Here is a 72,089-nt window from a genome sequence, read left to right on the forward strand (position 1 = left end):
AAGGTACCCATGTACATGTCAAAATACTTCCCAAAGGTCAGTGAATACCACGACCACAACACCAGAGGGAGCTCAACAAATCATGTTAAACCCAGATTCGGCTCAAACAAGGGACTAAACACGTTTTGCAATTATGCCACATCAATGTGGAACGCCCTACCCAAAGCTGTAAAGGAATGTGAATCCCTACCCACATTCAAAACCGCTCTTAAAGAGCACCTACGGGAGGCTGCAATTCGAAACTGGCCACCGTAAATGGCCAAACCCCCCCACCCCCTCCTAATGTACAGTCTCCTCCCCACCGTATGTATATATTCTCTCCCCACCGTATGTATATTTCTCTCCCACCGTGCACCCACCCCCTCCTAATGTAGGCTACAGTCTCCTCCCCATCATATATTCTCTATTAGGATCTATGGGTAACAGTACTGTATATTTGCATATCGTATATGTCACAAATGTAACAGTACTATATACCTGTGTGTCATGTATGTCCCTATGCCATAAATGTCATGATGTCATACTTGTTGTGTATGTCATAAATGTCACTATGAATTGAAAATGGGGGACCCTGATGTAAACAAGACAAACGTCTTTCTCTGGTCTGCATCCCCTTAACAATTGTGTGTATTGAGCCGTACTGTATTGTACCCATTCTGCAATCTGTTAAATAAAGTTTTCATTCATTCATTCACCCCACTAGCCAGCGTGCCTACCAAACCAAGCCGCATTTCTCGGAGACGCTCTCTGATTGGCACTGACTGACGCTCCTTGATTGGCCACTGACACGTTTGCCCAATCCGTGACGAGCTGTGTCTTTGCCCATTTGCACGCCTGCAAACTACCTGGCGTTCTATCGCCATGCTCTAAGACAAACTCTAACCTTAACCAACTTCGAAAGAGTGCCTAAGCTTAACCGTCGAAATAACTTGCCGTCACGTTCTAAGACAAACTCTAACCGTAACCAACTTTAACCAGTGTAGAAACAGGCATCGACCAATCAGAGAGCGTCTCCGAGAAATGCGGCTTGGTTTGGTAATCACGCCACTAACTATTTCCCAGAGGGCTCTGCTATTTCCATAAGGGGATAACGGAAGTGACGAATGGTAGAAGCCACGTGAGGCGGAAGTTATGAAGTGCTGCAACAGCGCGCCAAATTTGTGAAGACGAAAATGTCAACGCAATGTTCTGAAAGCTGGCTGGTGCCACGGATTTAAAAACTTGAGACGTTTCTGTAACGTTAGCGAACTACTGTATGTACATTACGGAAACACCACTGGACGCCAGGAAGATCAGGTACGCCAATAATATATCTGTTCAATAATCAAATGCACCAACATTAACTAGCCTATATAACAATAACGTTAGACTGTCCGTCACTATGCCGTCTTTTTCGATTCTGAGCTGATTGCTTCTGGCTGGGTGTAGTATTGTGATAACAGATCATTTCCTCATTGTAATTAGTCACGAAAGTGGCTACATTGTAATTAACGTTAGCAACACATATTAACAACGGCATTATTTTGCTGTAGTCAATGGAGAAATCGGACAGAAAAACGTGACTGACATAGTGACATTGATTGATTGATTGAAAACTTTATTAACAGGTTGCAGAATGGGTACCGTACAATACAGTACAGCTCAATACACACAATTGTTAAGGGGATGCAGACCAGAGAAAGACTTTCGTCTTGTTTACATCAGGGTCCCCCATTTTCAATTCATCAAGAATTCACATTGCACCTGTACTTTCACTTACACAGTCGATGATTTATATTTTATGGGGAAAATGACTATAACGTTACATCTCAGTCTGTGTTTGAGTATTCTGATACTGTGTTTAATAATAAGTTTGTTGATTTATCCAGATACTTTTAGTCCCAATGTAACTATGTATACAAATGGCGAACATTACAATTTTTTACACTGTTCCCCGAGAAAAGGCCGATATTGATGAACATCCAAAGCTGAAAGTTTGCACTTGACTGCGTCATTGTTCCATTTCAAATCCAATTTGCTGGAGTACAGAGCCGAGACAATAATAATTGTAAAATAAATATGTTATATCGCTCAGCTCTCAATCAATCAATCAATCAATCAATCAATCCATATTTGGTCTGAGAGACGGGCTCATCCGGATACACTGACCCCGGGGTCCTCGGACCTCTCAGCATGTGGGACGTTCTCCTGGGCTTTGCACTGCCCCCCATGTCAGGAATGACAACCCTGCATAGACTCAACCTCTCTAGATAATACATACTGCATTTGACTTTTTTTTCCGCTAATTGCATTTTCATAATTAAGTTATGCATAGGCTACTAAGTGCATTACAGTTTATTTATAATAAAACACAAGATACTTGTGTCCTAATGATAAGGATACACGTGCAATGAAGAAACACTACTAACCATTGCCAAAAGAAAGTCTAACATGTGCCTATACATACTTATACTATTGAATTACTCACTACAAATGTATTACATTGTCCACAATTGCCCCAAAATAGCATTGCCGGGTATTGACAATGCCAATGCTACATACCCTACCACATGGCCCTGGCTCAACGGCCACCACAACATGTAGATAGACGGCGAAAACCAGCAGGGTTATCAAGTGGGCAGTGGCACCGCCCATAACTGGTCTGTTGTTGTAAAGTTAGGCCCACGGCACCTCTGGAACGCTCGACTCAGTTCCAGCATCCCAGAACCACCTCCGCTCCTTCCATGCTAGCTCTCATAGTCTACGATACACACAGAACTGCCTTGTGCTGATAACAATATTACAAACACAACACAGAAACAACAGAGGAGGAATAGGAATAGGAATACTCTTTGTTTACCTTGGCCCCCAGCTGGCATTATTTCTCCTCAAGCAAATCCATTGAATTCCTTTCAATGCTTTATATTCTGACATCTCATTTACCGCCTTTTGTAAACTCGGCCCACAAATCCCCAACTCTCCCATGATAAAGTCGATCACGCTATAGGCTAAACCCACTGCATCCTACTTCTACTGGAAAAACATTCCATCCTCACTGTTCAGTTTCTGCTGCCTAGGTCAGGCCTCAAGTTGGACTGCTAACTGTCTCTCATGGAAGAATGTGTTTTCCATAGATATATATATACCGGTATATATCTATGGTGTTTTCTTCCCAAATCTACCTGCATCTCCCAATCGGTAGCTCCATTTAGGTGGCCTGTCTCATGCCTGCCTAAAAACCTACCTCTTCTACATTTCTCTCCCTCACGGACAAATTGCAGACTCTTACCCGATTACATCCTGTATTCACCTGTACTCTTCTGCTTTAAATTCCTGCTTCTAAGCTTTTCAAAACCATACATGTCGCCATGTAAACCGGCCTTGAGAAAGACTAGTCTTACAGCCTGACATAATGTGCCTAAAAAATGTGCTGTGTCTGAACACAGTGGACACAACGGGCTGTTTTAGGTTCTGTGGTTAGGAATTGTATACGATTTTCCTCCATACTCCACAGATCCCTCCAGAGGCTCCAGGTAAGATTCCTCTTCTCTACACTACAGTTTATCCATTGTCCCTGCTTATAAATAATATTTTTCTTCTGCTACTTCCTGCAGCGTGCAGCATGGCGGTGCCCTTCGTGCAGGACTGGGATGTGGTGCAGACGCTGGGAGAGGGCGCCTATGGAGAGTTAGTAGGATACATTTTTTACACTGTCCTTTTCATTTTCTGTAGTTATGGGTTATCTATAATAATATACTGTATATATATATGCCTAGTCCTACCAGATATCAGCAGCCAGGTCATTTTGGTTCAAAGATGGGCCTTATTTGTATACTATAATCTCACAAAGCCGGACCCAAATCACTGATTTTAAGTTTAAGTTTAACTTTAGACTTTTAACGTCCTTGATTTTTTTGTATTCCTGCGGTATCATTTTGATTGACTATAAATTTTGAATGATAAAGAGATAAGCAAATGCTTACTTTGTTTATTTATGTAAGCTTGCACACAACTACGACAGAGTTTGACACTGAAGAAGACACTGTTGCATCGAAATGGCAGTCGTTCTCGTTAGGGATGTCCCGATCACGTTTTTTTGCTCCCAATCCGATCCCGATCATGTGATGTTGAGTATCTACCGATACCGATATTTCCCGATCCGATCAAAATTCTTTCTTTTTTTTTAACTTTTTTCTTTTTTCTTTTTTTTAAACTTTGGCCATTCCCCTGGCTCTTTTTTGCGTTTATCGCATTTATTCTGGTCAAGGATGACCGACAGAAACAGGCTGAAAGGGTTCAGATGGGGGGGAAGATACTCTGGGAAAGGCACGGCTGCAGTCCGGGATTCGAACTCGCTAAACCCCAGATCCGTGACGAGCACGGTTGTCCCCGGCGCCGAAATAGCGCTCGAGGTACGTGGTGAGCTACTGGAGCTCCCCTTTACTTAAAAAAAGAAAAAAAAAAAAAATTTATTCAACAAACATGACCATGTTCACGTCTTAAACTCATACTGAGGCCTTAGTTTTGGTTTTAAATTGCATATCATCATTCATTTATTTATTGTCACACAGCGCAGAAGAATTTTGCCAAAACAAACCAATAGTATCCAGCTGCAGAATGGCAGACCAGCCACACTCTCAGACCCAAACGCATTTCCTTTGATTTAATTATACATCAAATGATTTATGAAGTAAACTTTTCACCTGGATAACGTCAACATTCAGGGTGAATGTAATGTGAGAAATTGGAATTGAAAAAAAATAAATAAATAAAAAATTAATTTGGGTCTGAGAGTGTGGCTGGTCTGCCGTTCTGCAGCTGGATACTATTGGTTTGTTTTGGCAAAATTATTCTGCTCTGTGTGACAATAAATAAATGAATGATGATATGCAATTTAAAACCAAAACTAAGGCCTCAGTATGAGTTTAAGACGTGAACATGGTCATGTTTGTTAAAAAAAAAAGATGGCAGATTTTTTTTTTTTTTTTTGTCGATCCCGATCTTCGGAAAACCACGTGATCGTAGGGCTGGGCGATATGGCCAAAAACGTTATCGCGATAAAATTATAAAATTATTTTCATATAACTCGATACCGATAATTATCGTCGATATAATGTCTGTCAAGTTTAATTAACTTCTTATGCCCGGCGCCGATGGACGGGCTATTAATAGACTTGTTTTGCTGCTGCGAATGTCTCGAGTTGATGTCGTCATCAGTCTGCGCACGTTAGCAGTTAGCCAGAGCAAGCGGTGTATCCCATGACAATGTACTAAATATGACCCTAAAATACTCCGTTCCGCCCCAATACATTGCAACGACGTCCACCGTATACCCCACACTACTATAACTGGCCTCAGAATTCACGCCACACACCCACTCGGCACGTAAACTATAAAATAGCGCCGTGCAAGCTAATTATCCTAGCCAGCCTTGTTTCCAATGTACTAAATATCACCCTAAAATACTCTGTTCCGCCCCAATACATTGCAACAACGTCCACCGTATACCCCACACTACTATAACTGGCCTCAGAATTCACGCCACACACCCACTCGGCACGTAAACTATAAAATAGCGCCGTGCAAGCTAATTATCCTAGCCAGCCTTGTTTACTACTTGAGTCCTACCTCTCTACCCAGAGGTGCAGCGCGGGTCTCCTTCCGCTGTCGGACATCTCCTTCACCGATTGGTTGTTAGTGCGTGTGCTCATATCCAAGCTTGGAAAATCGATATATCGAAACTTTTTGCGACCACGTTTCATGTTTATTCAGAGGAAATAATTTATCGCGATAGTTATCGTTATTGTTTTATTGCCCAGCCCTACATGATCGGCCCCAATCACGTGATCGGATCGGGACATCCCTAGTTCTCGTACCTAATAAAGAAAATGTAAAGATAATCCGTTTGACTACTCCTATAGGATTCTCCTATTCTGAGAAGCACCGTGTCCTCATCTTCAAAAACGTGATGAAGAGTGCTGTGTTCTCACTCCCTTCCTAACATGTTGAAGAGTGCTGTGTGCTCACTCCCTTCCTAATGTGTTGAAGAGTGCTGTGTACTCACTCCCTTCCTAACATGTTGAAGAGTGCTGTGTACTCACTCCCTTCCTAACATGTTGAAGAGTGCTGTGTTCTCACTCCCTTCCTAACGTGTTGAAGAGTGCTGTGTACTCACTCCCTTCCTAACATGTTGAAGAGTGCTGTGTACTCACTCCCTTCCTAACATGTTGAAGAGTGCTGTGTTCTCACTCCCTTCCTAACATGTTGAAGAGTGCTGTGTACTCACTCCCTTCCTAACATGTTGAAGAGTGCTGTGTTCTCACTCCCTTCCTAACGTGTTGAAGAGTGCTGTGTGCTCACTCCCTTCCTAACATGTTGAAGAGTGCTGTGTACTCACTCCCTTCCTAACATGTTGAATAGTGCTGTGTACTCACTCCCTTCCTAACGTGTTGAAGAGTGTTGTCGTGTACTCACTCCCTTCCTAACATGTTGAAGAGTGCTGTGTTCTCACTCCCTTCCTAACATGTTGAAGAGTGTTGTGTTCTCACTCCCTTCCTAACGTGTTGAAGAGTGCTGTAGTGTGTACTCACTCCCTTCCTAACATGTTGAAGAGTGCTGTGTTCTCACTCCCTTCCTAACATGTTGAAGAGTGTTGTGTTCTCACTCCCTTCCTAACGTGTTGAAGAGTGCTGTAGTGTGTACTCACTCCCTTCCTAACATGTTGAAGAGTGCTGTGTTCTCACTCCCTTCCTAACATGTTGAAGAGTGCTGTGTTCTCACTCCCTTCCTAACGTGTTGAAGAGTGCTGTGTGCTCACTCCCTTCCTAACATGTTGAAGAGTGCTGTGTTCTCACTCCCTTCCTAACATGTTGAAGAGTGCTGTGTTCTCACTCCCTTCCTAACATGTTGAAGAGTGCTGTGTTCTCACTCCCTTCCTAACGTGTTGAAGAGTGCTGTGTGCTCACTCTAGGGCTGACCTTCGATTTTTTTTGGAATTCGAAGCTTCAGGGCTGATATTAGATTTTAATTCGAAGCTTTGAAATAAAAAAAAATGTAAAAAAAAATATTAATATTTATTTTTTAAATGTATTTATTTATTTATTTTGGGGGGGGGGGGGACTTGTACAGCACTTTGTTCAACTTTGTCAGTGCTGTAAAGTTTAAACCTTTTTAAATCTTAGACAACCTAAACACTTTGCTTCCATGAAATATTGTAAGCCGTCATTTGAGGCTTTATAAAAGCAGTACAATGAACACAAATCTGTCGGTGCCGAGTCCAACCTCATCTTAAATAACAAACAGCATTGCTTGTTGTAATTAACACTTTAATCGCCAAGGACGCCTAAACTCGTCATTCCCCGCCATGCTAATTCTGCCAATGACGCCGTAACACGTCATTGAGATCAATATTTCCAAAATCTGTGATCGCAATCATATTTCTCCCCCGGAGACTTGAGATCTACTGTTGATCCCCTCTCAACTCTCCAACGGTTCAAGAGTGCCATCTGGTGGCCGATCGGCGGATCACCCAAACCGGAAACCGGAAACGGAAACTGGTGCTCATCCAAATTCGGTCCGATCACTCGCTATAGGTCCCGGGACTCGAGCTAGACACAATGGATAGCAATCCGTTACCAATAACTCGATAAACAACATGATTTGGACGTATATACTATTATACAACCTGGAGATGGATCGCATATTTCAACATCCCATAATAGGAATATTTTTGCTCCACGCTCATCGCCCAACGGCCCGAGGAGACTGGGGTGAGTTTCAGCGTTTTTCTTTTACAGTGTTCGATACAAACTGCTCTAATGATCATATCACCCACACTAGAAGAATCATCTAACGTTGGCCACGGAATTATAAACGACCCCCCCCCCCCCCCCCCATCCGGTCAACATCAGATGATAAGTAGTAACTTCTAGAAGCACGTCCATTTGACATTTTTTATCTCGCGCCGATCGCTATCAAACTGTAGTTGATCATCAATATAATGCATTTAGGGCTATAAATCACGTTCTGCAGAATGCTGCAGAAAACGATAAAAACATATTTATACTTTAGACCAGGGGTCTCAAACTCAATTTACCTGGGGGCCGCTGCAGGTAGAGTCTGGGTGAGGCTGGGCCGCATCAAATATTCCACACAAAAAGGGTTTCAAGCATTCAAAAAAAAATGCAACTGATCCAATCTTCTCAATCCTTAGCAATAACATTTCAGAACATGAACAGTTCTTCAGAACATGAACAGTTCTTCAGAACATGAATGGTTCTTCAGAACATAGGCTTCTCAGTGGTGTCAGTGGACTCATCCACAGCTATGGAAATGCACTGTGCATTTTTTTTTATTCTATGACAAAGCTGTGCCAGCCAGTATTTCAGTTATTCAAATCACCAGCCAGTATTTCATTTATTCTGGTTGCTGTGCGATCTGAGAGGTCTTTGCTTTTGTTTGCCTTCAAACATGGTCTCCATCACTCAGTCATACATTATTTTCAAATTGCCACCCTTCACAAGAGCTACCGTTTCTTGGCATATAGTCACATTGGTTTGGTGCTGGGACTCAGGATGAATGCATATTTTTCAGTCCATTCACCTTTGAATTGCAGTCTACTTTTCTTTTACTGACCATCTTTGAAAATGGCTAGAAACTAGGCTAGTAGCTACATTTATCTCACAGAGATAAAACTGGGAGCGAGTTTACTGTAGATGCGCCGTCAACTGACTCGGACTGAAAGAGAGAGACGACTTGCATTCCGTGAAGACCCGCCCTACTCCCCTACTCTGCATCTGATTCGCAGACTGTGGGTGAGGGGGGGAACGCTGACTGGATGCTGAATGTGATTGGACCAGACCCGTACACAGACACAGACACAGACAGTGGCAGTGCAGCCAGCCGCTTATGCAGAGCACTGCTCGCAGTCAGAGGAGATAGCGAGGATGCATTCGCCTTCCACTTTACTTGATATCACTCCGGAATCACGTTTCAACCAAGTCACTAACATAACGTTGCTGTCATGAGCCTGCGCTATGGTAGCCTACAAGTGATCAAATAAATAAAACGTCCAACTCTCGCGCAACGTCTCGGCAAACAGTAGCGCGCGGGCCGCATTAACACTACACTTTGATGTTAAGTAGGGGGCCGCAAAATATCATCCCTCGGGCCGCGAGTTTGAGACCCCTGCTTTAGACCGTATTTTAGTATGAATATGTGAATGAAAAAGTATAACGTTCCTACGTCCTGAACGATAGATAATTGACGTTGAATGGGCCATAGTAATGTCAATTTAGCAATACAATTAAAAAAGATATAGCCCTGCAAAGAAGGGGAACTTCTCCATAGACAAATAGAGCTGGCAGAGGATGGTATAATGATGTACATAAGCCTGGCGAAGAAAGTGTTAACAAAGAGAGGCAGAGTTGATTTAAAAAAAATAAAGATATTTTTTTTCTTTTTACATAATCGAATTTTATTTTCATATTCAAATCCCATGCCCATCGAACGAAGCTTCGAAGTATTTAAGACGGCCCTAACTCACTCCCTTCCTAACATGTTGAAGCGTGCTGTAGTGTGTACTCACTCCCTTCCTAACATGTTGAAGCGTGCTGTAGTGTGTACTCACTCCCTTCCTAACATGTTGAAGCGTGCTGTAGTGTGTACTCACTCCCTTCCTAACATGTTGAAGCGTGCTGTAGTGTGTACTCACTCCCTTCCTAACATGTTGAAGCGTGCTGTAGTGTGTACTCACTCCCTTCCTAACATGTTGAAGCGTGCTGTAGTGTGTACTCACTCCCTTCCTAACATGTTGAAGCGTGCTGTAGTGTGTACTCACTCCCTTCCTAACATGTTGAAGCGTGCTGTAGTGTGTACTCACTCCCTTCCTAACATGTTGAAGCGTGCTGTAGTGTGTACTCACTCCCTTCCTAACATGTTGAAGCGTGCTGTAGTGTGTACTCACTCCCTTCCTAACATGTTGAAGCGTGCTGTAGTGTGTACTCACTCCCTTCCTAACATGTTGAAGCGTGCTGTAGTGTGTACTCACTCCCTTCCTAACATGTTGAAGCGTGCTGTAGTGTGTACTCACTCCCTTCCTAACATGTTGAAGCGTGCTGTAGTGTGTACTCACTCCCTTCCTAACATGTTGAAGCGTGCTGTAGTGTGTACTCACTCCCTTCCTAACATGTTGAAGCGTGCTGTAGTGTGTACTCACTCCCTTCCTAACATGTTGAAGCGTGCTGTAGTGTGTACTCACTCCCTTCCTAACATGTTGAAGCGTGCTGTAGTGTGTACTCACTCCCTTCCTAACATGTTGAAGAGTGCTGTAGTGTGTACTCACTCCCTTCCTAACATGTTGAAGCGTGCTGTAGTGTGTACTCACTCCCTTCCTAACATGTTGAAGCGTGCTGTAGTGTGTACTCACTCCCTTCCTAACATGTTGAAGCGTGCTGTAGTGTGTACTCACTCCCTTCCTAACATGTTGAAGCGTGCTGTGTACTCACTCCCTTCCTAACATGTTGAAGAGTGCTGTAGTGTGTACTCACTCCCTTCCTAACATGTTGAAGCGTGCTGTAGTGTGTACTCACTCCCTTCCTAACATGTTGAAGCGTGCTGTAGTGTGTACTCACTCCCTTCCTAACATGTTGAAGCGTGCTGTGTACTCACTCCCTTCCTAACATGTTGAAGAGTGCTGTAGTGTGTACTCACTCCCTTCCTAACATGTTGAAGCGTGCTGTAGTGTGTACTCACTCCCTTCCTAACATGTTGAAGCGTGCTGTAGTGTGTACTCACTCCCTTCCTAACATGTTGAAGCGTGCTGTAGTGTGTACTCACTCCCTTCCTAACATGTTGAAGCGTGCTGTGTACTCACTCCCTTCCTAACATGTTGAAGCGTGCTGTAGTGTGTACTCACTCCCTTCCTAACATGTTGAAGCGTGCTGTAGTGTGTACTCACTCCCTTCCTAACATGTTGAAGCGTGCTGTGTACTCACTCCCTTCCTAACATGTTGAAGAGTGCTGTAGTGTGTACTCACTCCCTTCCTAACATGTTGAAGCGTGCTGTGTACTCACTCCCTTCCTAACATGTTGAAGAGTGCTGTAGTGTGTACTCACTCCCTTCCTAACATGTTGAAGCGTGCTGTGTACTCACTCCCTTCCTAGATATCCAGCACATGTCCAGATCACATCCCTGGTCCCCCGACCAAAATAAATAGTTTGTTTTACTATGTGATGTGTGCATAGAATACTGTACAATGTCAGTACATGAGTATTTCCGTTTTTCTGGATGTCAAAACTGCTGTGCGAGTGATTCAAAACATTGAAATGTGACATTCTGTTCTGTCATGGCTCTTCTGTCATGTCTCTTCTGTCATGTCTCTTCTGTCACGTCTCTTCTGTCATGTCTCTTCCCAGGGTCCGTTTGGTTGTGAATCGTCACACTGAGGAGGCGGTAGCAGTGAAGGTGATTGACACCTCCCAGAATAAAGAATGTGATGACAATGTCAGGAAGGAGGTCTGCATACATAAGGTAGGTTGGCTGGTTGCTTGGTAAGTCTACTGCATACAACATAAAGTTGGTTGGTTGGTAGGTCTATTGCATACATAAGGTAGGTTGGTTGGTAGGTCTATTGCATACATAAGGTAGGTTGGTTGGTTGGTAGATTGTATGGATGCATAATTAATCACATTTCTATCTAAATTGCGATATGGCCTACTGCAATTTACAAATCATAGGAGGCTGCAATATTTGATTAATGCCAAGACCTTTCTGAATGAAGTAATGTGGTGCTGCATAGAAGCCCTGGCCTGCAAATTGTATTCCACAGCTTTTAGGAAACCTTTTGTTTGGTACAAACCCCTGCAAAAATGTTCCTTTTTATCTAATATTGTGAATCATATCACAATATCTGTCAAAATAATCACTATGATTTGTACAACCCTAGTACGTTTGTTAGGCCTGTTTCTACTCATACAGACACAATTATTGGGACCCCAGAACAACTATTTCCTTGTACTAGGTGCGCTATTACCAGAAAATGTATACAATCAATCAATTAATCAAATTTATTTATATAGCACATTTAAACATGACACTTGTCAACCAAAGTGCCTCACAAAGAATTCACCAACATGCACACAGTTGTTGATACATGCAGGACTCTTTGAGACAGACGTATGCGTATTACCGCTGCCATGTTTGGCGCGGAGCACCCGGGGTGGGGGGGGGGGGGGAGTCTCACTGCAAAGTCTTACAGCAGCTCTCTGGTTTGTCCTTGGTGAGTCGTTCGGAATTTGTTTTGACTGGCTGGCAACATTCCTTCCATCCACGTCGGTTTAATTTTTTTTTTCTTTTCTTTTTATTATTTTTTAAACAGACATATAAACAAACATGACAACACACGATAAGATATACAAGCATTAATTACAGTGCATATCCAATGAAATTACCATTTAGTCAAATGTCTTATACAGGATATACCCCTAATACCTGTTATCTAAAAACCTACACACATATGCTCCAGCTCGAACCCCCCCCTCCCGGACCCCCCATTGGATAATCCAACCATTATAACTTGTTCCTAACCAGACACTACCATTATATGCTAGCTTTTATTCTCTCCACCACTTCTAACCACAATGTCATTTTGGATTCATTGAGACCCAAAATTCTTGCTGTAGATATTTCTTGATAAATCACATCGAGATATGTATGAGTCCAGACCTTCCGGCACATTTTTTCCGGTTGAAACCATCGTGATGCTATCAGCTTTTTAGCCACTGTGATACCGGATAAAACCAATCTCTTTAGCTGTGGAGGTACTGCATGCTCAAAGACATCATTCAGCAGTAATACAGAGGGGTGTACAGGTATATCCAGAGTTAAGAGATTTGCTAATTGCTGGGTCACTTCTTTCCAAAATATCTTAACTGGTGGGCAGTCCCAGTACATGTGCATAAATGTCCCTTCGTCCCCATTTGTACATGGGGAACATTTGGAGTCTTGTTTAAGACTCATTTTGTTCAGTCTTATAGGAGTTAAGTATGTCCTGTGAATATAGTTAAGATTGATTTGTTGATGGTCCGGGTTTCTTGATGTAAGTTGTACATTTGCCCAGGCCTCTTGCCAGTCAAAGTCTGTCTCCAGGTCTGGTATATCCCTCCTCCAGACTAAGTCTAGATGGAGGGTTTCATACGAGGCCGTTAGTAATTGATGATAAAGATCTGATACAAAACCTCTCGATGTCTCTCTTTCATAGAAACATTTGTGGTATCTGTGGTGTACAATTGGTATATTTAATGGAACACCGTGAGCCTTCAAACATGCCAATAACTGTGCGTAAAAATAATATGTGGACGACTTGGTGAGATTAAATTTTTTGCGTATTTCATTGAAACTACAAAAACCCTGTTTGTTGAAAACGTTTTCCTAATGAGTGTATGCCTTGCTTTTCCCATCTAGGGAATCTTATAGGTTGTTTTCCAATCAAGAGTGCATTGTTATTGAATAAGGGAGTATGATTATGCCATTTATGTGGGGTAGAATATTTTTTTTGTGTTTCGCGCCATATTCGGATCGCATGAGATGATTATGGGGCCAAATTTTCGTTCGCATTGCTTAATTGATAATTTGGTGTAGTATACTATAGCCTATGTGGAGCTACTATATTTTCTTCTAAATTTCTCCAGGATACTAATGCTTGGGGATCAAACCATGTTGTTAGTGGTCTTAAAGTGTACGCCTTAAAGTAGTGGTAGAAATCTGGAAATGCCATACCTCCGTCTGCTTTGTTTCTCTGTGCGGTGGATCTTTTTATACGTGGTGGTTTGTTATTCCAAATAAATTTGTATGTGGAGGAGTGTAATTCTTTCCAGTAACCCTTTGGAGGGGGTAACGGTAGCATTGAGCTGAAGAAGTTGATTCTAGGTAGGACGTCCATCTTAACTATTGATATCCGTGCCTGTACTGAGTTTTTAAGTTTTGACCACCTGACAAGGTCGTATTTGATTTTGTTTTGGATTTTTATGTAATTGTGCTTCACCGTTTGGCTTATGGTTGGGAATATTTCCACTCCCAAACATCTAAAGTGTTTTACCATAGGTATCTCTTTTGGGAGGGTTATATTTCTTTTTGCAGGGGCGTTAAGTGGGAGGAAGGCCGACTTCGGCCAATGTATCCTAAATCCCGATAGATCTCCAAAGTCCTCAATCAGCTTAAGAAGATGAGGCAATGCGGTGTTGGGGTTTTGCATGAACAGTATTACGTCATCCGCATATAGACTAATTTTGTGTTGTGTGCCCTTGATTATGATTGGTTCTATGGATTGGGATTGTCTTATATATTGTGCTAAAGGCTCTAATGATGGATCGAATAGTCCGGGACTAAGAGGGCAACCCTGTCTAGCTGAGCGTGATACCGGAAAGATTTCGGAGATGAATGTACCTGTTGTAATCATGGCCGATGGGTCTTTGTATAATACTTTAATCATATCAATGAATCCTTTTCCTAACCCCATCCTTTCTAATACTGCCCATAGATACGACCATTCCAACCTGTCAAAAGCTTTCATTGCATCCAGGGACAGTATCGCCTTAGGTGTGTTGTCTTCCTTGTTAGCATCTAGTACGTGTAGTAATCGTCTTATGTTATCAGTGATCAAGCGACCTCTTATGAAGCCAGTTTGGTCCGGATGAATTAAAGACGTCATATGCTTTTGTAGTCTGATGGCTAATACCTTAGAGTACAATTTGATATCGGTTCCGAGGAGGCTTAAAGGTCTATAACTACCGCACTCGGTGGGGTCTTTGTCTTTTTTAAGGAGGACTGTTATGAGTGCAATATTGTCATTCTTATGGAAGTTCCCCTCCTTGACTGAGTATAAAATCATATTTAGTAATAAGGGTCCAATTATGTCCCAACAAGAGAGGTACATTTCTGGTGGGATACCGTCTCTTCCAGGAGCCCTACCACTTTGCATTTCAGATATGGCCTCCCTAAGTTCATCTAGTGTGATCAGTGTTTCTAACTGTTTAGCGTCATCCTCTGAAAGTTTAGGGAGGTTAATTTGATTAAGATATGTGTCCATTTTGTTTGGATCGAAGGTTGTATCTGATTTGTATAAGTTGGAGTAGAATTCTTTGAATGTCGTGTTTATTTCTTTGGGTTCTGTAACAAGTCCTTGTTGTGCTCTAATGGTAGTTATATCTGCAAATTTTGCGTTTACTCTTAATCGCATAGCTAATAGATGACTTGGTTTGGAACCTTGGGAGTACTGCTGTTGTCTTGTGCTGCGTATTTGCATTTCAGATTGTTGTCTATATATGGCGTTAATCTATTTTTTTAGTATATTGACTTGATTTTCCAGTCGAACCGAGTTGTATTGTAAAGAATTAAATAACGTTGAGTAAAGCGTTTCCAGTTCATCCAGTTTTGAGCATCGATTCTTGCGTATTTGGGAGGAAAAACTATCAGTGAAATCCTTGATCATTCCCTTTGTCGTCATCCATAATATTCTGGGATCCTGCACCGTATTCGCATTCATCCGAAGGAATACCGTAAGAGCTTCTTTGATTTGTGTAATGAATTCCTTGTTATTGAGCAGCATCGTGTTAAATCGCCATCTTGGGGCTCGGGTTGATAGTATACCAAATGTTCCTTTTAGGAGTAAATAACAGTGATCTGATAATGCATTGGGTATCATTTCCACATCGTAGTTATCAAATAGTCTCGGATGTAAAAATGTAATCTATTCTGGAAAAAGTGTTATATCTCGCAGATCGACAGGAGTACTTCCGGGTCGTGGGGTTAAGTGATCGCCATAAGTCATTTACACCTGTAATCTTCGACCAATCCTTTAATGCATTAGATGATTTTTTTTGTTCACTGGAAAAGGAGGGGTTTGATTTGTCCATCCTTGGATTCCAAATGGCATTAAAATCCGCACCAATTATAAATGAGTATTCTGGAAGGTCTAACATTACTCCGGTAAGTGTAGTGAAGAAATTAACTTTGTATAAATTTGGGGCGTATACCGCTACCAGCGCTATTTTCCTGTTCTTGTGTAAAATCTTAGCTATAGTTATTCGACCATCTGCATCAGACCATACTCCCTTCAATACCAGGGCTGTACAGTGCGATGATATCGTCGCAAATTGCCCCTTTAATTGGCCGTTGCGATTGGTAAATATTATCTGGGGGCGGGCTTGCGAGTAGTGCTTTCAAGCCTTGGATTCGCATTTCACTCCTAAATTATCCAAGGCGTGTGATGACACGATGACGTCACTCACGCGAGCTGAGCAGTGAGCACTCAGCAGGTATGATCAGCGAGCTGCGGCGTCTGCTCCTCCTCCAGCCCTCTCGCACCCGTGGCTGTTGTAAACACTGGGACCTCGGTGAGCCTGCCAGCCGGCTAGCTATTGATAGCTATCAACAAATGCTCCAGTAAGTCTAGTAGTGCATGATAGCTTGCGTTAGCTTACTGTTTAAAACGAAACGTCCCATTAAACTAAATAGTTCAGATAGCTCCGTCCTGATATCAATGTCTTATAACACTGAGTCGATGCGTATTCGAGCTGAGGGCACGCTGAATATAGTCAATAGGGACCAGCTGCAGCGCCGGAGAATCCTGGCCGTAGCTGGAGGCTACAGTATAGGGCCCAGCTGCAGCTCCGGAGAATCCTGGCCGTAGCTGGAGGCTACTCAGTACACACAGACAGTGGAGCTGGTTGCATATAGCGAGCATTTAGACTTGTTGCGTGGTGGCGATGTCTTGCAGATAATACAACTACAAGTATGATTATATAATATATATATTTTATTAAAAAAAAATTATATAAAATAATTTTTTTTCTTTTTTTTTAAATCAAAAACAATCAATATAAATAATGGTAAAATTGTTATTAAAAAATTTGCCCCTAAAAAATATTTTTTGCCCCTAAATTTCTCATTTAGGGGCAAGTGTGCCCCTAGTGAAAAAGCTTAGCGTACAGCCCTGAATACAATGTTCAATTTCCGTCTAACGACTATGGCTACTCCCCGAGTTCTCGTTCCAAAAGAAGAGTGACTAATGTTATGTTATGTGTTGTCCGCTAATGAATCTATGTCTTTCTCTAAAATGTGCGTTTCGCTTAGCAGAGCCACGTCCACCTGTTCTTTTTTCATCAGTGTGAGCACGCTTTTGCGTTTGTGTTGATTATTTATTCCACCAGTGTTCCAGATCATTATATTCAAACTAGCCATAATCTATACATGTTGTTGTGTAGTTGTTGGTAATGCTTCTGGAGTGCGAAGCTACAATAGATGTACATCCAATTATTGAGGTCCCGTTGAGAGCCGAGCTTAAAAACATATATATATACAAATAAAAATCCCCTATTCCCCCCTCCCACCGAGAATCGTACAGGACTGTGTTCCATGAACACAACCTCCGCGTATAACTCCCTCCCTTAAACCACCGGATATCCCAGAATGATCCAATTATCCTTAACATTCCTATGTATACCATAGGATCTAACATTCTAAATTCTACCATAAGTAGAATGTCAACTGTGGCTTGGCCACTTTCCCGTTAAATAAAAATTTAAATAAGATAAACTAAAAATAAAGCTTCAATTATCATGCCATAATCACTTACATTTTATAAGAACTTGTGTAATTTGTAATAACCCAAGAATAATATGGAGGTATTGAACTGAAAAGAGAACCTCAATAAATCATAGAAAAGAGAAGAAAAAAGAAAAAAAGAAGATAACATTAACTTAGATCTTTAAAGAGCTTTACTATGCTTAAACACCTAGAGTATAAATTGAAGAAGTAGTGGAATATTTCCAATTAATAAAAAGCAGTTTTTAAATACGTATATGCCGCATTTCCCCTGGCCATGGGTGGGCGATGATCCGTTGTGAAAAATGTTATTCCGATATGGGCCCACCGGTCCTCAGCCGGCCGCTGCTGTGATGGTTCTGTGATTCTGCAGCTAGATGCTGTTGGTTATTCCCCCGAAGGGCTTCTGGCTGTATGTCTGGCCACGTATTGCTGTTATTCCAGAATGTTCCCTATATCAAAGAATGTGTTAGATGTTCTAGATCAGTGGTCACCAACCCGTCGATCTTGATCGACTGGTCGATCTTTGAGACTGTCCCTGTAGATCTTTCCATGAAAATTAAAAATAATTTTTTTTTTTTTTATAGATCTTACCCTGAGAGTCCACATTACAGTTCTACTTTTGTTTTGATGTGAAAATGATGCTGCACTTAGCACTGACTGCACTTAGCACTGACTGAGAAAGTACAAATTACAGTTCTACTTTATAAAATGCTCATTGTAAATATGTTTGTCAATGTTAATAATATGAGAGTCCACATTACAGTTCTACTTTTGTTCTGATGTGAAAACTGATGCTGCACTTAGCACTGACTGCACTTAGCACTGACTGAGAAAGTACACATTACAGTTCTACTTTATAAAATGCTAATTGTAAATATGTTTGTCAATGTTAATAATATGAGAAAGTCCACATTACAGTTCTACTTTTGTTTTGATGTGAAAAGTGATGCTGCATAAGATGACTGCACTTAGCACTGACTGAGAAAGTACATAATAGTTCTACTTTGTCGTTTTAATGTTGGACCAAAGCATTGCATGTAATTAGAATACAGGCAAATAAAAGTAATTTAGTTTAAAGTACAATCTTGGCTGTCTTTTTCTCTCAACGCTTCAATAGGTAGATCTTGCCTTCACCAAAAAAAAAAATGATCTTGGGCTTAAAAAGGTTGGTGACCACTGTTCTAGATTATTCCAATATGTTGTTTTTACAGTGTTAGAATGTTCCAGTATGTTCTGGAATGTTGTTAGAATTCCATACTCTTAAAATAAGGATCACTTCAACGCCATGTTCATCTTCTCTGTATCGTTCCAATTTTGAATCCAATATGTCCACAATAATAGAAGCCCAACGGGGAAAACATTCAATAACTCTGAGCTCGTAGGTCTCTCTGCCCCAAATCTGCGGTTCATTAAAGTTTATACTATATGGTGTCCATGCCTAACAGAGATTTAAAGGCCGTTTATACATTATCCTGCATTTTGTGCTGCCATGTATTTGACTGCATCTTCAGGCGAGTTGAGGAAAACCCTTTCTCCTTGTTTATCGACGATGCAAAGTCTTGCAGGGTATATTAATAGGGGTCTGTATTTCTCCAGATAGAGTTGAGACATCACCGTCTTGAACTTGGCTCGCAGGTCCACCACCTCCCGACAGTAATCTTCAAAACAGTGTATTGATATATCCTTGTATTTCAGATTGCCTTTCATCCTGCGAGTCTCACGAATGATAATTTCTTTTATTCTGACTTGACGCAGGACAACCATTATCACTCTGGGTCTGACGTTATTGTCGTTGGCTCGGGTCCCCAATCTGTAACACTGCTCCACTTCAGGTACCTTAGGAAGGATCGTTGGTCCCAGGATTTTCTGTAATTCTGTCGCAAACTCTTCAGGGTGTGTGCAGCTCACCGACTCGTCCAGACCGACTATACGAATATTCAGCTTGCGACTTTGATATTCCATCTCGAATATTTTAGCTTTCTGTTCTTCATTGATTCGCTTAAGCTCAACCGTTATATCGTTGAGCTCCGACTTGAGTTCTTTGTAGTTTCCCTTCATCTCAGCCGTTAAATTAACGTTGATATCAGCTACGTCTTTGTAGATCCGACTGAAATTTTGTTGGTGTTCTTCCAAACCTGTTTCCAGTGCAATGGTGCGCTTAATATGTGCGTCGGCATCCACCCTTAGCGCTTCTATTTTGCTTTCGATAAATTCTTTGATAGCATCTACTTTTTCGGTTATTGACTTCTCCATTTTTTTCATTTCATTTTTCATTTCCCGGATGATATATTCGGTGTCTGAGGAGGTGTTTGTAGGGGTTGAACTTGAGGAGGACGCTATCTCGTCTATATTCTCTGCTATTTGTCGTACGTATCCTGCGGCCATAGGCGAGTCCTCTGCGCTTGGTTTTGCAATCGTTTTATCTCTCCTTGGTGGCATCTCAATTCTTTCAGTCAATATAGTTAGTTGATGATCTCAGTTGATATATGCGTCAAGTTTTAAACGCATTGGTAGTTTATAAATATGTTTTTAAAACGAAACGAAAAAATAACGGGTGAGCAGCTGTGTCACATGCGACTTACTCCATTCTATAGTAAACCGGAAGTTTAAATTTGAGTAGAATTATAACTCTATTGATTTGAGTGGAGTGAGTTTTAACAACTCCGTCCAAATGACTGAATGTGTTAGTCCAAGTGTCTTAGTCGGTTCATTTTGGTAGGTCCTGTGCGTGGTAAACGGATCCAAAATCTTCTTATTGCAATCCAAAAGCTTCGATAATCCAAATGTCCACGTCTTCAAGTTGGTAGCCCGATTCAAATGTCCCAAGAGGCAGAGAGGGTTAGCCTTAATCTGCTTTCTTGACGAAAATATGAGATCCCCTGATTAGATCCATTTTGAGTTGATTTGAGTATAGTCCGACAAACGGCACGAAGCACAGAGCACAGATAGCAGAGAGCGAGAGGAGGATGCGACTGCACCCTAGGAGAGGGAGGATACATTACATACATACATTACATACATACATACAATAAGCTCGATCTCTGATATTTGTATTAGTATTATTATTTAGTATTTCGATAATAGCTTTTATAAAAACTTGGGGAATCATAAGATTTCCCTTGGGATTGTATCGGGAAACACTTGGAAGATTTTGAATTTCTTATTTTTCTATATGGTAATTAATCTAATACTAATAAAGTCCTGTTTACAGATGCTAACCCACTCCAACATCGTCCGTTTCTTTGGCCATCGGAGGGAGGGAGCCACGGCCTACATCTTCTTGGAGTACTGCTCTGGAGGAGAGCTCTTTGACCGGATAGGTGAGACAGACAGGAGTACTGCTCTGGAGGAGAGCTCTTTGACCGGATAGGTGAGACAGACAGGAGTACTGCTCTGGAGGAGAGCTCTTTGACCGGATAGGTGAGACAGACAGGAGTACTGCTCTGGAGGAGAGCTCTTTGACCGGATAGGTGAGACAGACAGGAGTACTGCTCTGGAGGAGGGCTCTTTGACCGGATAGGTGAGACAGACTAGAGTACTGCTCTGGAGGAGAGATCTTTGATCAGATAGGTGAGACAGACTGGAATACTGCTCTGGAGGAGAGCTCTTTGACCGGATAGGTGAGACAGACTAGAGTACTGCTCTGGAGGAGAGATCTTTGATCAGATAGGTGAGACAGACAGGAGTACTGCTCTGGAGGAGAGCTCTTTGACCGGATAGGTGAGACAGACTGGAGTACTGCTCTGGGGGAGGGCTCTTTGACCGGATAGGTGAGACAGACTAGAGTACTGCTCTGGAGGAGAGATCTTTGATCAGATAGGTGAGACAGACTGGAATACTGCTCTGGAGGAGAGCTCTTTGACCGGATAGGTGAGACAGACTAGAGTACTGCTCTGGAGGAGAGATCTTTGATCAGATAGGTGAGACAGACAGGAGTACTGCTCTGGAGGAGAGCTCTTTGACCGGATAGGTGAGACAGACTGGAGTACTGCTCTGGAGGAGAGCTCTTTGACCGGATAGGTGAGACAGACTGGAGTACTGCTCTGGAGGAGAGCTCTTTGACCGGATAGGTGAGACAGACTAGAGTACTGCTCTGGAGGAGAGCTCTTTGACCGGATAGGTGAGACAGACAGGAGTACTGCTCTGGAGGAGAGCTCTTTGACCGGATAGGTGAGACAGACAGGAGTACTGCTCTGGAGGAGAGCTCTTTGACCGGATAGGTGAGACAGACAGGAGTACTGCTCTGGAGGAGGGCTCTTTGATCAGATAGGTGAGACAGACAGGAGTACTGCTCTGGGGGAGGGCTCTTTGATCAGATAGGTGAGACAGACTGGGCCGATCAGAATGTTATCATGTGACCGGGCCAGGGATCAATCATGCTAGTTGCTTGCCTGTGGATGTCTGTTGACTAGATAGTGTTGGGAAGTTTTTGATACAGGCACCAGTTCCGCTACTTAAAATGTCCTGGTTCTTCAAACAAATAAAAAACAATGTTCTGTGTTACATGTATATGCCAGGTGCTTTCTACATAGAATTAGACCATGATCAGTTGATGTAACTAATAAAAAGTGCTATTTATAAAAAGAAAAGATAATAATAATAATAAATAACTAGTATGAATCCAGCATTTTGAAAACTGGATACCTCAAATTAAACCTTTTGATACGTTGACCTATGTGAAACCCCACCCTCTATTCTTGATCCTCCAATCACAACTGTTGCTTCCATCTGACAAATGAAGATTGTCTGAGGAAGCAACTGTTTAAATGGGAGGATCAAGAAAAGGGGGGGGGGGGGTTGAAATGGACAATTGGCACGTTTTTCAATAGCTAGTCCTATACAAGGGCCAATTGGGGCTTACTTCCAAGCCAGGGGTCGGCCAGTCATCAACTGTGAATGACTGTTGTTGCTTCTATGAGATGGAAAATCATACATTATCTCCAAAAATAATTTAATGGGGAACCATCAAACCTACTACTTGTAGGTAACTGTTTGCATCACTGTAACCAACCGCTTGATGTAGGGATTAGGGATGACCCCGAATCCGAAATATGAATTCGGGAAAGCACAGATAGTGAGATGGACATAAATATTTGTATTACCTGGTTTAACAGGGGAGGGAAGGTGGAGTCAGGTGTGCACAGTCCTGATGTTCTACACTCTTAACAAAAAGGGTGCTAAATAGCACTAAAAGCAGTTATTTGGCTCGTAATCATCTACAGGCTGTGCATAAAATTATATAAAGAATAGCAGGCAAAGAAGTGAATGTATGCTATACTGCAATGTCCCCCAGTTAAAGGAAGGGGGGGGGGGGGTCAACTTCAGACGGTTCATAAAACTTATTTTTGTTAAAAATAAGAATAAAGAGAGACTGAGCACAAGTACAGATGACAAGTACATTATAACCTTCCGCTATAAACCATGCCCATTTCTGAATCTGAATACAGATAATTTAGTTGGTTATACAGATACAGATCATGACGTCTCCGCGCGCCCCTAGCAGGGATGTTTGTCTGCTGTACGTCTTGTCTTTGTATTATTAGCCATAAAGGTGACTAGGTCACTTTTGTCTTTGTGTCATTGTCAGAGCCTGATGTTGGGATGCCTGAGAGGGATGCCAACACGTTCTTCCTGCAGCTAATGGCAGCCGTGGTGAGTTAGAGAAACGTCTGTCTGCCTGTCTGCCTCTTAAGGGGAGACACTGCAGGTGAATAGGGTAAAAAAATTAACTAATAGATATCACAATGAAACTTCCCTAGTTGATTACTTATATTAAGACAAGACTTTTTTGTATTACAAGTTTTCTGAAATTGTATGTTTAAATATGCAAATGAGGCATGATCTACTTAAATATGCACTAATTTGCATATAATTCCAGGACAGAAATCTGAACATTGGATAAAGCCATTTTCAAAATTATAGTTTCATTTTGTTGACATATTAGAGCCAAAGGTTATTACAGAGGGGATTTTGGATATCTCTTTTTATCACTCCATAAATCAGAAAATACTCCATTCAGTCCATTTTTATGGTAAAATTCCATATTTCGCCATGTTTTTAGGAATAAAATGTGATATAAATCAGGGTATGAATGCGATATCAACAAACCCTTCTGTAAATACCTTCAGAACATAGATATGAATAGAACTGGAAAAAATATATTGCAAGTTTTCTGAAATCTATGTTTATATATGCAAATGAGGCACTTCCCCATTAAATATGTGCACATTTATGGATGCAATAAGGCAAAATGATGTAAAATAAACAACTAAATGTGTGTTATTGACGTTTTATTGTCACTAGTTTCATAGAAGACATGTTTAGGAAGCAAAATATAACAATCTCAAAATCAACAAAAAAATTATATTTTACTATTCACCTGCAGTGTCTCGCCTTAAACAGTACTCTTAAAACCGTACTGTATATATATATTTTTTTTAAAGATTTATTTTTTTTATCGCTTTTTACTACTGGGCAGTCCAGTAGAGAGAGAGAGAGAGAGAGAGAGGAAGAACGGGAGACAGAGCGTGGGGAAGACATTCGGCAAATGACGCCGGGTCGGGGGAATCTAACCCGGGTCGGCCGTGCCGCGACGCAGCGCGTTACATGGTTCGCCACTTGGGGGCGCCCCCGTACTGTATATTTGTAGATCTGGTATTATGTCATAAATGTCTGGATGTAACAGTACTGTCTATCTGTATGTCATGTACCGTACTTTTCGCACTATAAGCCGCACCTGACTATAAGCCGCAGCAGCTAAATTGAATGATGTGTACATATATAAGCCGCACTTGACTATAAGCCGCAGGTGTTTTAATGTTTAATTACCATATGTAATTAGCATTGGGACACAATACTGTCGGACAAATAACAAGAATTAACTCATTTACAAGTTGTATTAAGTTTAGCAAATAAGGGAACAGATAAATAACATTTCAATGCAGTCAAAAAAGCAATATTTAAATTTTTACATTTTCGGGTTTGGTCACGTCGAGTCACATATAAGCCGCACCGTTATATAAGCCGCAGGGTCGAAAAATGGGGGGAAAAGCCGCGGCTTATAGTCCGAAAAGTACGGTATATAATATATGTTATGATGAATTGAAAATGGGGGACCCTGATGTAAACTAGACGAAAGTCTTTCTCTGGTCTGCATCCCCTTAACAATTGTGTGTATTGAGCCGTACTGTATTGTACCCATTCTGCAATCTGTTAATAACATTTTCAATCAATCAATCTATGCCTCTCTGCCTGCCTGTCTTTTTTCGCCCTTCTCTTTTTGTCTCTTTCTCTTCAGCTGTGTATGCGTGCGTATTGTAAACGGTGCATTTATATATTAGCTTTTTATCCAAATCCCTTTACAATTTGTTTCTCACATTTTACCCATTCACTTACACATTCACACACTGACGGCGGAGGCGACCCTGCAAGGTGCCAACCTGCTCATTGGGAGCAATTAGGGGTTGCAAAGTGTCTCGCTCAAGGGCACTTCGACACGCTGCCCGGGAGGAGCGGATATCGAACTGGGAATCTCCGGATTACCAGACGACCGCTCTACCTCCCCCGACCCACTGTCGCCCCCATTTGTATTGTTTACCCTCCCGCTCTATGCTGATGGGATGCAGGCTGATGCCTAGTTTAGACTACAAATGGGGAAAAAGGAGAGGTCACCCACGGAAGAGGAGATGGAGTTGTCTTAACAGTTTCTGTTTTTAGATGGTTACACTCCTACTGTCTGATCTGGTCTCTCTGCAGGATTACCTCCACACTGCGGGGATCACTCACAGAGACATTAAGCCAGAGAACATTCTGCTAGATGACAAAGGTGAGGTGAAGGAAACTCGAGCCCAACCAATACACAATGTACACCGTTATATACACAACTTTTGCTACATTCATACCCTATTACTTTTTATTTTGTGTTTGTGTGTGTAAAGACTGCCGGTATTTAATATTTTTTATTTGATAAAATCTTTGTTTTATCTATTCTGTACCTGCCTTGAGATATTTGATATGAATTGTGCTATAAATAACGGTGGCTATTATTATTAGAATTATAAATAGTAGGGATGCTCGATATTGACTTTTTTACCTATACCTATTGTCCAACTCTTAATTTCCGATACCGATATCAACCGATACCGATATATGCAGGGTTTCCCCCCCCCCCCAAAAAATGGAATAATTTCAGATAATTAACATTACATATCTCTTGTAGTGGAATTAACACAACATTATGCATACTTTTGACAATAAATAAAATCAGAATTTGTTCTTACTTGCTTGCCTGGGTAAATAAAGGTTATAGAAATGTAAAAAATAAATTTGAAAACCGATACCGATATTTTCCGATATCACATTTTAATGCCGATATCGGCCGATAATATCGGTAGGCCGATAATATCTGACATCCCTAATAAATACGTATTATCACTATGTCCTATACACCCTTAATCGGTAGATGAGAACTGCATCTGTGTTCATGGTGAGTTTTTTTTTTGCATTGTACCCTATTAGTGAACCTAGTGAATTAGTTTGTAAATAGCTTTTTATCAACATCATCTCTTAACCTCCAGGCTACCGTCTCCCCCTTTTTGAAAATGTCATTAATTGTTGTTGCTTTTTTTCTTCCTCTCAGACAATCTGAAGCTGTCAGATTTTGGCCTGGCCACTATGTTCCGACATAAAGGGAGAGAGAGGGCTCTGTCGAGACTCTGTGGAACCCTCCCATATGTAGCCCCTGAACTCCTCGGCCAGACGCAGTTCCAAGCCCCGCCTGTGGACGTGTGGGCCTGTGGCATTGTGCTCACTGCCATGCTCGCTGGAGGTGGGAGCGGGGTGGGGGGCATTTACGTTTTGGCTCTATTTTCTTCTTTGTGTACTTGCTAGATGTGATGTATCTATATCTGGTAGGAATAGTTTTGTAATAATAAAAAAATATTATATAATATATATATATATATATGGTCCAAGGTGACTTTTGAAAGCTAAAAAGCGTTACCAAAAACAATGCTAATTTAGTTTCCACCTAATCTCACGCACATTTCCCAGTTTGCCTGCACATAGCTGGGCCCCGCAAATAATGTCATCCAATTTCACAATGTACTTGTGTCATGTAATCACACACCAAGCACACTTACTTGTTTGTTGTAACATTATAGTCCATTATAGTCGGGGTAAGATTAGCAGACAAAAAAAAACACCTCAACTTGAAAAAAATTCCATTTGTAGTTGAAATATCTATGCTATCTTCCATATTCGCATACTTTGATTTTTATTAAGCTGCCTTGGAGAAGTAAATGATTGTTTCCATGGTAGCAAGCGTTGTAAATTATAATCTTCATGGTAGCGCATTTGATAACAATCCAGCAGAAGGAGATGATAGTGGGAGTGAGTGTTTTTTTAACCACAAACTGAGCTTACTCAAGTGCATAGAGAAATTCTATGACAGCCCAGGTATGTGCTAGTAAGCTGGGGCGCTGTTGCATGGTTTGGCCATCTCTTGCTATAGTTTCAGATTTGCCATGATACCTTTGTTGCTATGGTTTCAGAGTTGCCATGGGACCAGCCCAGTGAAAGCTGTCAGGAGTATTCTGATTGGCTCCAGAAGAAAACCTACCTGCCTCCGTGGAAGAAGATCCAGCCCACAGCTCTCAGTAGGACCCACTAGTGTAGTACCCTAATACTAACCTCTAGTACCCTGATACTAACCTCTAGTACCCTGATACTAACCTCTAGTACCCTGATACTAACCTCTAGTACCCTGATACTAACCTCTAGTACCCTGATACTAACCTCTAGTACCCTGATACTAACCTCTAGTACCCTGATACTAACCTCTAGTACCCTGATACTAACCTGAATCCTAGTTATATTTCATATTCATCTGCTCTATTGGAACTGTCCCTTTAATCATATGCTATCGTGAAAACTTTCAACCACGTGCACGCACCCTCACCTGCCCGACCACGCCCACATCCGCTCACATAATAAGCGGGGTCATGGCCATACTACCAGCTCCTTCCCTACTTTCACCACCTGGAAGTACGTGCTGAAGTAGTTAGTTAGTTATAGGAGATGTGTTGGCATTGTCTTTTGTTTTCCCCTCTCTCACAAATTTACGGGAGAAAGAAAGAATAATGTCGTCACCACCGGAGAGTCTAGAGGATTATTCTGACCTCCACCTGTCTCCCACACCAAATTAGGATAGTGGGACACGGGATTTCCCCGGCCATTGAAGACGTCACCGGTGCGTTTTCTTATTGACCAAGAGACATGTTTTGTCTACTTAGTCCAATTTGTTACATGAACCTTTTAGTTTTACTCACGTTGAGGTCTCTCTGGGAAAACTGCCGTCTTCCCCTCTTACATAAAGAGCAGAATTTACACGGTTTTTATTCCCAGGCTCGTCATATAAGAGCCTGTGTCTGTGTCTCTAGTAGACCGGCTTCCTGCTGCTCGTCCCAGACAGCAAGGAGAAACATTGTTAGAAATTCGCCGTCGCTGTTCTCGGGTTCTTTACGAGCTTACACGCTGTTTCATAAATCAGCGTTTGGTCTTACGAGACCGATCAGCGCTGGCCCAGGGTGTTTTTCAATTATTGAATCCGCTTTTTGGGACTGGCGCGCCTTGGTTGCCCAACATCTTTATCTCTACCGGGCGCCAGTGCACTAGGTTAGACTCGAGGACTCACGTACATCTCCGGGGGAAGATGACGGAGTAGATCAAACATTGGCAGGGGGGTTTCACGCCCGTTAGGTGGGCCACCGGGAGCGGTGCGTTTGCGTACTGACCGTCTTGGTGGCGCCTCCTGTGATGTTTTGGATCGAAATGCGTACTTACCCCCCCTCTTAGGACTGTGGGCGGCGGCGTGACAAGGGCACAGGACTTGTCCTGGTCACGCCGGACCGGATCAGTTTAACCCGTTGTCCGCCGGGGCGCAGACAAGTTCTGGTACCCCAAAGGACCCTGAGCTATTCCGGGGGGAAAATGCCAGGGCGGGCCGGACGTCACAGGGGTTGATGTCATGAATGTGTGTGTTTTCTTTTTCCATAGAGACAATTGTTAGTGGTGGAATTCGTACTCTCACAGATTACTGGCTGAGACACCACTATCTATTCCCGGTGCATTTGGAACAATCGTACACTGACTCGAACTGTTTATATAAAAAAAAGTGTAGTTGATTTACATAAACGGAGGTCTAATACAGAATTAAATGAAGGAGGAAAAACTAAAGTCTAAGAAAATATCTATATCTCGTTCGCTCTCCCTTCCCCCAACCCTCCCTCAGGAGGGCCGCCTTTCTCTCTATCCGATTGTTCCTGTCTCGCTGTCCAGACCCAACTGACTTCGACCAGAAAAGCCCACAGCTTTCTGTCGGTTCGCTATCTTAAATTCTGAGATGGCGTCCTTCCCTGCCCCCACCACCCCCGATTCATGGGCAGACTGTTATCTGTTTTCCAACAAACCCACACAGTGGTTCTACTTTAAAAACGAACCATAAAGGCCATGTATAAAAGGTATTTACATACGCAATAAAATGTTTATAATCACAACGAAAAACCAGCCATATCTTTCAACAAGTACTAACCCAAACCCTAGGTCTCTAGTAGACTAGTACTAACCCAAACCCTAGGTCTCTAATAGTACTAACCCAAACCCTAGTTCTCTAATACACTAGTACTAACCCAAACCTTAGTTCACTAATACCCTAGTTCTAACCAAAACGTTGGTACACTAGTAGTGCTAATGCAAATGCTATTTGCATTTTTTTATTTGCTATTACTCACGCAGACCCTAGTTCACTAGTACGCACCCAATTCCTTGTTTACTAGTACACACCCAAACCCTTGTTCACTAGTACTCATATCCTTGTTTATTACCACTGTTGATATAAATAACCATTGAAATTTTATGGTTGTCACAAGGGGACTATTGCTTCCTCCCTCAGACCTCGTTACAGCACCTCATGCACCTCATGCACCTCATGGTACCAAAGCACCTCAAAGGCGCTAAAAACAAAATTACAAACATCTCAAAACAAACTGGTCAGACTACTGCTTGACCTTACTCCTAGAACCCACCTCACCCCTGCCCACTTTGACAACCTAGGATGGCTTAGAGTAGACGACAGAGAACAGCAACTTGCAATGGGCCTGGTCTACAAGATACACTACACGACCAAGGTACCCATGTACATGTCAAAATACTTCCCAAAGGTCAGTGAATACCACGATCACAACACCAGAGGGAGCTCCACAAATCATGTTAAACCCAGATTCGGCTCAAACAAGGGACTAAACACGTTTCGCAATTATGCCACATCAATGTGGAACGCCCTACCCAAAGCTGTAAAGGAATGTGAATCACTACCCACTTTCAAAACCACTCAAGGGACACCTACGGGAGACTGCAATTCGAAACTGGCCCCTGTAAATGTCCTAACCCAACCCCCTCCAATGTACAGTCATTTACCTAGTATGGTTGTCAATATTCCAATGTACAATTGTGCTTGTTTGTACAGTGTGTGCCCCCCCCCCCCCCCCAATGTACAGTTTTGCTTGTTTATACAGTGTTTCTCCCCCCCCCCCAACCACCTCTAATGTAAATTACCCAGTATGGTTGTCAATATCCCAATGTACCCAACCCCCCCACCCAACCTCCTCCAATGTACAGTTTCTACGTCAAATGTATATACTCCCTTTTCTTGACTCTTTTTGTATCACAAACAGTACTGTATATGCAAATCTGGTATGTCATAAATGTATAGATGTAGCAGTACTGTCTATCTGTATGTCATGTATGTAGTATGTCATATATGTCCTGATGAATTGAAAATGGGGGACCCTGATGTAAACAAGTCGAAAGTCTTTCTCTGGTCTGCATCCCCTTAACAATTGTGTGTATTGAGCTGTACTGTATTGTACCCATTCTGCAATCTGTTAATAAAGTTTTCAATCAATCAATCAAAGCAGCTACTGATCAAATCAAATACACACATTTGATTTAGCCCAATGGTAGTATTTCTGATGAGTCTGTATAACAGACTTCTCCAACTTCTTTACACAACCAGGTTACAATGAATGCTAAAGGTTATTATTTAAATGGTGTTTGGCCCAGGTGTGTTTTTTGTGAACCTGTGAACCTTTCTATCCTCTAGGTTTGTTGTCCAAATTACTGTTGTCCAATCCAAATGAGAGGATATCCATCTCGGACATCAAGAAAGACCGCTGGTACACCCAGACACACAAACCAGGTACATTAATCCCCTTAAACCTCTCACCTTATCCATTCCATTAAGTGTAGCCCTAAACCTCTCCCCTTGACCACACCCCTCAACCTATCTTCCATCCCCCTTAAAGGGGCACGCCAATATTATAGGAAATGCGCTTACCGACTTCTCTAGACTTGGACAAGAAGATGGATACCAATTTCCTTTCCGTGTTCAGTTGAAAGCTATCTGGCTGCAAACTAGCCTAGCTTAGCACAAATGAATGGAAGCAGATACGGACCAATAGCCTAGCTGTTGGGCAAAAACACCCCTCCCAGAGTTTTAAGCTAGGCTAGTGGTCCATATCTGCTTCCATTAATTTGTGCTAAGCTAGGCTAGCTTGTAGACGGATGACTTTCTACTGAATGCACAGAGAGGAAATTTGGTATCGATCTTCTTGTCTGACTCTGGAGAAGACGTTAAGCACATTTTCCTGTATTCCTTTTAAGCTCTCCTCTTAACCACTCTTGAAACTCCCACAATTACCGCCCTCCAAACCCTCTCTCCCTAGACCGCTCAACAACATTTGTTTCCTTAAAGATGTCCCCTTAATTATTACGTTAACCATGTTAACTGAATAACCTTGATGTGGTTATCGCATGTAAACTCCTTCCCGTTTGTGTGTCCCATCAGTTGGAAAGCGGCCTTCCGACTCTCTGGGCTTTGCTACCAAACTTCTTCGGTGTGATTCAGGACACATCGCCCGAAGGAGCAGGTGAGAGTTTAGTATCCGTCTTTCTGATGGTATGATAATATAAGATAACATTTTCTAGTCCATGAGGGTACATTTTTAACTTGGTCATACACGCACTACTTGTTAAGTTGAACGAAGGTATGCCGGTGGTGGAATTTTAACAAATCCAGAACATGATTTGGAATGATAATAATTAATAATTAATAATAATAATAATGATACATGGAATCATGAGTAAGGAGCCTTGAGGAGACGTTTGGGGACCAAACCTCTTCTTAAGATCTTATAAAGATATTTGTATCTTTATGGAAAACACAAGAAACTCTGGTTTCTTTTTATTGTATTAAAGGGATAGTTTGTATTCTAAGTGGTACCAGTAGTGTAATTGATGCATAAACATTGGCTTACTTACCAAGTCCCACGGTCGGGAGTTCGGCCGGGTTTTATTTTCAGGGCGCATCTTAAAGCGCATGGCAGCAGCAATAATGAGATATTGTGTGGAATCACACACACACACTACTGATTATATTATGTCTTGCTCCGCAGACATCACAATGCACAGCAATATACCCGAGTATGTAGAATAGAATAGACTTTTAATTGTCATTGCACAGTATACAACGAAATTTCAGGGGAGCTCCCACAGACCGTAGTACATATATACATACATGAACACATATAACACTGTATATAACAGAATATTTTAAATAATAAAGTGCATAATGGGTGGTAATCGGAGATTATCAAGTGCAGTGGTAAGTGCATGGTGCACGTGAGGGGACAGTCAATGAGTATTTAACAGTCTAACTGCTTGGGGGGGAAAAGCTGTTCTTAAATCTTGTACTCATGGCATGTATGGACCGGTATCTCCTTCCTGAGGGAAGCAGTTGGAAGAGGTGATGTGCTGGGTGAGACTGGTCCTTGATGATGCATTTGGAGCGGTGGAGGCAGCGGGAGGTGAAGACGGAGGTGATGTTTGGTAGAGGAGTCCCGACGATCCTGCCTGCCGCCTTCACCACCCTCTGTAGAGCCTCTTGCTCTGCCTTTGTGCAGCTGGAGAACCACACAGACACACCGTAGGTCAGCACACTCAACCGCACAATGGTAAAAGTTGACAAGGAGATTTCGTGGCAGGCCAGCCTGCTTCAGCTTCCTTAGATAGTATAGGCGTTGCTGGGCTTTCCCGATCACTGAGGCGGTGTTGGTGCTCCAAGACAGGGTCTCACTCACACTGAGACCCAGGAACTCAAAACAGTCAAAACAGTCAGTTCCCATTTGTAATAATTTCCTCCATTCTCTGTCTGCAGCAGGTCTCTCCGCTCATGGAACGGCCTGTCTGTATCAATAGTATATGAATGCTACGCAAAGTGAGCGACATGTTGGCACAATTTGGAAATGCAAAGTTTCTAGGCCCTGCAAAAAAATCTAATAAGCTGATACGTACTGTCGCTACAGAAATATGTTGGCCCTTTACATTATTTTTCAACTGATGACGTCTAATTTCTTAGGTAAAGATTTTAACCCCTTCCCTTTGTAGCTCCGTTCGGAAGTGCCACTACACAGTCAAGGGCACTCCAAGACTAGGGGTAGGGCCATGGGAAGGGTATGGGATTGGGCCCTAGTTTCTTCTTACCCTCTTCTTTCTTTCAATTAATTTTCTTAATAACCCCCTCCTCTCTCTCTCTCTAGTGATGACAAGGTTCAGATCTCCAGCTCCCAGCCAGACCTCCTAGCAACAAGCTGTCTCTGGGAAGCCAAACTATTCATTGGCCCATCAGATGGTCAGGTCAGCTTCTCCCAGCCCACCAAGCCAGAACACATGCTGCTGGGGAGCCAGCAAGTTGGAACGCCAGGAGCCAGCCAGGTAACCCTAGTCTGCATGAAACTTATTTCAGAATACACCATACATACAAAGTTATTAGCTCTACTAGTTTACCAATTTAGTGTGTGTGTGTGTCGGTGTGTGTTGAGTCGACCACAGCCTGTATGAAGCCTTTTTAACCAAGTTGCTGAAATATTAGCAGCTCAAGCTGAACATCTCACAACTACGGTAGGCTAAAAGTAGGGGTGGGGATCGCCAGAGACCTCACGATACGATACTATCGCGATACTTGTGTCACGATACGATAGTATCGCGATACTAAATATATCGCGATACGCTGAGTATTGCGAAAATGTATTTTATTTTTCTTTTTTTTTTGGTCAAATTAAATGTATTACCTTTTTTCAACTGCAAAGTAAAACTGTCGACATGTTTTATCTAATACAATAAAGTTCAGTCTGTTCATCTCACTTCAATAATTTTTATTGCAGAACATGGTATTTTCTCAAGCAGACAGATGTCAACACTGTAATCTGTGTTGCATGTACCTGACAAACTGAACTGTTTGTATTACAGTCATATTCCAACTTAACTGAATGCACATGTGTGTGTGTGTGTGTGTGTGTGTGTGTGTGTGTGTGTGTGGACTACTGTACTATTACAGGTATTGAAATGAACAATGCAACTTCCTTATACAAATATATATATTTTTTTATGAATAATTAAATATCGATACTTGGCGTCCCTGTATCGATACAGTATCGCCACGCAAAGTATCGCGATACTACTACGTATCGATCCCCCCCCACCCCTAGCTAAAAGTGTCAATTTTTGGCAGCCTGGGACAGGTCATGTTCACAAGCTGGTGGTTAGGGGCCTTCAGACGGCACACATCTCTTAAGAGTTTTGATTGATTGAAAAGTTTATTAACAGATTGCAGAATGGGTACAGTACAGTACAGCTCAATACATACAATTGTTAAGAGGATGCAGACCAGAGAAAGACTTTCGTCTTGTTTCCATCAGGGTCCCCCATTTTCAATTCATCATATGACACACATGACATACAGATAGACAGTACTGCTACATCTATACATTTATGACATACCAGATTTTCAAATACAGTACCGTTTGTGATACTAAAAAAAAATCCAGAAAAAGAGTATATACATTTGACATAGAAACTGTGCATTGGGGGAGGTTGGGTAGGTGGGGTGGGGCTGTACATTGGAGGTGGGGGGGGGTTGGGTAGGGGGGGGAGAGAAAGGCTAAACAGTTAGCAAGGTATTGCTCTATATCTGCTATAATTGGTAGCCGCTCTATTTGGAGACGGCGTTGTTGTTTTTTGTACCCATAGAGTAGATAGTCTTCCGGAAATGCTATTGTATCTGTTAACCCACATTTGAAACATCATCCGTGTCAATATTGTATGTGTTACGATCGGTGCTGCACAGTCACAAACGTAATTGAATGACTCCCAATGAGTTAGTGTTTTTATGCCCTTAATGTACTTTGTATTTATGTGGACATAAATAAATCATTTAAAATGTGTGTGTGTGTGTAGACTCCATGGCAGAGGTTAGTCAGAAGACTGACTCGGTTCTTCACTACCCTCGGGGCCGATGCGTCCTGCGTGGCCCTGAGAGACACCTGCATCGCCCTGGGACTGACCTTCAAACACACCTGCACCAACCAGGTACCACAGACTGTACACACACACACACACACACACACACACACACACACACACACACACACACACACACACACACACACACACACACACACACACACGCACACACACATCTGGGGCTGCAACTCATTATTTTTTATAATCCATCCATTCTGAAGATTATTACTCGGATGAATCAGATTAAAATAAATAATTGTATGCAAAAACCAAACTTTATTCCTCCTCTTGTACAATACTCTTAGTACAACTTGCAAATTGACTGTTTCAAAACAAAGCGCAAATCTATATAATCTATAATGTATTCTATACATCATACTATACATCGAGTGCAAAAAGTATATCGTTTTTTTTGGGGTGTCGTGAGAAGATATGCAAATACATGATCATATTTAGAATAGAAATAGAAAGTACTTTATTGATCCTGAGGGAAATTTAGCACTACAGACCGCTCACAATAAACATTTAGGTAGTCGAATCAAAAATCACAAATGGGAATAAAAATACAGTCTGGGATATACATTATAATATATGTATATACATTCTAAAATATACAGTCATATACAGTAAATGTATAGTAATAAATGTAGAAGAAGAAAAAAAGTTGTCTATGTAAAAGTCGTGAGTCAAACATCCAGGAAGATTACCAGAGTTTGTACCGTCACTCAGAGGCACAGTGATGCGTTGTATAGTGTGATGGCTGCTGGAATGAAGGACTTTCTGTGCCATTCAGTGTTGCATCTAGGGAGTCTGTCTAACACTGAACATGCTCCTTCTATCAGCCAAGTCTGTGTGTAGTGGGTGGCAGGGGTTGTCCATGATGGCGTGGAGCATGGCAAGGCTCCTCCTCTCTGACACCACCGCCAGAGAGTCTAGCTCCACTCCCACCACGATACTGGCCTTCCTGACCAGCTTGTCCAGACTATTTGCGTCCCCTGCTCTCAGTCCGCTGCCCCAGCAGGTCACGGCGTACAAGAAGGTGCCCGCCACCACCACCGACTCATAGAACATCCTTGTACAGACATTGAAGGATCTCAGCCTTCTGAGGAAGTAGAGTCTGCTCCGGCCCTTCTTGTAGAGTGCCTCTGCGTGTGTTTCGACCCGGTCAGTGTATTGTCAATAATATTACATGCATTACAAACATATTATGTACTCTTAGGTATTTGTAATCCTCAACCATGTCCACGTCGACCCCTCTGATGGAAACAGGGGCCACAGGTGCACTCCTCCTCCTCCTCTCCAGATCCACAGCCAGTTCCCTGGTCTTCGTCACATTTAGCTGGAGGTGGTTCTTTTTTCGCACCATGTGACAAAGTCCTCCACCAGTGCCTGGTATTCCACCTCATCACCATCCTTTATACATCCCACTATCGCAGAGTCATCAGAAAACTTCTGAAGGTGGCAGCCGGACTATTGGTGTAGATTAGACAGTGAAGAGGAAGGGGGGAGAGGACCGTCTACGGAGCCAGTGTTGCTGACCAGTCTGTCTGACACACAGCGTTGTAGCCGCGCACATCCCCTGAGATGAGGATTAATGCTTTTGGATGTTTTGTCTAGAGACGTGTGATCGTATGGCCGTGGATTACACCGTCTCTTATTAATAAGTAAAGCAAGCCCCCCCTCCTTTCCGCTTGCCGCTCCCGCGGTCCCTATCGGAGCGCACAGTGTGAAACCCCGTCTATAGAGACGTTGCTATCGGGAATATCTTCGTGCAGCCATGTCTCAGAAAAACACATGACGCTACACTCGTGATATCCCTTTTGACTGCCGGCGAGCGGCGTGGGGCCAACTCATCTTATTTGCCAAGGACCTCACGATGTGGTTTGTAATATCTCCTTCTCTCTCTCTCGCCGTGCTTCAGCCCTCTTCTGTCTCTCGCACATCGCCCCCCTTCCTTAATAACATCCACAAAAACCACCCTTAGTCCCTTTCAGCTCCTCCGGGACTGTTTGTTAAGTCCAGGTTTGTTAGCTGGCTGTGGAGCGCCACCTGCTGGTTGCATAGTGACAACAGCTGATCTCTTGTGTAAACAAAGGACCCGGACACGCGATCAGCTGTTACAGCTGAAACTCGCAAAATTGAAAAGTAATCCTGCCATCAGTCAGACGGACAAAACTCTTCCAAACTGCGTATTTAGAAGGGCACGGCTTTAGTGAAATGGTCTAGGTGAAAGAAAGAAATACAATAAAAACTTACTATTTAAACGAACGTACAGTAAGATCGATCTGCGGCAGCAGCCGTCTCAGTTGACGCATGCGCAAGTTTTTTGGAATCTTTGGTTTAGATCATTTCTTGTGTAATATGAATGAATTTGACATTATTAATAAAGCTATGTTGCCTGATAATACTAGAGATTTTTTGGTGTCATATAGATGCTATAGATAAATCATAATCTTATTAAAAAATTATAATAAATCCAGAAAGGTGCAGAATAAAAGTATTGCCCCCCCCCCCAATTTTATTTTAAAGATTGATTAATGAATTTATATTTTAATAAATGTATGTTGTTGTCATGTACATGTATCCCCTCCCTACTTCCCATTTCCCCTCACGTGGAATACACCTGATTGGATAAATGACTTCCAACTTCCCACTTCCAATCCAATTACTTTATTTTCCTTTCGGAACTTCATTTGTGCAGTGAAATTAAAGACAAAGTTAAAAGACAAACATACAGTCACAATACATAGACACTCACCACTGGGGGGGGGCGTCCGGCCTCCACCAGACCTAGGTGTTCAGCAGTCTGATGGAGGTTGGCACGAAGCGACCTAAGCCCCTTTTATTAAGTGTTGAAGCTCTGACGGCCTGAGGGCATTCGTTTGTAATGGGTGTGAAGGGTGTGTGTGTTGTCCTCAACTATTTGAGAGGCCTTCTTAACTGTCCATTTCTTGTGGACTTGCTGGTGCTCTAGTGCAACATCTATTGGCTGAATGTTATCTATAGCACCTTTATGCACACACGTATTCACTAATGGGCATCCCTCTGTTCTTAGAGGGGAGACCCACTGTGTGCTGTTAGTGTTACATTAATGACCCGTCTCTGTCCTCCAGGTGACGGTGAGCACGCTGGACAAACGCAACAATAAACTGATCTTCAAAGTTCATCTGTTGGAGCTGAGCCAGAGGGTCCTGCTGGACTTCAGGCTGTCCAAGGTGGGTCTGACGCCTTCTTTAGATCAGGGGTCAAAACAGGCATTGAAAAGCTTCACTGTTGGATTGTGTCGTTGGGATTGTCCAGTCAATGGGCAAATTTCATTGGGAAATGAATGATTGTTTTATAAACTGTATCAAATTTAACTAGCGGTTATTATTGGTGAGGTGCGGCGATATAAACATAATAATTTCAGAACCATATGACTGTGGAGATGCTCTTTAAAATCATATTGAAAGTGCCACTATGGGAAAACGGTGATTGGAATATTTTTGAACACAACCACTAGATGGCGACGGTTTCCCCTTTCCCCTGTCTATTTAGAATACTGTAATTTCACCACCGTTTCATTCACTATAATTCAGTACCATGTAGAGAATGTATAAAAGTGATCACAGCTTTCACACTCTCTCCACTGCTATCTCCCCACCTATTGTAGACAGTTACACTGTCCTGTATTAAACCATATCTTAACTATTTAAATATACTCCGACAGACGTCCCTGGAACCAGGTTTTTACCAATGGCAATGGGGATGTGTGGGCTACTGCAGATCTATTGGGTTGTCTTTGACGCGAGAAGGTTTGGGAGGCCCGCGGTAAAAGAGATGGTCTGTGACGTTTGTGTCTGCGTTTCCAGGGCGACGGGTTGGAGTTCAAGCGTCTCTTCCTGAAGATCAAACAGAAGCTCGGTGACATCATCAGTTCCCAGAAGGTCCCACTTCCTGTGTTGTGACGGGTCTACAGCTCACCAGCATCTCTCTGTACACCTTTTTAGTAGAATGCCGTTGCTAGGGAAACGGCTTGGGCCCAGCTGTTATATTAGCAAACCCTGCAACAGGAAATAAACGTGGGGCCCATTTTTGTCTGTTATCAGACACTAACCCTGTCGGGGGTTAGGGTTTGTGTTACTGTAAATATTAAAATCATAACATTTACGATTTCCTTCATTTACTAATAATCAGTATCGGTGTTGGTCTAAACCGAGCTAGCTTGGATTATATAAGTGATTTGTCTGATAAAAAAATTGTGACTAAATGTATCGTCTCAGCCTTTGACACAAGCACTGCCAGTATGTGACCACGTTTTAAGTTACTTTGGAGTAGGGCTGGGCATTGGGCAATGTACCCAAAATGTACCGATGTTATGAATCAATTGATTTTGCCCATATTTGTATGTTGGGTGAATGCATTCATCTGGTGTATAGGCAGTTTAATTTAGTGGCCCTTTAATTAAATTGAATGTACAACAACCAACCGCATGTTGATCGACAAACGTTACAAACATGTTGACGTCACAATAGAGAATGTGGTATTTGTCCGCTGGTGTTTAATTCAAAATAAAATACAAATAAAAATATCCATACTTATCGTTTACTGAGGTAAATGTGTTAATATACTATGATATGGATTCCAGGTCATACCGCCCAGCCCCACTTTTGAGGCTGTAATACTACATCTTGAAATGGCCACAGTCAGAACACTAAGAAAAAAAGGTCCTGTACAATTGATCATCCTTTTAGAAGAAGTCTTTATTTGTCATGCAGACTTTTTAACGCATGCGATTGGCGACCCACAGGAACACACACATGCATGGAGTCGCTGATGAAATGTTTGACTGCTTGCTCTAGACGGAGATCCTTGGGTGGTCAGGAGGAGGAGGAGAGGTGAAGAGTTGTTGTTTGTCGTGGACCAGAGCACTTGGTCACCTCATCACGCTCTCCCTCAGTTCTCCCGGCAACAGGCATGTCATCATATCGCCTCCAGAGCCAGTTAAGGACACGCTTTCTAAGACGCTGTGATCTAAATGTATTCTGGTCCCTGGAACTGGGTGGAAATAAACCCAAACTGAGCATTACGTAAGAAAAATGTCCACCATGTGAATAAGGTCAATGAACACTTGACCTGGCGTTCCCGAACGTTTCATGACAGGGTCCGCTACCTGTTCACGGTCCTTCACTTGGATGCAGGACCAAATGCCCCTCCCCCACTCCCTGCTTGTAACCTAGACCCCCTTTCTATTTTAATATCAGGCCAGGACAGGCTGCTTTTGTATATAAGAATTTGTTCTTAATTGCTTGCCTGGATAAATAAAGGTTAAATAAAAATAAATAGAAATATCACATTGGCCTGACCTGTATCCTCTGTCCTGACTATCATATTGCAAAGGTTTCCTGGGCCTGAGGTGTGGGCCAGCAGAGGAAACCGCTCCCCAATGAAATCCAATCCACACAGCAGAGAAAAAGTGTAAACAAATTGCAGTACTATGTTGTCATCTTTTGCCCAGAGGTCGCTGTTTGATGCCATTAGATCTTCTACCTTTAATGTTGATCTGATGATCAGTAGCTCCTTTTAAGGAGGGATCATAGACCCTGCCTGACTGTATAGACTGTATGCCAGTTAGGGTTGTGTATATTGTTTACTTTACTCTACTCTACTTATAGTATATATTTAAATTATAATTCTTTATTGCCCATATTTATTGTAACATATAATATAACTGATAGGGCATACAGACCCGCATCTGCACCTTTGATTACACTGTTTCTCATATTCTTATATTCAGAGTTAATTATATTGTTTATACTATTTATTTGAATTTGTATTATAATTGTATTGCCTATATTTATGTCTTTCTACTATTACCATGCCCATACCTGTACCTCCCCTCCCCCACGCTGCTATGACGCCCAAATTTCCCCAAGGGGATCAATAAAGGAATATCGTATGTTATCTTATCTTAGGTTATAAAGAGTTGATTGTTGAAGGAGACTGTGTGGTTCAGACCCAGGGACGCTGGCAGCTAATGAGTTTCTCCTTGCCCCTGCTGGTGGTCCTCAATTAATTAACTGTTTCTATTCTCGGAAAGATGTGGCCCCCCGAAAAGCAGCCAGGGCAATGCTCACAGTCCATAATAATACAACCACATAAGATGGAAAAATTGCAAGGCGATGATTGGGAGAACATGAGAAGCCTGTGAAATGTATGGACCTACATCATTGGGAGGCTGCGATTAGCGACTTTTTTTAATACACACTGATCGACTGGCGTGGGGCCTAATGAGGGGCCCGGTGTCTGTTCACAGTTGAGGTACTCCACATTATCAGCGGCCCCAAGTGCGGGTTTCAAACGTCTCCCATGTTTGAGAGGTGACATAAATAGCCGGGCTGGCTCCCTCTCTCTCATCTTCATGCCATATTTTCAATAACAGTTGGCCTCGAGATCCGTCATTCTGACGATGGTATAAAGGAAATATATTGTTTTATCATTCCGCAGATGAGGCTCTCACAGGATGCAAAAATGTTTCAGCCCTACGGCCATGACCGGTAAAATCCACAGTTAGTCCATTGAAAACGAATTAGTCACACACCATTTTGAGCTATAATATTCAAATTAGTTTTATTAAAATGTAGGACTTACAGATCAGAAAATGTACCCATATCCCAGTAAAATCACCATGGTGTCCTAGGAGTTGTTCCACTATTCACTGTCTATGGAGCAGCTTCAGGATTTGTCTATTGATGACATCATACCTAGAGTATTGTCTCTAGTATTCAGTTTAAGGAGAGATCTGTTATGCATGTTTTTCCATTGGGCTTATCTTATCGGGAGGGAAAACCCTTGTGAGCAACGGGGAGAACTTGCAAACTCCACACAGAAGGGCCCGGGAGATACCCCACCACCTGGGTAACTGGCAACACGGCAACCTGGTCCCCAAGCAGGAATCGAACCCTGGACCTTCTAGCTGTGAAGCGACAGTGTCAACCACAGGCACTGTGCTGCCTTTTATCAGAGGTTTTTAAATATAGTAGTGTTTTGTGGTCTGTCACGGGAGCATTCTGGCTTTTATATACATGCATATGTCTGTGTGCATAGTGTACTCTGGAATGGAGCTTCCCTTTGTCAGAACCAGGTCAAATATTGCAAGTGCCTGCTTTGAGAACCTCAGCATGAGACTGTTAAATTTAGGCAATTTAATGAATGTGTCTGTGATGAACGTACCTGGCGCTGTCGGAATTGTCTAAATATCTGCCTCCTAGGATGAAACCGACCACAGAGTGACCTGTAGAGCTGCTGGTCGCAGCTAAAATGTCATGTAGATCTATAAAAGCATGGACCCCCCCCCCCCCCCCCCCCCCCCAAAAAAGCACATTGTGGTTCTGATCCAAGTGGCTCTTTCTGTTTTCTTCTAGATTAAAACAAACTATTTTTGTGTATGTATGCTACAGTTTGGCACCAAAATGTAATTCTGAGTCATTTCTAACATGTCACGTGTCACTGCTATCGTTAATTTTTATGGTAAAATTCCATATTTCGCCATGTTTTTAGGAATAAAATGTGATATAAATCAGGGTATGAATGCAATATCAACAAACCCTTCTGTAAATACCTTCAGAACATAGATATGAATAGAACTGGAAGGATTGGTGTATGTGAGTGCTACTGAAGTGGAGATTTCTGGCTCAGAGTATGAGGACAAACTCATTAAAACTCATTTTTGGGAAAACGCCTTCAAAGTTCTGTATTGTAAAATGCCATACTTTTTTTTTAAACAGATATTTACAAACACAATACCTAATCAAACCATTAGTAATAGACAACCTAAACACATGCCTGATAACTGAATAATAATAATGATGTTATTGAACTGAACAGAACTACACACAGGCTACAAACAGTGTAGTACAGTGTAGTACCCCCTAATAGGCAAAACATATTTTAATAGATATCACTATGAAACTTTCCCAGTTTGTTATGTACATATAAACTAAGAAAAAATATATTGCAAGTTTTCTGAATTTTATGTTTATATATGCAAATGAGGCACTTCCCCATTAAATATGTGCACATTTATGGATGCAATAAGGCAAAATGAAGTAAAATAAACAACTAAATGTGTGTTATTGACATTTTATTGTCACTAGTTTCATAGAAGACATGTTTAGGAAGCTAACTATAACAAAATCTCAAAATTAAAAAAAAAACAAGTATATTTGCCTATTCACCTGGGGTGTCTCGCCTTAAAGGTGATATGCCTTTCTCTTCATGTACAGTTTAAGGTCAGAGTTGACCTCCACAGTTGGCCACAAGGACGCAATAATGTTCTCATGTGGAGGCCGTTGGGGCAAATTCTACAATGGGACAAGGAAGGTAAGCAGAGGCATTTCAAAAGAGTTATTTTAATTTTAAAATAGGTTTCCCCCTCTTACTCCTCAGATACGGGTGTTGAAGTACTGGAGACAGAATTGACATACAAGGGGGGGAAGAGAGATGCATTATGTATCATGGTTTTGTATGTAATGCTAAATTCTGAGTGATGATGCTGTGTGATTAAAAAAGTGAAATAAATAAGGCGAAAAGGGAGTAGGAGACAGTTTTTGTCTTTTCTTTCTTTTTGGTGTCGTCTGGCTAGTCGGCGCCACTGGGAGTGTGACTCGGTGCAGCCTGGCGATCCACTGATACACACCATCAGAAATAAGAACCATGATATTGAGATATATATTTTGACTGTAGTGGTGACCAGCTCTTCTTTACACCTCTCTGAGTCCTAAAAGTATAAAAGAAAATTACTTGTTATTCAAGTGGCAAAAATGTATTGTTATTTAAATGTAAATTTATTCATTAATAATTATTTTATGAATTTGCGTGAGTCAGAACTACCGGTATGAAATGCATTTCATTTGGCAGCTCACAGATGTAATACCTTCTTTACCCTCTAACCTTTCACCACATTTTCTGTCGGCTCAGTGTTTCCTCAGAGGACCACATTTACATTTACATTCACATTTACATTTATTCATTTAGTTGACGCTTTTATCCAAAGCAACTTACAAGTTCTGTACGACAAGCCATCAGGAAGGGCACAACTCTATCAGCTGAGTAACAATGTTCATCAAAGTGTTGAGTGCTACAGTGTAGGTTAGTTTATTAGGACAAGTGCATGACAGTAAGGTTAGTTATAGGGTTAGATTTTCTTTTCTTTTTCTTTTTTTTCATTTACACACACACACACACACACACACACACACACACACACACACACACACACACACACACACACACACACACTCACACTTGAGAGAGTAAGAGTGAGAGAGAGTGAGAGATTAAGAGTGAGATATTAAGAGTGAGAGATTAAGAGTGAGATAGAGTGAGAGATTAAGAGTGAGAGAGAGTGAGAGAGTAAGAGTGAGAGATTAAGAGAGAGTGAGAGATTAAGAGTGAGAGATTAAGAGTGAGAGAGAGTGAGATATTAAGAGTGAGAGAGAGAGAGAGAGAGATTAAGAGTGAGAGAGAGTGAGAGATTAAGAGTGAGAGAGAGTGAGAGATTAAGAGTGAGAGAGAGTGAGAGATTAAGAGTGAGAGAGAGTAAGAGTGAGAGATTAAGAGTGAGAGAGAGGGAGATATTAAGAGTGAGAGATTAAGAGTGAGAGAGAGTGAGAGATTAAGAGTGAGAGAGAGTGAGAGAGTAAGAGTGAGAGATTACGAGTGAGAGAGAGTGAGAGATTAAGAGTGAGAGAGAGTGAGAGAGTAAGAGTGAGAGAGTATGAGTGAGAGAGAGTGAGAGATTAAGAGTGAGAGAGAGTGAGAGAGTAAGAGTGAGATATTAAGAGTGCGAGAGAGTAATAGATTAAGAGTGAGAGAGAGTGAGAGATTAAGAGTGAGATATTAAGAGTGAGAGATTAAGAGTGAGAGAGAGTGAGAGAGTAAGAGTGAGAGATTAAGAGTGAGATATTAAGAGTGAGAGAGAGTGAGAGATTAAGAGTGAGTGAGATATTAAGAGTGAGAGAGAGTGAGAGAGTAAGAGTGAGAGATTAAGAGTGAGAGAGAGGGAGAGATTAAGAGTGAGAGATTAAGAGTGAGAGATTAAGAGTGAGAGAGAGTGATAGATTAAGAGTGAGAGAGTGAGAGAGTAAGAGTGAGAGATTAAGAGTGAGAGAGATTAAGAGTGAGAGAGAGTGAGAGATTAAGAGTGAGAGAGTATGAGTGAGAGAGAGTGAGAGATTAAGAGTGAGAGAGAGTGAGAGAGTAAGAGTGAGATATTAAGAGTGAGAGAGAGTAAGAGATTAAGAGTGAGAGAGAGTGAGAGATTAAGAGTGAGAGATTAAGAGTGAGAGAGAGTGAGAGAGTAAGAGTGAGAGATTAAGAGTGAGAGAGAGTGAGAGATTAAGAGTGAGAGAGAGTGAGAGATTAAGAGTGAGAGAGAGTGAGAGATTAAGAGTGAGAGAGAGTGAGATAGTAAGAGTGAGAGATTAAGAGTGAGAGAGAGTGAGAGAGTAAGAGTGAGAGAGTATGAGTGAGAGAGAGTGAGAAATTAAGAGTGAGAGAGAGAGTGAGAGAGTAAGAGTGAGATATTAAGAGTGAGAGAGAGTAAGAGATTAAGAGTGAGAGAGAGTGAGAGATTAAGAGTGAGATATTAAGAGTGAGAGATTAAGAGTGAGAGAGAGTGAGAGAGTAAGAGTGAGAGATTAAGAGTGAGAGATTAAGAGTGAGAGAGAGTGAGAGATTAAGAGTGAGTGAGAGATTAAGAGTGAGAGAGAGTGAGAGAGTAAGAGTGAGAGATTAAGAGTGAGAGAGAGGGAGAGATTAAGAGTGAGAGATTAAGAGTGAGAGATTAAGAGTGAGAGAGTGATAGATTAAGAGTGAGAGAGTGAGAGAGTAAGAGTGAGAGAGTAAGAGTGAGCGAGAGTCAGAGATTAAGAGTGAGAGAGAGTGAGAGAGTAAGAGTGAGAGAGTATGAGTGAGAGAGAGTGAGATATTAAGAGTGAGAGAGAGTGAGAGAGTAAGAGTGAGATATTAAGAGTGAGAGAGAGTAAGAGATTAAGAGTGAGAGAGAGTGAGAGATTAAGAGTGAGATATTAAGAGTGAGAGAGAGTGAGAGAGTAAGAGTGAGAGATTAAGAGTGAGAGAGAGTGAGAGATTAAGAGTGAGAGATTAAGAGTGAGAGAGAGGGAGAGATTAAGAGTGAGATAGAGTGAGAGATTAAGAGTGAGAGAGAGTGAGAGATTAAGAGTGAGAGAGAGTGAGATATTAAGAGTGAGAGAGAGTGAGAGAGTGAGATAGTATGGGTGAGAGAGATTAAGAGTGAGAGATTAAGAGTGAGAGAGAGAGAGATTAAGAGTGAGAGAGAGTGAGAGAGTAAGCGTGAGCGATTAAGAGTGAGAGAGAGTGAGAGAGTAAGAGTGAGAGATTAAGAGTGAGAGAGATTAAGAGTGAGAGATTAAGAGTGAGTGAGAGATTAAGAGTGAGAGAGAGTGAGAGAGTAAGAGTGAGAGAGTATGAGTGAGAGAGAGTGAGAGATTAAGAGTGAGAGATTAAGAGTGAGAGAGAGTGAGAGATTAAGAGTGAGAGAGTAAGAGTGAGAGATTAAGAGTGAGAGAGAGTGAGAGATTAAGAGTGATATATTAAGAGTGAGAGAGAGTGAGAGATTAAGAGTGAGAGAGAGTGAGAGATTAAGAGTGAGAGAGAGTGAGATATTAAGAGTGAGAGAGAGTGAGAGATTAAGAGTGAGAGAGAGTGAGAGAGTAAGAGTGAGAGATTAAGAGTGAGATAGAGTGAGAGATTAAGAGTGAGAGATTAAGAGTGAGAGAGTGAGAGATTAAGAGTGAGAGATTAAGAGTGAGAAAGAGGGATATATTAAGAGTGAGAGATTAAGAGTGAGAGAGAGTGAGAGAGAGTGAAAGAGTAAGAGTGAGAGATTAAGAGTGAGAGAGAGTGAGAGATTAAGAGTGAGATAGAGTGAGATAGTAAGAGTGAGAGATTAAGAGTGAGAGAGAGGGAGAGATTAAGAGTGAGAGAGAGTGAGAGATTAAGAGTGAGAGAGAGTGAGTGAGACAGGCGAGCAGTGAGACAGGTGTGCAGTGATACAGGTGTGCAGTGAGACAAGCGAGCAGTGAGACAGGCGAGCAGTGAGACAGTTGTGCAGTGAGACAGGCGAGCAGTGAGACAGGCGAGCAGTGAGACAGGTGTGCAGTGAGACAGGTGTGCAGTGAGACAGGTGTGCAGTGAGACAGGGAGCAGTGAGACAGGGAGCAGTGAGACAGGCGAGCAGTGAGACAGGCGAGCAGTGAGACAGGCGAGCAGTGAGACAGGGAGCAGTGAGACAGGTGAGCAGTGAGACAGGCGAGCAGTGAGACAGGTGTGCAGTGAGACAGGCGAGCAGTGAGACAGGCGAGCAGTGAGACAGGGAGCAGTGAGACAGGCGAGCAGTGAGACAGGCGAGCAGTGAGAGGTGTGCAGTGAGACAGGTGTGTTGTGAGACAGGTGTGCAGTGATACAGGTGTGTTGTGAGACAGGCGAGCAGTGAGACAGGCGAGCAGTGAGACAGGTGTGCAGTGAGACAGGTGTGCAGTGAGACAGGGAGCAGTGAGACAGGCGAGCAGTGAGACAGGCGAGCAGTGAGACAGGGAGCAGTGAGACAGGGAGCAGTGAGACAGGCGAGCAGTGAGACAGGGAGCAGTGAGACAGGCGAGCAGTGAGACAGGCGAGCAGTGAGACAGGCGAGCAGTGAGACAGGGAGCAGTGAGACAGGCGAGCAGTGAGACAGGCGAGCAGTGAGACAGGCGAGCAGTGAGAGGTGTGCAGTGAGACAGGTGTGCAGTGAGACAGGTGTGTTGTGAGACAGGCGAGCAGTGAGACAGGGAGCAGTGAGACAGGCAAGCAGTGAGACAGGCGAGCAGTGAGACAGGCGAGCAGTGAGACAGGCGAGCAGTGAGACAGGTGTGCAGTGAGACAGGGAGCAGTGAGACAGGCGAGCAGTGAGACAGGGAGCAGTGAGACAGGCGAGCAGTGAGACAGGGAGCAGTGAGACAGGCGAGCAGTGAGACAGGCGAGCAGTGAGACAGGGATCAGTGAGACATGCGAGCAGTGAGACAGGCGAGCAGTGAGAGGTGTGCAGTGAGACAGGTGTGCAGTGAGACAGGTGTGTTGTGAGACAGGTGTGCAGTGATACAGGTGTGTTGTGAGACAGGCGAGCAGTGAGACAGGCGAGCAGTGAGACAGGCGAGCAGTGAGACAGGTGTGCAGTGAGACAGGGAGCAGTGAGACAGGGAGCAGTGAGACAGGCGAGCAGTGAGACGGGCGAGCAGTGAGACAGGCGAGCAGTGAGACAGGGAGCAGTGAGACAGGGAGCAGTGAGACAGGCGAGCAGTGAGACAGCGAGCAGTGAGACAGGCGAGCAGTGAGACAGGCGAGCAGTGAGACAGGCGAGCAGTGAGACAGGGAGCAGTGAGACAGGCGAGCAGTGAGACAGGCGAGCAGTGAGAGGTGTGCAGTGAGACAGGTGTGCAGTGAGACAGGTGTGTTGTGAGACAGGTGTGCAGTGAGACAGGTGTGTTGTGAGACAGGTGTGCAGTGATACAGGTGTGTTGTGAGACAGGCGAGCAGTGAGACAGGCGAGCAGTGAGACAGGCGAGCAGTGAGACAGGCGAGCAGTGAGACAGGTGTGCAGTGAGACAGGGAGCAGTGAGACAGGGAGCAGTGAGACAGGCGAGCAGTGAGACAGGCGAGCAGTGAGCCAGGTGTGCAGTGAAAGGGTTAACCCGCTGTCACGTGGCACTGAAAGGGTTAACCGTCTGTAATGTGGTAGTGAAAGGGTTAACCTTCTGTAGTGTGGTAGTGAAAGGGTTAACATGCTGTCGTGTGGTAGTGAAAGGGTTAACCTTCTGTAGTGTGGTAGTGAAAGGGTTAACATGCTGTCGTGTGGTAGTGAAAGGGTTAACCTTCTGTAGTGTGGTAGTGAAAGGGTTAACCCGCTGTCACGTGACAGTGAAAGGGTTAACCCGCTGTAGTGTGGCAGTGAAAGGGTTAACCCGCTGTCACGTGGCAGTGAAAGGGTTAACCCGCTGTAGTGTGGCAGTGAAAGGGTTAACCCGCTGTCACGTGGCAGTGAAAGGGTCAACCCGCTGTCGCGTGGCAGTGAAAGTGTTAACCCGCTGTCACGTGGCAGTGAAAGGGTTAACCCCGGGTGCTCCAGTAGCACACCATGTTACCGCGCTGCGTCGCGGGACTCCGTGCTGCGTCACGGATCTGGTTGACTCCGAGTTCGATTCCCGGACTCGCCGTCATTTGCCGAATGTCTCCCCCTGCTCTCTCCCGTTTCACCCTACAACTGTCGGTCATGCTTGACCAGAAAAGCGATAAACGCTAAAAAATAAAGTTTAAAAAAAAGAAAGGGTTAACCCGCTGTCATGTGGCAGTGAAAGGGTTAACCCGCTGTAGTGTGGCAGTGAAAGGGTTAACAGGCTGTCGCATGGCAGTGAAAGGGTTAACAGGCTGTCGCATGGCAGTGAAAGGGTTAACCCGCTGTAGTGTGGCAGTGAAAGGGTTAACAGGCTGTCACATGGCAGTGAAAGGGTTAACATGCTGTCGTGTGGTAGTGAAAGGTTAACCTGCTGTCGTGTGGCAGTGAAAGGGTTAACAGGCTGTCGCATGGCAGTGAAAGGGTTAACCCGCTGTAGTGTGGCAGTGAAAGGGTTAACCTTCTGTAGTGTGGTAGTGAAAGGGTTAACATGCTGTCGTGTGGTAGTGAAAGGTTAACCTGCTGTCGTGTGGCAGTGAAAGGGTTAACAGGCTGTCGCATGGCAGTGAAAGGGTTAACCCGCTGTAGTGTGGCAGTGAAAGGGTTAACAGGCTGTCACATGGCAGTGAAAGGGTTAACATGCTGTCGTGTGGTAGTGAAAGGTTAACCTGCTGTCGTGTGGTAGTGAAAGGTTACCGGTTCGATTGCCGCTCCTCCCGGGCAGCGTGTGTGTCCAAGTGTCCTAGTGTCCAAGTGCCGTCGGTGTGTGAACACCTGAGTGAATGGGTAAAATTACAGTAAAATCAAATACATTTACAGATTACAACCTTTATTTAATGGTTAATATTTTGATAAAAGGTCATTTACTGTATGTGTATGGTATTTACACTTAAAGTAGAACAACAAAGGTAATCTGTAAAATAATACAGTGAATTTCCTGTGAAAAAACATTAATTTTTACAGTGTATGTCATAAATGTCATGATGAAATGAAAATGCAATCTGTTAATCAAGTTTTCAATCAATCAATCAATCAAGTTTTTTTCCCCCCTACACTGGTTAAGCGTAGGCACTCTTCGAAGTTAGTTAAGGTTAGAGTTTGTCTTAGAGCGTGACGGCAAGTTCTTTCAACGGTGCACTCTTTCAAAGTTGGTTAAGGTTAGAGTTTGTCTTAGAGCAGGGCGATAGACCGCCAGCCAGGTAGTTTGCAGTCTGTTTGACGTGGAAATGGGCAAAGACACAGCTCGTCACGGATTGGGCAAATGCGTCAGTGGCCAATCAGAGAGCGTCAGTCAGTGCCAATCAGAGAGCGTCAGTCAGTGCCAATCAGACCGAGAAATGCGGCTAGGTTTTGTAATCACGCGCCATTTACACACACACACGCACGTGTGGGGGACCCCGATGTAAACAAGACCAAAGTCTGTCTCTGGTCTGCATGCCCGTAACAATTTTATGTATTGAGCTGTACTGTACTGTACCCATCCTGCAATCTGTTCATAAAGTTGATTTCATTAAATCACTTAATCAACACCAAACTTTTTTTTTTTTTTTTTTTTAACAAAAAGGGCGGGAAAAATAAGGCAAATTAAACAGAGCCCAGCCCCATCACATTTTGATTTTTTTTTTTTTTTCGTCCGGTTCCTTTAAGTTCCCATTGCATGCAGTTGCCCAATGTACCAAAACATTTACATTGACAAAGTGAGTGATGGAGAGATACTCACTCACCATATGATGTTCCAGTTCCACTCTGTCTGAAGAAAGACCACCACTTGAATCCTCTTTGTCCACAGCTGCTGCTGCTGCTGCTGCTGAAACATCACACAACAACATGTACATGATGTAATCAATAGTAGTAGCCCATCAGACAGACAGACAGACAGACAGACAGACAGACAGACAGACAGACAGACAGACAGACAGACAGACAGACAGACAGACAGACAGACAGACAGACAGACAGACAGACAGACAGACAGACAGACAGACAGACAGACAGACAGTGTGTGTGTGTGTGTGTGGGACTAATGAATGAAATGAATGAATGAAAACTTTATTTAACAGATTGCAGAATGGGTACAATACAGTACGGCTCAATACATACAATTGTTAAGGGGATGCAGACCTGAGAAAGACGTTTGTCTTGTTTCCATCAGGGTCCCCCATTTTCAATTCATATAGACATATATGACATACATGACATACAGATAGTCAGTACTGCTACATCTATACATTTATGACATACCAGATTTGCAAATACAGTACTTTTTGTGATACAGAAGGAGTCAAGAAAAGGGAGTATATACATTTGACGTAGAAACTGTACATTGGAGGAGGTTGGGTGGGGGGGGTTGGGTACATTGGGATATTGACAACCATACTGGGTAATTTACATTGGAGGTGGTTGGGGGGGGGGGGGGGCGGGGGGCACACTGTATAAACAAGTAACACTGTACATTGAGGGGGGGGGGAGGAGACACTGTACAAACAAACACAATTGTACATTGAACTATTGACAAAACCATACTAGGTAAATGACTGTACATTGGAGGGGGTTGGGTTAGGATATTTACAGGGGCCAGTGTTGAATTGCAGTCTCCCGTAGGTGTCCCTTGAGAGAGGTTTTGAAAGTGGGTAGTGATCCACATTCCTTTACAGCTTTGGGTAGGGCGTTCCACATTGATGTGGCATAATTGCGAAACGTGTTTAGTCCCTTATTTGAGCCGAATCTGGGTTTAACATGATTTGTGGAGCTCCCTCTGGTGTTGTGATCGTGGTATTCACTGACCTTTGGGAAGTATTTTGACATGTACATGGGTACCTTGGTCGTGTAGTGTATCTTGTAGACCAGGCCCATTGCAAGTTGTTGTACTCTGTCGTCTACTCTAAGCCATCCTAGGTTGTCAAAGTGGGCAGGGGTGAGGTGGGTTCTAGGAGTAAGGTCAAGCAGTAGTCTGACCAGTTTGTTTTGAGATGTTTGTAATTTTGTTTTTAGCGCCTTTGAGGTGCTTTGGTACCATGAGGTGCAAGCATAGTCGTAGTACCCCTGAATGAGTGCTCCTGCCAGAGTCTTCAGGGTGTTCTTGTTTACCAGAGAGGAGATCCGGTACAAGAATCGAGTTCGTTGGTTGACTTTTTTTATTACATTGGATGCCATTTTGTCACAGGAGAGATTAGCCTCTAGGATGGAACCCAGGTAGGTAATTTCATCTTTCCTTGTGACAATATTGTCACCCACTGTAACTGAGAAGCCGTCGGTCTTGCTGAGTTTGTTATTTGAACCGAAGAGAATGGACTCTGTTTTGCCCATGTGTAATGATAGTTTGTTATCAGCGAGCCATATGCAGATTCTGCCTAGTTCCGAGCTGAGGGTTTTTTCAACCTGTAACTTGTTCTTGTCAGAGACCAGCAGGGCTGAGTCGTCCGCAAACAGGAACAAGTTGCAGTCACAAGCTGACGACATGTCATTTGCATAAATTAGGAACAGTATGGGACCATGTGCTGCTCAGTCATCACATACTACTAAACACATTTAACTACACAACAAAACGTGTTCATATCTCCTAAATAATCATCTGCAATCATAGATAACACTGTGGAGGACAAAAGTTTAGCCAAAATGACAAAGAAAGGCACAAGATGACTGAATGAATGAATGAATGAAAACTTTATTTAACAGATTGCAGAATGGGTACAATACAGTACGGCTCAATACATACAATTGTTAAGGGGATGCAGACCTGAGAAAGACGTTTGTCTTGTTTCCATCAGGGTCCCCCATTTTCAATTCATATAGACATATATGACATACATGACATACAGATAGTCAGTACTGCTACATCTATACATTTATGACGATAGATTGGATTGGATGGAACACCAGCAGGTTCTTCTTGAGGGAGGGAGCCTGCAGGTAAATTTCACTTCCTGTTTACCGATGACATGACCTCACTTCCTGTCTCATCCTGCTGGCTGCTGCTGCTGGGATTCTATGCAGAAACACAATATATTGCTTAGAAAAGACTACTTCTACTTGAACTTAAAGAAGTGGATACAGAAGTGGATTCATGTTTAAATACAGAAGTGGATTCATGTTTAAATACAGATCAGGCAGGCTCTATTGGTCTGTTCTGTTCTTGAAGCAGGAAGCACAACACAACACGGTTTGACACAAGTATCCATTTATTAAACACAATAGACATCCTAATATCAGATTAACATTTCTTTTGCAGTAAAAACGCCGACATTCCAGTGTGAAAAGTTTATTAACAGATTGCAGAATGGGTACAGTACAGTACAGCTCAATACATACAATTGTTAAGAGGATGCAGACCTGAGAAAGACTTTCGTCTTGTTTCCATCAGGGTCCCCCATTTTCAATTCATCACATGACATGACACACACGACATACAGATAGACAGTACTGCTACATCTATACATTTATGACATACCAGATTTTCAAATACAGTACTGTTTGTGATACTAAAAAAAATCCAGAAAAAGAGTGTATATACATTTGACATAGAAACTGTGCATTGGGGGAGGTTGGGTAGGTGGGGTGGGGCTGTACATTGGAGGTGGGGGGGGGGGGGGGGTTGGGTAGGGGGGGAGAGAAAGGCTAAACAGTTAGCAAGGTATTGCTCTATATCTGCTATCATTGGTAGCCGCTCTATTTGGAGACGGCGTTGTTTTTTTTTGTACCCATAGAGTAGATAGTCTTCCGGAAATGCTATTGTATCCGTTAACCCACATTTGAAACATCATCCGTGTCAATATTGTATGTGTTACGATCGGTGCTGCACAGTCACAAACGTAATTGAATGACTCCCAATGAGTTAGTGTTTTTATGCCCTTAATGTACTTTGTATTTATGTGGACATAAATAAATCATTTAAAATGTGTGTGTGTGTAGACTCCATGGCAGAGGTTAGTCAGAAGACTGACTCGGTTCTTCACTACCCTCGGGGCTGATGCGTCCTGCGTGGCCCTGAGAGACACCTGCATCGCCCTGGGACTGACCTTCAAACACACCTGCACCAACCAGGTACCACAGACTGTACACACACACACACACACACACACACACGCACACACACATCTGGGGCTGCAACTCATTATTTTTATAATCCATCCATTCTGAAGATTATTACTCGGATGAATCAGATTAAAATAAAGAATTGTATGCAAAAACCAAACTTTATTCCTCCTCTTGTACAATACTCTTAGTACAACTTGCAAATTGACTGTTTCAAAACAAAGCGCAAATCTATATAATGTATTCTATACATCATACTATACATCGAGTGCAAAAAGTATATCAGTTTTTTTTGGGGTGTCGTGAGAAGATATGCAAATACATGATCATATTTAGAATAGAAATAGAAAGTACTTTATTGATCCTGAGGGAAATTTAGCACTACAGACCGCTCACAATAAACATTTAGGTAGTCGAATCAAAAATCACAAATAGGAATAAAAATACAGTCTGGGATATATATTATAATATATGTATATACATTCTAAAATATACAGTCATATACAGTAAATGTATAGTAATAAATGTAGAAGAAGAAAAAAAGTTGTCTATGTAAAAGTCGTGAGTCAAACATCCAGGAAGATTACCAGAGTTTGTACCGTCACTCAGAGGCACAGTGATGCGTTGTATAGTGTGATGGCTGCTGGAATGAAGGACTTTCTGTGCCATTCAGTGTTGCATCTAGGGAGTCTGTCTAACACTGAACATGCTCCTTCTATCAGCCAAGTCTGTGTGTAGTGGGTGGCAGGGGTTGTCCATGATGGCGTGGAGCATGGCAAGGCTCCTCCTCTCTGACACCACCGCCAGAGAGTCTAGCTCCACTCCCACCACGATACTGGCCTTCCTGACCAGCTTGTCCAGCCTATTTGCGTCCCCTGCTCTCAGTCCGCTGCCCCAGCAGGTCACGGCGTACAAGAAGGTGCCCGCCACCACCACCGACTCATAGAACATCCTTGTACAGACATTGAAGGATCTCAGCCTTCTGAGGAAGTAGAGTCTGCTCCGGCCCTTCTTGTAGAGTGCCTCTGCGTGTGTTTCGACCCGGTCAGTGTATTGTCAATAATATTACATGCATTACAAACATATTATGTACTCTTAGGTATTTGTAATCCTCAACCATGTCCACGTCGACCCCTCTGATGGAAACAGGGGCCACAGGTGCACTCCTCCTCCTCCTCTCCAGCAGTGGCGAATCCTTGTGGAAGCCAACGGAAGCCATGCCTCCCTATAAATTTCATATCAAATTATGAAATATGAAATATGAAAAAAAATAAATAAAATTAAAATATAATTTTTTTTAATATAGTTTACATTCATTTTCATCTGTGCATCTGTGTTTTTTTTTTTTTTTTTTTTTTAATGTCTCCCTCTTCTCCTTCTCACTCCCTCTAACACACTGTCAGACTGTGCTCACTACTGCAGCTAGTATAGGAGAGAAGCAGTGGGTAGGTCTCTTTCTCCAGGCTTCCAGCATTATAGAGTGAGTCCAAACTCCAAATCCGATCCTAGCCAATCAGATTCGAGCTGACTGCCACTGGCCACACCCTAAAAGTTTAAAACGGAGCTGGGAGGAAGACGTTCAGCATAATATTCCACCTGGAGGCGGGGCAGGTGCCATATTTTCCCTTCTGCACTCTGAACATTGTATTAACCCGTAACTGTTCCCACGGGCCGAATATTGCCCCGATCCTCGCGAGATTAAATCCACGGGGACCTCTCGGCGTGCCGAAGCTTTTCCTAAATCACTTCCATCATCGAAAACGAGGGGAAAAGGTCGGCTCGCGACCCTGAAAATGTCGCGTGATTTTAAAAACGCTGTATTAAGTGAGCCTATTATGGGATCCACGCGAGCTTTCTATCGTGGAAACATCTGGGCGTCCCGCAACTTTTACTGATTCACATGTAGCCCCTAAAATGCTTAGAAAAGGAAAACAGAAAGCGTGGAATAAACTCGCCGAAACGGAAAAGTGTCCCACGGGCGCGCCGTGATTCCGATCCGCGTGAAAATATTCACGGCCATAGAGGAGACCGTGGGACACCTTTTTGCAACCGAATATGTGTCTCGAATTTGCTCCCACGCGGCGCGCAAAATCGCGCAAGGAAAAATCGGACCAAAAATTAACCAATGCTCCAGCAGTATTAATGACCCTGATGTAAACAAGACAAACGTCTTTCTCTGGTCTGCATCCCCTTATACAATTGTGTGTGAATGAATGAAAACTTTATTAACAGATTGCAGAATGGGTACAGTACAGTACAGCTCAATACATACAATTGTTAAGGGGATGCAGACCAGAGAAAGACTTTCGTCTTGTTTACATCAGGGTCCCCCATTTTCAATTCATCGTAAATGTGTATTGAGCCGTACTGTATTGTACCCATTCTGCAATCTGTTAAATAAATAAAAATAACGTTTGACTGGCCGCCGAGCCATACTGTAGTGTACATGGTGACTGCTTGACTTAAAAAAAAAAAAAAAAAAAAAAAAAAAAAAATATTATTAATAAAAATATTGAATAATTTTTTTTTTAATAATTTTTTTTTGGCTTCCCCTGTTATTTTACCCACGCGACGCCACTGCTCTCCAGATCCACAGCCAGTTCCCTGGTCTTCGTCACATTTAGCTGGGGGTGGTTCTTTTTTCGCACCATGTGACAAAGTCCTCCCACCAGTGCCCCGGTATTCCACCTCATCACCATCCTTTATACATCCCACTATCGCAGAGTCATCAGAAAACTTCTGAAGGTGGCGGGACTATTGGTGTAGATTAGACAGTGAAGAGGAAGGGGGGAGAGGACCGTCTACGGAGCCAGTGTTGCTGACCAGTCTGTCTGACACACAGCGTTGTAGCCGCGCACATCCCCTGAGATGAGGATTAATGCTTTTGGATGTTTTGTCTAGAGACGTGTGATCGTATGGCCGTGGATTACACCGTCTCTTATTAATAAGTAAAGCAAGCCCCCCCTCCTTTCCGCTTGCCGCTCCCGCGGTCCCTATCGGAGCGCACAGTGTGAAACCCCGTCTATAGAGACGTTGCTATCGGGAATATCTTCGTGCAGCCATGTCTCAGAAAAACACATGACGCTACACTCGTGATTTCCTTTTGACTACCGGCGAGCGGCGTGGGGCCAACTCATCTTATTTGCTCAAGGACCTCACGATGTGGTTTGTAATATCTCCTTCTCTCTCTCTCGCCGTGCTTCAGCCCTCTTCTGTCTCGCACATCGCCCCCCTTCCTTAATAACATCCACAAAAACCACCCTTAGTCCCTTTCAGCTCCTCCGGGACTGTTTGTTAAGTCCAGGTTTGTTAGCTGGCTGTGGAGCGCCACCTGCTGGTTGCATAGTGACAACAGCTGATCTCTTGTGTAAACAAAGGACCCGGACACGCCGATCAGCTGTTACAGCTGAAACTCGCAAAATTGAAAAGTAATCCTGCCATCAGTCAGACGGACAAAACTCTTCCAAACTGCGTATTTAGAAGGGCACGGCTTTAGTGAAATGGTCTAGGTGAAAGAAAGAAATACAATAAAAACTTACTATTTAAACGAACGTACAGTAAGATCGATCTGCGGCAGCAGCCGTCTCAGTTGACGCATGCGCAAGTTTTTTGGAATCTTTGGTTTAGATCATTTCTTGTGTAATATGAATGAATTTGACATTATTAATAAAGCTATGTTGCCTGATAATACTAGAGATTTTTTGGTGTCATATAGATGCTATAGATAAATCATCATCTTATTAAAAAATTATAATAAATCCAGAAAGGTGCAGAATAAAAGTATTGCCCCCCCCCCCCCCAATTTTATTTTAAAGATTGATTAATGAATTTATATTTTAATAAATGTATGTTGTTGTCATGTACATGTATCCCCTCCCTACTTCCCATTTCCCCTCACGTGGAATACACCTGATTGGATAAATGACTTCCAATTTCCCACTTCCAATCCAATTACTTTATTTTCCTTTCGGAACTTCATTTGTGCAGTGAAATTAAAGACAAAGTTAAAAGACAAACATACAGTCACAATACATAGACACTCACCACTGGGGGGGGCGTCCGGCCTCCACCAGACCTAGGTGTTCAGCAGTCTGATGGAGGTTGGCACGAAGCGACCTAAGCCCCTTTTATTAAGTGTTGAAGCTCTGACGGCCTGAGGGCATTCGTTTGTAATGGGTGTGAAGGGTGTGTGTGTTGTCCTCAACTATTTGAGAGGCCTTCTTAACTGTCCATTTCTTGTGGACTTGCTGGTGCTCTAGTGCAACATCTATTGGCTGAATGTTATCTATAGCACCTTTATGCACACACGTATTCACTAATGGGCATCCCTCTGTTCTTAGAGGGGAGACCCACTGTGTGCTGTTAGTGTTACATTAATGACCCGTCTCTGTCCTCCAGGTGACGGTGAGCACGCTGGACAAACGCAACAATAAACTGATCTTCAAAGTTCATCTGTTGGAGCTGAGCCAGAGGGTCCTGCTGGACTTCAGGCTGTCCAAGGTGGGTCTGACGCCTTCTTTAGATCAGGGGTCAAAACAGGCATTGAAAAGCTTCACTGTTGGATTGTGTCGTTGGGATTGTCCAGTCAATGGGCAAATTTCATTGGGAAATGAATGATTGTTTTATAAACTGTATCAAATTTAACTAGCTGTTATTATTGGTGAGGTGCGGCGATATAAACATAATAATTTCAGAACCATATGACTGTGGAGATGCTCTTTAAAATCATATTGAAAGTGCCACTATGGGAAAACGGTGATTGGAATATTTTTGAACACAACCACTAGATGGCGACGGTTTCCCCTTTCCCCTGTCTATTTAGAATACTGTAATTTCACCACCGTTTCATTCACTATAATTCAGTACCATGTAGAGAATGTATAAAAGTGATCACAGCTTTCACACTCTCTCCACTGCTATCTCCCCACCTATTGTAGACAGTTACACTGTCCTGTATTAAACCATATCTTAACTATTTAAATATACTCCGACAGACGTCCCTGGAACCAGGTTTTTACCAATGGCAATGGGGATGTGTGGGCTACTGCAGATCTATTGGGTTGTCTTTGACGCGAGAAGGTTTGGGAGGCCCGCGGTAAAAGAGATGGTCTGTGACGTTTGTGTCTGCGTTTCCAGGGCGACGGGTTGGAGTTCAAGTGTCTCTTCCTGAAGATCAAACAGAAGCTCGGTGACATCATCAGTTCCCAGAAGGTCCCACTTCCTGTGTTGTGACGGGTCTACAGCTCACCAGCATCTCTCTGTACACCTTTTTAGTAGAATGCCGTTGCTAGGGAAACGGCTTGGGCCCAGCTGTTATATTAGCAAACCCTGCAACAGGAAATAAACGTGGGGCCCATTTTTGTCTGTTATCAGACACTAACCCTGTCGGGGGTTAGGGTTTGTGTTACTGTAAATATTAAAATCATAACATTTACGATTTCCTTCATTTACTAATAATCAGTATCGGTGTTGGTCTAAACCGAGCTAGCTTGGATTATATAAGTGATTTGTCTGATAAAAAAATTGTGACTAAATGTATCGTCTCAGCCTTTGACACAAGCACTGCCAGTATGTGACCACGTTTTAAGTTACTTTGGAGTAGGGCTGGGCATTGGGCAATGTACCCAAAATGTACCGATGTTATGAATCAATTGATTTTGCCCATATTTGTATGTTGGGTGAATGCATTCATCTGGTGTATAGGCAGTTTAATTTAGTGGCCCTTTAATTAAATTGAATGTACAACAACCAACCGCATGTTGATCGACAAACGTTACAAACATGTTGACGTCACAATAGAGAATGTGGTATTTGTCCGCTGGTGTTTAATTCAAAATAAAATACAAATAAAAATATCCATACTTATCGTTTACTGAGGTAAATGTGTTAATATACTATGATATGGATTCCAGGTCATACCGCCCAGCCCCACTTTTGAGGCTGTAATACTACATCTTGAAATGGCCACAGTCGGAACACTAAGAAAAAAAGGTCCTGTCCAATTGATCATCCTTTTAGAAGAAGTCTTTATTTGTCATGCAGACTTTTTAACACATGCGATTGGCGACCCACAGGAACACACACATGCATGGAGTCGCTGATGAAGTGTTTGACTGCTTGCTCTAGACGGAGATCCTTGGGTGGTCAGGAGGAGGAGGAGAGGTGAAGAGTTGTTGTTTGTCGTGGACCAGAGCACTTGGTCACCTCATCACGCTCTCCCTCAGTTCTCCCGGCAACAGGCATGTCATCATATCGCCTCCAGAGCCAGTTAAGGACACGCTTTCTAAGACGCTGTGATCTAAATGTATTCTGGTCCCTGGAACTGGGTGGAAATAAACCCAAACTGAGCATTACGTAAGAAAAATGTCCACCATGTGAATAAGGTCAATGAACACTTGACCTGGCGTTCCCGAACGTTTCATGACAGGGTCCGCTACCTGTTCACGGTCCTTCACTTGGATGCAGGACCAAATGCCCCTCCCCCACTCCCTGCTTGTAACCTAGACCCCCTTTCTATTTTAATATCAGGCCAGGACAGGCTGCTTTTGTATATAAGAATTTGTTCTTAATTGCTTGCCTGGATAAATAAAGGTTAAATAAAAATAAATAGAAATATCACATTGGCCTGACCTGTATCCTCTGTCCTGACTATCATATTGCAAAGGTTTCCTGGGCCTGAGGTGTGGGCCAGCAGGAGAAACCACTCCCCAATGAAATCCAATCCACACAGCAGAGAAAAAGTGTAAACAAATTGCAGTACTATGTTGTCATCTTTTGCCCAGAGGTCGCTGTTTGATGCCATTAGATCTTCTACCTTTAATGTTGATCTGATGATCAGTAGCTCCTTTTAAGGAGGGATCATAGACCCTGCCTGACTGTATAGACTGTATGCCAGTTAGGGTTGTGTATACTGCACCTGTGTATATTGTTTACTTTACTCTACTCTACTTATAGTATATATTTAAATTATAATTCTTTATTGCCCATATTTATTGTAACATATAATATATATATAGGGCATACAGACCCGCATCTGCACCTTTGATTACACTGTTTCTCATATTCTTATATTCAGAGTTAATTATATTGTTTATACTATTTATTTGAATTTGTATTATAATTGTATTGCCTATATTTATGTCTTTCTACTATTACCATGCCCATACCTGTACCTCCCCTCCCCCACGCTGCTATGACGCCCAAATTTCCCCAAGGGGATCAATAAAGGAATATCGTATGTTATCTTATCTTAGGTTATAAAGAGTTGATTGTTGAAGGAGACTGTGTGGTTCAGACCCAGGGACGCTGGCAGCTAATGAGTTTCTCCTTGCCCCTGCTGGTGGTCCTCAATTAATTAACTGTTTCTATTCTCGGAAAGATGTGGCCCCCCGAAAAGCAGCCAGGGCAATGCTCACAGTCCATAATAATACAACCACATAAGATGGAAAAATTGCAAGGCGATGATTGGGAGAACATGAGAAGCCTGTGAAATGTATGGACCTACATCATTGGGAGGCTGCGATTAGCGACTTTTTTTAATACACACTGATCGACTGGCGTGGGGCCTAATGAGGGGCCCGGTGTCTGTTCACAGTTGAGGTACTCCACATTATCAGCGGCCCCAAGTGCGGGTTTCAAACGTCTCCCATGTTTGAGAGGTGACATAAATAGCCGGGCTGGCTCCCTCTCTCTCATCTTCATGCCATATTTTCAATAACAGTTGGCCTCGAGATCCGTCATTCTGACGATGGTATAAAGGAAATATATTGTTTTATCATTCCGCAGATGAGGCTCTCACAGGATGCAAAAATGTTTCAGCCCTACGGCCATGACCGGTAAAATCCACAGAATGTACATTGTGTTATTCCAATTATCTTGTTAAATATAGACAACTGACTGGAAATCAGAGCTTCAATATTTTAATTTGTGATGTGATCAAGAGACATTTTTAGTTAGTCCATTGAAAACGAATTAGTCACACACCATTTTGAGCTATAATATTCAAATTAGTTTTATTAAAATGTAGGACTTACAGATCAGAAAATGTACCCATATCCCAGTAAAATCACCACGGTGTCCTAGGAGTTGTTCCACTATTCACTGTCTATGGAGCAGCTTCAGGATTTGTCTATTGATGACATCATACCTAGAGTATTGTCTCTATTCAGTTTAAGGAGAGACTTCATATTCACAACTCGAAACGTACCCATATAATATTGTAGAAATAACGTCAATTCTACTATAAAAAGGTGTACCAGGCATAAACTCTCCAAAGAAGGACTATATGGAAATCAATGGACAATGGTAGAAATTAATTCCCCAAAGATTTCCCATTGCCTGATGTGAAACATATTCCCACTCATCCGTTCACACTCATCCTTGTGCCGATGTAACTTTCTGTACCAAAGCACAGGCTGATCGGCCCTATAGTTTGTGAGGTATTCTGTGGATTCACCCACACACACTCACTCACCCACAGATGCTACTGTAACGGGGAAGCCCGTGAGTCTATCCACAGTCACAGAAACAGGGGTGTTGACAACAAGTGACTGTGGCATTACGGGCTGGTAAGTTAAACTCACTTCCTCATAACAGGGTTAACAGACGCATAGGTACAGTAGTTAGGAGTGAATTCACTTCTTAGTGCAGCGGCCTGTGTCGTCGCCCGCGGCGCGGGAGCCCCCTGTTCGACTCCCCCTCGGGACATTAACATTTAACATCAACACAACGCAGACCAATATGATCCGTCACACTACCGAACACATAGGGCGGGATCCACAAAGAATGGATTGCACAGTGCTAGTTGCACCCTACTTACAATTCATTATGAATTGTGTGTATTGAGCCTTACTGTATTCTACCAATTCTACAATCTGTTAATAAAAGTTGATTGAAAACTTTATTAACAGATTGCAGAATGGGTACAATACAGTAAGGCTCAATACACACAATTGTTAAGGGGATGCAGACCAGAGAAAGACTTTCGTCTTGTTTACACCAGGGTCCCCCATTTTCAATTCATAATGAATTGTAAGTAGGGTGCAACTAGCACCGTGCAATCCATTCTTTGTGGATCCCGCCCGCCTATATTCGAATACCAACCGGTTCATGCTTCCGCGTTCGCGTTTTGCGCTCTGATTGGCCACTGATGTTTCTGGTCGCACCAATCGTGTGACGGCAAGTTCTTTCGCCGGTTAAGCTTAGGCACTCTTTCGAAGTTGGTTAAGGTTAGAGTTTGTCTTAGAGCAGGGCGATAGAACGCCAGCCCTGATTCCAAACTCTAACCTTAACCAACTTCGAAAGAGTCGCCTAAGCTTAACCAGTGATAAACTAGGCGTTAGGTAGTTTGCTGCTGGTCGAGGCGGAAATGGGCACGTCACGCGATTGGGCGCACATGTCACATGACCAGAAACGTCTGTGGCCAATCAGATCGCACCAGAAACGGCAGTGGCCAATCAGATTCGCAAAACGCGAACGCGGAAGCATGAACCGGTTGGTATTCGAATAGACGCATCCCGCCCTATGTCTCACAGAGGCTCCACCTACCACAGACATAATACATCTGATAATGACATACCCACCACTAGAGGGCAGCACTGGAGGTGAGGGGTGCTCAGATGGTTACAGAGTACACATGTGTTCTCTCTCAAGCCTCAGGATACCGTCTGCGACTCGTGTAGCCTTTTTACAACGCATCCGTGTTTCCGGCGCTCTGATTGGCCAGGTCATGTAACATGTGCGCCCAATAGCGTGTTTGCCCATTTCCGCGTCGAACAGCCTGCAAACTGCCTGGCGTTCTATCGCCATGCTCTAAGACAAACTCTAACCTTAACCAACTTCGAAATTAGTGCCTAAGCTTAACCGGCGAAATAACTTGCCGTCACGCTCTAGGACAAACTCTAACCTTAACCAACTTCGAAGAGTGCCTAAGCTTAACCAGTGTAGAAACTTGCCGTCCCACGATTGGCGCTCATGTCACATGACCTGGCCAATCAGAGGATAAATAAAGGTTAAATAAAAATAAATAGAAATATCACATTGGCCTGACCTGTATCCTCTGTCCTGACTATCATATTGCAAAGGTTTCCTGGGCCTGAGGTGTGGGCCAGCAGAAGAAACCGCTCCCCAATGAAATCCAATCCACACAGCAGAGAAAAAGTGTAAACTAATTGCAGTACTATGTTGTCATCTTTTGCCCAGAGGTCGCTGTTTGATGCCATTAGATCTTCTACCTTTAATGTTGATCTGATGATCAGTAGCTCCTTTTAAGGAGGGATCATAGACCCTGCCTGACTGTATAGACTGTATGCCAGTTAGGGTTGTGTATACTGCACCTGTGTATATTGTTTACTTTACTCTACTCTACTTATAGTATATATTTAAATTATAATTCTTTATTGCCCATATTTATTGTAACATATAATATAACTGATAGGGCATACAAACCCTCATCTGCACCTTTGATTACACTGTTTCTCATATTCTTATATTCAGAGTTAATTATATTGTTTATACTATTTATTTGAATTTGTATTATAATTGTATTGCCTATATTTATGTCTTTCTACTATTACCATGCCCATACCTGTACCTCCCCTCCCCCATGCTGCTATGACGCCCAAATTTCCCCAAGGGGATCAATAAAGGAATATCGTATGTTATCGTTAGGTTATGACTATAACCAAGTTCTGTTAACACTTAGTGAACGCTCAGCGTTTCATTGCATATATCTCGCTTCAGCATATATACAATGAATAATTTCACAAATGTACCTTTAAATGCCAGCATTCATCTGGCCACACCCCCATCCGCTTACCTATATAAGCAGGGATGGTGCCACACACTCATCTCCTTCCCAACAAATTTCACCACAATGAAAAATCAAGGGCCGCAGCGGCGTCTAGACGCTGAGCGTTCACTAAGTGTTAACAGAACTTGGTTATAGTCATAACCTAACGTTCTGTATCACACTAGCTCACGCTCAGCGTTTCATTGCATAATAGGAGCTGAGCGGGAGCTAGAAGCTCGACAAATGTACCCCGCTGAGGCCCCCCACAACCATCAGATCAGGGAGGGCCGAGCCCCCCCGACCCACCCTAATGGAGGGCACCCCCCCTAATGGTGGCTTCACGGGAGGGCGACGGACCCGACCGTGCGAAGAGGCACTCAAGCAACTCAACGCACAGGGTGAGCAGACCGTGGCTTGACCCCACGACTACACACACGCACAACCCGCATGCCACCCAGGAACGAACGGAGGGATAAACCTCGTTACTGCCCCCAGAATCACAGGGTCAAGGGTAAACCCAACCCCATGGCAAGGCCGTAGCAGCGGAGCGCGAAGGAAGACCCAGACCCACCAAAGGGACTGGACCCCCTGGAACAGGGGCCCGGAGAAGTCCCTGATGCCAGCATCAAGACCCCACCAGGTGAGCACTTAGTGACCCCGCCCCCCACATCGCCAGCGTATTCGGACAAAGGCCCCTCAGCCGAGCGGGCCCTGTCCCCCCAATAGTACACCGCCTGGCACACTGACCCTGCAGAACAGGCAGTCAGCATGGCCGTAAGCACACAAAAAAGGTTAACCAACGGAAGCAGGCAGCGCACCGGGGAAAAACCAGGCAACAGGCTATTAACCCTAGCCTGGAGACTGCGGACGAGACAGGCGCCAGAGGGGACAGCTGAACACAGCCGCCCCGGCGGAAGGAGCGTAAGCTGGCGGTGTTGCATGACCAAGCCTCCATTTAAAAACCCCCACCCAGAGGGGTTGAGGCAGAGAAGGCTGACACGATTGGCAGACGTCATGAACGTGCAGGGGCACCCTCAAACGGTGAACCCGGGAGTTGACACTGCTCCAACACACCAGGGAATCAACCACCTCGGCGTTACCCAATGCGGTGGTTGTTCCTATAACCCCTCAAGAAAAAACTCCAAAACACACCTGCGGGTATACACCGGCTATACCGCAGTACAAGTGTTTCAGTTTTCAAAAAAGGGTTAACCCAGGCCTACGGGTCGACGAAACATTACTTCGGACCGGGCCTGGCGATACGGGAAGCACAGGGTCACCAGAGGAGGTCAAAGACCACCCCAACAGGCCCCTCTTCGCCATGCGTGAGAGAGGAGCGAAAAAGAATGGAGAACCAGCCCCTAAGCACACCGTACTTGGTATTCCCAGGCGGTCTCCCAACCAAGTACTAACCAGGACCAACCTGTGTAGCGGCCGAGATCCGACGAGATCGAGCGTGTACAGGTTGGCATGGCCGTAAGCCATTACGACAGTGCTGAGTAAAAACGTACCCAACCAGGGTCTCCATAGTGCTTAATCCTGTGACACCCGGACCGACCTGGCATTTTTCCCCCTGAAAAAAGCCCAAGTCCCTCAGGGTACCAGAATAGCAGATCTGCAGCCCCGGCGGACAACGGGTTCAACTGATCCGGACCAGCGTGACCAGAACCAGTCCCGTGCCCTAACCACGCCAACATGCCTACTCCAGGAGAAAGGGCAGATATGCGTGTTGATCTTAACATGAAAAGAAGGCGCCACCCAGACGTTCGGGCGAACCGCGCCCAGTGGCCCACCCCCAGAGCGTGAGACCCCTCTACATATGTTCAGATCCATTCCGTCATCATCCCCCAGACATGAACGAGAATCCGTCGATAACCAACCCAGGTCGTGGGATGTGGTCGTCGGAAGAGGAAAAACCTCCATCTCAGTTGCTCTATAAAAACGCCGTTTTAACCTCAAGCAACGAAGGCGTGCCAGTCAGTCGCCTGTTTATAGCGAGCTAGCACTATACGTGCGTCGGGACACACCCACATCAATGAACAGGATATTTAGACCTGTCATTGAATCCCCAAGGCGCCCAGGGGAACGACAAGAGGGGTGTGACACTTCCTAACTCCAACTCTTTTTTTAATAGAAAAGAAGGAAGCACCAACAGTATGTATCCCAGTCTACACAGCCGGGGGTAAAAATTGTTCACATTTTTACATCCCACCACCCTCCCATAGGAAGGACACGGGAATCCCCAGAGAGACTTCCCACGCGAGCTGTACAGATTGAAAAGAATATATTGCACCTTGAGCCATGTAAAAAATTGGTTTTTAGGGCTCTCCGGGGAAGAGGCACTGAACCCATACACACTCAATAATCGAATTGAATCGAATACATACACAATAGAATAGGACACCTTCTAGAGGGTCCACTCACTTTGACAATCTGAGGAGGAAGGCTCTGTACTCTGATGGAGGCTCCCTCACATGGAAGGAGGAGTCCGAACTCACAGAAGGCCCGAATAGGCGCTTGGTGAGGAGGAGCCCTGACCACCCCCCCGAAACAGATCCATCACATGGACCTGAACAGCACACGGAAGTCCTACCAACAGAGACGCGCACAGTGACGTACTCTATGGCGGGGGAATTTCTGCGGTGCACACGCCCAATATTCCAGGCCGTGGGACCAGGAAACTCCCTCCCCCCCCCCCCCCCCCCCTCACCCCGTAACGTGCCGAACCGCAACGTGACAGGAACCTTGAAGGACAGGGGGTGTACCCCTGACCAACAGAAACAAGGGGGAGAGGAAAGGTTACCAGTTCACCCCTTTACGACCCCACACCCATGATACGATGTAATGACAAAAAGAGAATATGACACAGTCATAGTCAGCTCTATGAAGCGTTCGACAGCTTCACACAGCGCATGAGCTAACCTGCTATCTGATTTTTACTAAGGAAAAAACACAGAATAGAGAGGGCTCTCTAAGAGCCCCGGTCCAACATACACATGTGCTTCTGTGGCCAGTCCAACCCAGTTGTAGGTCACATGACACACACAACCCATCATCACCTACAAAAAATGGCAAAAACACTCTACAGAGGAACGCCGTTTTTCATAATGAGAGAATACATAATTCTCGATTAGTATCGGCCACAGGCCTTGCTAAGCACACACGACAGCGACCAAACAATCTTTTCTTTTAGGAAAATAAAGTTTCTCCAGCAGTCATAGCACAACCTCAGCAATCAAGCTAAGGGTTACATCGCATCCCTACCACACAAAGACACAATGTAGTGCAACAACATGTCTGATAGGAGGATGAAGAAGTCCCCAGGGAACCGTGGGGAAAAACACAATCCTCCTACTTTACCCTTAATATGGCCAGTTAAAACAGGAACCTGTTATTATGTGAACACAATGTTCATTGTCATCACAGGCTGAGAAAAGAATATTCTTTCACTCATTTGTCACTAAGCATAGCTTCATAGGTTAGTTACCTTAGTTGTGAGTACACGGTACATAACAACACACATGATGTTTCTCACACAACCACCAGATCATTTTCACATCTGTAACAACAACCCGATTTGCCCGGAGAAGCTAATTACCAGTGACAAGACAGTTCACACAAAACTCGCGTCGTATCCCAAATGCATTGTAGCAACACACGTTTTTGGAAAACAGCGTTATTTACAAAACATGTAGAAGGTAAAGCCAGAAGACGCGTATAAGGTCTGGTCAAACCTTTGTCCTACCCGGAGCGTAGATCAGCGAAGTGCAGTCTCAAGACACCGTAGAACACAGCTCCTGGCTCAGGGCAGGGTCGACGAACATCCCCTGTCAAAGATGATGTCGTAGTCAAGAGTGTAAAACATGTTATAATCAAAGCACGTTCAACAGAGTAGCATTAAGCTAACGGCCGCTCCAACCGTCGGTCGCTACTGCCCCTGCTCGCGAGACGCCGAGCGAACGGCGCACGCGACCAGAGGGGAGCTCGCGGCGGCGCGCGAGTAGCTGGAGCTACCCCGCGCTGGCCTTGTCCGATAGCAGCAAGCAGGCTGCTATCTGTTAAGCAGGCTAGCGCAGCAGCTAACAGCTGACTGGCTAACAGTAGGCCCAACCTCTGTAGGCCATGCAGTGATCCCAGCAGGCTAACGCCGCAGCTAACAGCTGACTGGCTAACCGTAAGCTAAGCAGCTATCACCTGAACTTGTACACAATGATATAACACTCACCCAGACAGGCCGCCGTTCTGAAACCCTCCTCACTTTTTAAGAGAAAAGAGAAACAAGATGTCAACACAGCTTTACAACGGTGATTTTACCAATACCCGACGGAGTCAGCACAATACCAAACTGGCCTGTGTAGCTGACTTGAACATAGATCTTCCGCTATCGAACATCTTATGCACATATCTCCTCGTGAAGGAATACTCTCATTTGGATATGAAAGAAGGGGCTACACGGTGACAGAGAGATACCCACTCGTCCAGAAAACACAGGGATCACCAGTGTTAATGGTCGCGGCCCACTAGTTAAACTACAATGGTCTTCAGACCAAGGTCTTCTGTCGCCTAGGAGGCTGAACAAAGGACCCTAGCCTGGGGCCGGTTTTCATAAACATTGTCAATTAGCCCCCATAGCACTAACAGACAAGTGAAGCCTGCCAGCAACAGTACTCACCCAACCTGAAACCCACCGCTTCTCACAACAGCGGCGCGTCCTACAGTTCAGCTGTGGCCTGAAAGGTTTCACCCCAACCAACACAACAAGGAACTGCAGTTGAGAAGCATGCAGCGGCGTGCTCCCAATACGAAAACCGGTGGAGGGTTTTTAGAATGATCACCATCTTACATTTACATTTAGTCATTTAGCTGACGCTTTTATCCAAAGCGACTTACATGTTCTGTACGACAAGCCATCAGGAAGGGCACAACTCTATCAGCTGAGCAACAATGTTCATCAAAGTGTTGAGTGCTACAGTGTAGGTTAGTTTATTAGGACAAGTGCATGACAGTAAGGTTAGTTTAGTTTTTTTTTTTTTTTTTTTTTTAATTCAGATGATGGTTGAAGAAGTGCGTCTTTAGTCGACGGCGAAAGATTGGACGTGTTTCGGCTGTCCTAACTGGGGTGGGTAGTTCATTCCACCATTGTGGGGCAAGGACTGAGAATAGGCGACTTCTCTTTGATGACCCTCCCGGAGCTTGGATAGGAGTAGGTCTGAGGCGGCCAGAAGATGCAGAGCGTAGGGGTCTTGAGGGTGTGTAGTTAGAGACCATTGACCGGAGGTAGGCGGGAGCGGTTCCCTTTGCTGCACGGTATGCTAGGTCGAGGGCCTTGAAGCGGATTCGTGCAGCAATGGGGAGCCAGTGCAGGTCCCTAAGAAGTGGGGTGACATGGGCCGACTTCGGTAGGTTTGAGATCAGGCGGGCCGCTGCGTTCTGAATGAGTTGAATAGGCTTAGTGGCAGTGGCCGGGAGGCCAGCGAGCAGTGCGTTGCAGTAGTCGAGGCGGGAGATGACTGTTGATTGGACGAGGAGTTGGGTGGCTTCTTTTGTCAGGAAGGGGCGGATCCTTCTGACGTTGCTCAGGAGGAATCGGCAGGTTCTGGTTGTCGCTGCGATGTGAGCAGAGAAGTTCAACTGGTCGTCGAGGACAACACCAAGGTTCTTGGCGGTCGGGGACGCGGTCACAGCTGCATTCTCGACTGTGATGGAAAGGTCGGTCAGGGCGGAGGATTTGGCCGGCAGGTGGAGCAATTCTGTTTTGCTTAGGTTCAGTTTGAGGTGGTTGGTCGTCATCCAGGCGGAGATGTCGGACAGACAGGCCGAGATCCGCTCAGAGACGTGGATATCTGAGGGAGGGAAGGAGAGGAAGAGTTGAGTATCGTCGGCATAACAATGGTAGGAGAAGCCATGAGACGTGATAATGTTACCCAGTGATTTAGTGTAGAGAGAGAAGAGAAGGGGTCCTAAAACCGAGCCCTGGGGGACACCCGTCCGCAGGGGGCGGGTGGCCGACAGGGTCCCTCTCCATGACACTTGGTAGGAGCGGTCATTGAGGTATGATGACAGCCATGTCAGCGCAGAGCCAGCCACTCCCATTCCTGCGAGGGCCGCGAGGAGGATCTGGTGGTTGACTGTGTCGAAGGCTGCAGATAGATCTAGGAGAATCAGGACGGAGGAGAGGCCTTTCGCTTTTGCTAAGTGAAGTGCCTCTGTGACCGCAATGAGGGCTGTCTCTGTGGAGTGACCAGTCCTGAAGCCTGACTGATTAGGGTCTAGGAGGTCATTCTGTAAGAGATAAGCAGTAAGTTGGCTGGATACAGCACGTTCAAGTGTTTTAGAAAGGAAGGAGAGAAGAGAGACAGGACGGTAGTTGCCTATGACGGTAGGGTTCAGGGATGTTTTTTTTATGAGGGGCGTGACTCTGGCTTGTTTTAGGGAGGTGGGGACCACCCCCGAGTTGAGTGAGGAGTTGATGGTTGCAGTTAGGAATGGGAGGATGTCTGGTGCTATGGTCTGGAGGAGTGGGGAGGGTAGCCGGTCCAGCTGGCATGTAGTCGGACGGTTCGACGTTACCAGTGTCAGGGTCTCAGCTTCTGTAATGGGAGAGAAAGATGACAGAGTGAAGGATGAGGTTCTCGATTCAGCATTTGGAATGGGTGGGGGTTGGGAGAAGGAGCTGCGGATGTTCTCCACTTTTTCCTCAAAGAAGATCGCAAAGTCTTCGGCAGAGAAAGATGAGGGAGGGGGGGGTGGGGGGGGAGTGAGGAGGGAGGACATGGTAGCATGCAGTTTGCGTAGATTCTTGGCAGAGGCCTCGATCCTATGGTGAAAGAAAGAAGCTTTGGCATTAGTAATGGTTTTGGAGAATGTTAACAAGAGGTTGTGATATGTGTCGATGTCAGCAGTGAGGCGTGACTTTCTATACTTCCTTTCAGCTGCTCTCAGGACCTGTCTTTGTTCTCTCACTGGATCTGTCAGCCATGGACTGGGTGGGGAACGGCGGGCAGGTTTCTCAACGAGGGGACAGAGCTTGTCGAAGGAGG

General features: G+C 43.6%; 1 protein-coding gene and 1 long non-coding RNA gene across 3 annotated transcripts; both read left to right on the plus strand.

Moving 5' to 3' along the window:
- Nucleotides 1-1,160: 1,160 nt before the first annotated feature.
- chek1 (checkpoint kinase 1) lies at nucleotides 1,161-40,242 on the plus strand. 2 transcript variants are annotated; one of them, XM_084309746.1, is made up of 14 exons: nucleotides 1,161-1,296; nucleotides 3,594-3,666; nucleotides 11,395-11,509; nucleotides 20,796-20,904; nucleotides 23,172-23,236; nucleotides 25,340-25,409; nucleotides 26,223-26,411; nucleotides 27,136-27,240; nucleotides 30,744-30,839; nucleotides 31,488-31,569; nucleotides 33,238-33,412; nucleotides 34,934-35,065; nucleotides 38,113-38,214; nucleotides 38,851-40,242. In XM_084309746.1, exons 2-14 carry the CDS (start codon nucleotides 3,602-3,604, stop codon nucleotides 38,944-38,946), a joined length of 1,401 nt encoding a protein of 466 aa, XP_084165872.1. In that variant the 5' UTR covers nucleotides 1,161-1,296; nucleotides 3,594-3,601; the 3' UTR covers nucleotides 38,947-40,242. The 2 variants fall into 2 exon arrangements, with proteins under 2 accessions (XP_084165872.1, XP_084165873.1); XM_084309747.1 differs by lacking the exons at nucleotides 1,161-1,296; nucleotides 3,594-3,666; nucleotides 11,395-11,509; nucleotides 20,796-20,904 and adding an exon at nucleotides 21,773-21,804.
- Nucleotides 40,243-57,090: 16,848 nt separating this feature from the next.
- LOC311225657 lies at nucleotides 57,091-60,202 on the plus strand. Its single transcript, XR_014619522.1, has 3 exons — nucleotides 57,091-57,425; nucleotides 58,659-58,760; nucleotides 59,397-60,202. It is a non-coding gene; the product is annotated as an uncharacterized lncRNA (long non-coding RNA).
- The last annotated feature ends 11,887 nt before the right edge of the window (nucleotides 60,203-72,089 follow it).

Source organism: Notolepis coatsorum (assembly GCF_963971535.1).
Source record: "Notolepis coatsorum genome assembly, chromosome: 3".
In the NCBI taxonomy this organism is placed as follows: Eukaryota; Metazoa; Chordata; class Actinopteri; order Aulopiformes; family Paralepididae; genus Notolepis; species Notolepis coatsorum.

Bases quoted from the DNA above. Each gene is read 5' to 3' on its own strand.
- chek1 (XM_084309746.1), top strand. From the start codon at position 3,602: ATGGCGGTGCCCTTCGTGCAGGACTGGGATGTGGTGCAGACGCTGGGA. The intron at 33,413-34,933 runs GTAACCCTAGTC...GTGTGTGTGTAG, and splicing joins GAACGCCAGGAGCCAGCCAG to ACTCCATGGCAGAGGTTAGT. The intron at 35,066-38,112 runs GTACCACAGACT...TCTGTCCTCCAG, and splicing joins AACACACCTGCACCAACCAG to GTGACGGTGAGCACGCTGGA.